At 37.6% G+C, this 72089-nt stretch overlaps 1 pseudogene; it reads right to left on the bottom strand.

Moving 5' to 3' along the window:
• Nucleotides 1–15592: 15592 nt before the first annotated feature.
• Nucleotides 15593–48121, bottom strand: LOC140531302 (BTB/POZ domain-containing protein kctd15 pseudogene; annotated as a pseudogene).
• Between the last annotated feature and the right edge of the window lie 23968 nt (nucleotides 48122–72089).

Here is a 72089-nt window from a genome sequence, read left to right as displayed (position 1 = left end):
GAAAGGCCTCCCAACAGTCATGTGGCTTTAATGATTTGGCCAAATCACCTGTTTAAGTTAGAGGACAGTGTGGCATGATGCGCTCCTTGGGGATGGGGGTCCCAAGAGCTGACTTCTGTTTTATGCTCTGCATCCTGTCTGCCTTTACTTCCCCTTTTTTTGCCTCAATTTTGTCTTCTATGGAATATAGGGCTTAAATTATACGACAGCTCAGAAACACGTGAACAGTAATCACCTTGATACAGTGGAAGGATAATGGAAGAAGAAGGGAATAACCATTTCTGAAGGACCTACTATGTGCCAGGCACTGTGCTGAGCACTTTACCAACATTACCTTATTTGATCCTCATAACAATCCTTTGAAGTGGTGTGGTTGTGATACCCATTTTACAGTTGAAGAAACTGAGTCAGATAGAGGTGAAGTGACTTGTCCAGAGTCACACAGCTAGTAAGTGTCTGGGGCTGGATTTGAATTCAGGTCTTCCTGCTGTTAATGCTTTAGAACCAGAAGGCTTAAGATTTCATCCTTAGCCCTGTTACTATCATAAAAACTTCTCAGCCTGTTTTGTAATTTACTTGTATATGTTTGGAACCATTTATAAGCAGAACTTGTTCCCTGTAATAATCGCCAAAATCTCTCTTGCAGACATTGGCCATCATTGGGTTGAGAATATGAGGGCTTGGTTTCAAATCTGGCTTCTGCTCCTTACTCCCTGCACAATCTTTGATTAGATATTCCCTCTCCATTCCTCAGTTTCCCCTCTAGAGCTCTGCATCAATGGTCTTGTGCTTTGTTACTGTGCCATTCTTTAGCACTTGGTACCTTTTTTCCTTCATCGATGCTTTTCCATCTATCTCTGTCCCATGCCCATCTCAGGGCAGAAGCTTCTCACATGTCCTGCAGTTTCCAGCATTGTGCCAAGTCCCTCCTGGCTGCTCAGGGATGCCATGCTCTCTTTCCTAGGGACACATTCTGACAGGGTCGTGCCTGCTTGAATCAGGAGCTACAGCATGGCACTCTGCCTCGGTTTGAAAGCTTACCTTCCTGTAGGACTCTCTGGTGTTTGTCCATCTTCCTCCAATGCCTCTTCCTGGACTTCCCCACCCCCAGTTTTGGCTTCCTAACCCTCTTTCCAACAACAGTCCTCATGTTGAAGATATCGTTCTAGTAAAACCTTGGTCTTAAAGGCTCACATGTTATGAAGCACAGTATGTTAAAGAGCGCTAAGAACTTAGAATCAACAAGAGGTGGGATTTCATCTCAGATGCTTACTAGGTGAGTCACTGAGCAAGTTGCTTAACTTCCTCACCCCCATTCCCAATCTCGTAAAGATGAGATATCAGTTATACCTCACAGGGTAGTCATGAATATCAGAGTAGTGTGTGTGTGTGTGTGTGTGTGTGTGTGCACGCGTGTATGTAAAGTGCTTAATGTTTAGCTTTTACCTTACTAAAACTAGATACAGCTATTCACATATCCATGCATCTACAAATGCACGCATGCACACACATCTGAATGATCCCTTTCCATTCCATCTTCTGCAGCATTTATTATCATTATTAATAAAACAATTCCAAGAGAGCAAGGGAACTAGGGGCCCCCCACCTCTCTCTCTCTCTCTCTCTCTCTCTCTCTCTCACACACACACACACACACACACAAATGCCCCAACTTCCCGTGAACTTCCTTTAAAAAATATTCTTTTTCCTTGTTTTAGCTTTATTATTTTCCCATAAAAAATGTAATCTATCTCTATTAATGCAGAACTAACCATTAAGATACTTGTAAAATGAAGCCAGCCTATAAGACCAAATGCAGTGCTCATAAGTAAGAATGATGATCTATTTCCCACAAGGCCTGGCTGGACAGCCTTCACCAAGACTGCCTTTTGTACAACCCTGAAGCCAACAAGCCAAACTGCAAAGTACTGGGGGGTGGGGAAAAGTGAGAAGGGATCCCTGGTGGGTGCCAATAGGCTGCTGACCAAGGCAGCTTGAGTCCCTTCTTCAGAGCCAACCCTAAGCTGTGGGAACCTTGAAACATGCTTCTGTAACAGAAAAGACAGGCCTGTGGCAAGGGTGGGGGGGTAGAGACAGAAAACTGACCAAACAACAAGCTGAATAAAAATCCCCAATGAAAAGTGTTCAGTTCACTAAAGGAATCATCTGGAACCACGAGAAGCAATGGACTTTTCTCAGCCTGACTTGTTCCTCATTCACTGGTACAAATGTCCATTTCAGTTTTATTCTCCCATGTGGAGGTAGGGCCTTAATAAGAGCCACAGTGCTGCAAGCTCCCCAGAAGGGAGGCTTCTTCATGTGAGCCACTATATTCTAGATGGTGTCCACATACCCAGATCAACAGCACTAGTTTTGAATCACAGATATTTTATCAGAGAAGAAGAAGGGAGAGACAGTCATTTCTTCCTTCACTTCTCATAACATCATTCAATCATCCCAAATGCCTGAAGTCCAGGACATTGTGCTTCTGGCCTCTGGATCTTTTCTTGTTAAACTCCACCCCCCCAAAGTTTCTCAGCCTATCTTCTGGTCACATGCCTTCAAGAACAAGCAGGTATTATGAGAAATGTTTAACTTCTGCTTTCCATCTTTCAGAAAATTTAAATCTTTATTTTCTGATGAACCTCCATTGAGTCTGGATTTGCAGACCTGCCCCTGCAAGAAGCTCACTAAAGAATGGATGGTTGGGTGTTCCAGGGATCCCACCTTCAATGACATTTTCCTTTTCAGAGAAATATGTCTCTGAAGGGGAAGGGAGGAAAGTTGCATTCCTGAAAGAGTCATGTGTATCCCTGTTATGAGCCTGACTCACCTAAGCAGGGAGATATGCCAGCCTTTCCTCATATCCACCTGCTCTTTTTGTCTTTCACAATCTGGGTCATGCAAAACTTTATTTTCCTGACATTCATGTGTATTTATAAATGTGTGTATACACACAGAGAGAGAGAGAGAGAGAGAGAGAGAGAGAGAGAGAGAGAGAGAGAGAGAGAGAGAGAGAGAGAGAAATGTTTAATTATACAAAGGTGATATCCAGTAAAAGTTCATGGAATGGTGGGATAAAGAGTGAGAGGAAGGGATAGAGAGTTTCTTGACATGTTTATGATCTAAAATGTAAAGTGTTTTGCATGCTTCATTTCATTTTTCTCTCTTATAAACCCTGTGAAGTAAGCAGTATCATTCCCATTTTAGTGATCTGCCAATTGTGACTCAGAGAGGGAAATGACAGATCCACAGGACATAGCAAATGATTATCAAAGGCAGAATATGTTTCTAAGTGTGAGAATCTATACAGGAAGGAGGGAATGACAGGGGCCAGAGGGGAGGGGGAAGACAAACACTAAGTTGTCCTTGAACATACCAAGCTTACTGAAATTTCTGAATGTCCCCTGAAGATAGCCACACAGATCATGTGCTGACAGCCAGTCTTTGTTGCTTCATTTCCTAGCTGGGCTCTGAAATTTAGTGGGAAGTTCAGCAAACTAGTTGTTAGGAAACCAACGTACTACTCTGAGCAAACACAGACCATCTGTGGGTGTTAGCTTTCTCAGCCTCAAAATCAGCTGCCTTGAGCCAAACGGCCTCCAAGTTTCCTTCTGCTTCTAAAAGTCTAGAGTCACAATGTTGAAAAACATTCAGACTGTAAAGCTGAGATATTGGCCTGCAGTGAAGCCTCTTCTACTGTGACATTACAACCACATTAACACTGGCACCCACTAGCATTAGACAAACACACCAACTTGACATTAGCTCTAAATCTAAGGATGGACAACTCACTCCTTTCTAGCTCAAGCCCCTCGCCATAAGTGAGAATGCTGTAGAAAAAGAAACCAAATAAAGTGACTTGGTTAAGGTCACCTTGCTGGTTTGGGTCAGAGTCAGCTCCTGGCTCTCAGTGCAGGGCTTTTTCCAGGCTGCTAAGCCTTAGAATGAGTCAAGAAAGGGGTCAACACACTCTAGCATGATAACAGCTACTGACACCATTTTTCTGAAGGCTTCTGTGCAGGTTGTTATATAGCGTTTCAGCACAGCTAGGTGGAGCAATGGTTACAGCATGGGCCTGGAGTCAGAAAGACATGAGTTCAAATATGGCCTCAGCCAAACTAACAAGTCACTTAACCCTGTTTGCCTTAGTTTTCTCATATGTAAAAAGAGCTGGGGAAGAGAATGGCAAACCATTCCAATAATTTTGTCAAAAAAAAAAAAAACCCACATAGGACACAAAGAGTCAGATATGACTTAAACAACTGAACAACATAGTGTTTCCTACCAAAGCTTGCATCCCAATCCTGGCAATTGCTTTCTCAGTCAGCTACTGAATCAAGAATATATAAACTTTCAACCTAATTTGATTCCTATCATTTGATTTCCATTCTTGTTGGAATGGTAATTTTTGATTACTAGAAACATGGTAGAATAGAAAGATACTGGCTCTGGAGTCAGATGATCTGGGTTTGAATTGCACCTCAGTCACTTACTACTTTTGTGACCCTGGACAAGTCAATTAAGTGAGACTCAGTTTCCTCACCTGTAAGCTGAGAGGGCTGGATTAAATGGCTCAGGCCAGTTCTAGTTATCAATCTATAATCTTATGACTGTGAGTTCAGGGAGAGCAGAGCCCATGTCACCCCCTTCCCCAGAGCTCTATTTTGTATTTCCCAGAATCTTTGAGTTGGAGGAAGCATTGAGGGCATGTAGGTAACACCCCACTCTCCTTCTACAGCTCTGTGGGTTCTAATGCTACAGAACATAGTGCCCCCTCTCCTCCCCCCCACCCCAATTAGCCAAACACCTGAAATCTCATCATGTTGTTTAATTCCTCTTTGGACACTCAATGTTTTCTCAACTCCCTTAGGCTCCTCTCCCTTCTGATTGCAGGGTTGAAGGTAGAACACTGAACTTCCCTCAATTCGTTTTGGATTTTAACTTTATAAAACATGATGTCCCTGCTCTGGGCACCTCCCCTCAGCTTCCTGTTGTTTATTGCCTTTCTCCACTAGGTTATAAGTTCCTTGAGGCCATGGGCTGTCTCTTTAAACATGTATATCCCCAGTGCTAAGCACAATGCCTAATACATAGTGGGGGGCTAAATAATGTTTATCGAATCCAGTTGAACTGGATGAAAGTGAATCCCCTCTACAGAATCCCCAACAATTGCTACTACCTAGAAATATTTGAGGAGGACTGGAAGACTATGGGCTGAGGTAACCATTGTCCCAGATGCAATTAGATAGTTTGGCCTATTTGTATTTACTTGAGTTAAAATCTGCCTCTTTGATGCTTCTGCCAGCTACTTCTCATAGTGATTAATAGTGAAATTACAAGTCAGTTACACTTCTTATTTCCTGTGATAGCCCTTCAAATAGCTTAAAAGAACTCTTCTGTACACAGGCAGGTTCTGTAGTAGACAGAGAGGGAAACCAGCAGTTAGGAAAAGCTGAATTTGAACTCCACATTAAGTACTTACAGACTGAGTGCCTGCCTTAGTTTCTTCATATGTGAAACAAGGATAGTCATAGCACATAGATCATAAAGTGGTTGTTAGGATGAAATGATTTTGTAAGATGTATACAAATTGGAAACCCTAGTTATTTCCATTGAGTGTTCTCTTAAGTGAACATTCCCAGGTCTGTGAATTTGTTCCTTTATGGCACGGTCTCTAGAGCCTCTTCATCATTTAGAATCTCTTCTGTATATGCTCCAGTTTGGAAAATCCATTCTCAAACATGATTCCAAGAACTCCATGTAATATTACTGATGTACTCTAATTTCCAGATCATTTTCATAAGAACACAAATTAGTCTCAGAGCACTTGACCTTGAGTAACCAAAGCAAGATTATTACCCTGGAGAGAATTATTCCTGCTCATATTTCATCCCTGTAACAGCTACAATGCTGTGAGAAAAGTAGATACTTGGCGAATATTTATTAAATAGAATTGTAGTTGTTGGGTAAAGACACGGCTACTTTGTTGAGCTTTGAGCAAAAGTAAACTCCAGAATCTTTTTCTATAGTATCCAATTTAACTCACAAATACACATCTACCAAAATACAATTGAAAGGTAACTGAAAACACAGGCAAAGATAAAATTCCTTTTAGTTCAATCATTTTATTCTTTACACATTCATCCATTGCCTATTATGCTTCTAACAATATACATGGAATGGATGTTGTCCAAAAGAGAGATCAGAGACAGCCCTTTCCTTGAAGAATATGGTCCAGCAATACCACTGCCAGGTCTACATCTCAAAGACATCCAATAAAGGGAAGAAGACCTATTTATACAAAAATGCTTATAGCAGCTCTTTTTGTGTTGACTAAGAACTGGAAATCAAAGGGATGCCCATCAGTTAAGGGATGACTAAACAAGCTGTGGTATATCATTTTAGTAGAATATTGTGCTATAAGAAATGACAAGCAAGATAATTTCAGAAAAAACAGAAAAGGTTTATATTAACTGATGCATAGTGAAGTGAACAGAACCAGGAGAAAATTATGCACAGTAATATCAATATTCAATGAAGAACTGTGAATGACTTTGCTATTCTCAGTAATACAATGATCCAAAGGGCAATCTCAAAAGACTAATGATGAAGCAAACTACCCACCTTCAAAGAACTGATTTTGATAGAACAGAATGAAACATGCTATTTTTCATTCTTTTTTTTCATTTTTTTCTTTTATTTGAGTGTTCTTATACAAAATGACTGATATGGAAATGTTTTACATAATTGCACACATGTGACCTATATCTGATTACTTACCATTTCAAGGAAAGGGATGGAAAAGCAGAGACAGAATTTGGTACTCAAAATTTTAAATAAAAATGTTAATTTTAAAAAAGTATGATGTTGGGGAGAGCAAATATTAAGCAATTCCAAAACCATTCCAAAACCAAATGTGGTCAAGTACAAGAACCTTGACTATGCCATTGGGAAATCAGTTAATGAGATCAAGTTTGGATTTTTTCTACTTAATTAAGAACAATCATTCATGTCTATAAAGTGGTTTATGGATCACAGGCATGTAATATGCACAATCTCATCTGATCCTTATAAAACGCTATGAGAGAGGGGATGGTATGTAAGTGAGGAAACTTAAAATCAGGTATGTTAATGGATTTGCTCATGCTCAGAATATCATAAGTAAGCTCTGAGCCGAATCCACTGACTCACAAGCTCAGTGATATTTTCACTAAGTCACATTGACAAATTAAAGTGTAACCATGCTTCTGGAATGGATGTGCTAGAGGGAGAAAGCGACTTGTCCGTCCATGGGCACATGACTAATCACTGCTGAGTATCTTGACTTCAGTTACCCCCCTTCCCCTCCCCATCCACTTCATCAATATCTTTAATCCTCTCATTGTTCCATTTCCCTGGCCTTCTTTGGTCAACTGCTCGGTCCTTCCTTTTCTACATCCTGCCCCTTTTGGTTCTACTCCTTCCTTTATTTTCCTTTTATATTCTTCTAAATTTTCTCCTTTTCCATTCTTCTAAAATTTCCTCAATCCTGCATCGTTGTATTAGACAACCGAATTTAAAACAGTATCTGGAATTAAGAAAATGTTCCCTTTCAGTTGTTCCTACTCAGAATAAAAAATGTGAACACAAAAGAAGACATGAGGAAAGAAAGTGGCAGGACATAAACTAGCATTGTCTCTCCAACCTTCTCTTTTTCATTCTCTGGAAAGTGGAAAAAATAAAGGAGTATGAGCAAAAATCCATTTTGCTTGCCCTGGCAAAGATCACATTGGTGAATTATTTTGTGACAGTAGTAGCAGCAACTGTGGCAAAACAGAAAATGCAATGAGCATGGAATTATGCTGAGAGATCTTGTTTATTGTTAGTTTTCTTCTCAAAATGTGCACTTGGGAGGAGGGATGCACATGAAGGATAATACACAAGTTAATTTAGTGCCATCACCCACCAAGAAGAGACATTTATTGGTATTTTCTTTGAATAATTTGTTTTTGTTGTCTAGTTCTCTGTAGGCTTATGTCATAAAGGCTATTTATTGTACAGTTTATTGTCTTATTAATTCTTCAAGTACTTGCATGTATTTCCAGAACCTTGTGAGCCTTACAAAAATGGGAATCTCTTTATGCCTTTCATGAATTCCCATGATTAAGCCTGTCCTTCTGGCTTCTGGTCATCTGATGAGAAAAAGCAAAACTTTTACGAAATTTCCAGCCCCCTGCCCACAGGGAGCTCATAGTTTCATGGGGAGAAGGGAAGGGGAATGGTGCATACGTAGGCATTTGTCATGTAAAATTTGCTGTCATATATGCATTAGGCACAGAGTGAAATGATGCCCAACATGTCCTCAGGGGACCAGAGCTCCTTCTAGTTTGTGATTTTCACCTGTGCCTTATATATACTGAGTGTAGGGTAGAAAAGAAAGAAAAGTTGAGGCTAAAAAGGCCCCAAAGAAGAACTGAGGTTGTTATCCAGCCCAGAAATGTCAGGCCTGGACCTCATAACACCCTAGAAGAGCACTTGTCTTGAGAAAGCCCTCTGACAGTGCCTAGTGTGAGGGTGAGAAACCATGTAATGTAGAAAGCACTTTGTTGAATTGAGGAACAATAGTTTAAGAGATAGTCTGGTATATAGGCTTAGAGTCAGAAAGACATGAGGGCTCATTTTTCTCTCAGAAACTTAATGGCTATGCAGCCATTCCACCTCTCAGCCCCCAGCAAATCCCCATGAATTAAGCTACCAAGGTCTGAGAGGCTGAGATGAAAGATGGTGGTGACAGATTACACACCAACAGCATTAACAGGTGGATTCTCCCTGAGGTAAGTGGATGGACAACACTGGGAAGTCTGACTGGCAACAAAAATAACAGAAGTACAAATCTCAGCTTTCAGGAGGGACAAGGACTGCATTCATGACCATCCAGGTGGGGAAAAGAGGATAATTTTCCACATAGCCTAAACACAGATAGTCTTGGACTTCATGTCATCACTTAGTGAGGCTCTTCTATGTGAAGGCTGTAGAAAAGTAATGTTGGGGCTGGTGGAGCACATGATCTCTCCAGCATTCAGCTGACAATATACCGCCCCCCTTCACTGTTTGATTCTATGCGATCAGGAACGAAAGAAGCAAAGAGTGGCTCATAATAATATTCTATGACCAGCCTAAATGCTGTAGATAGATAGGTAGGTAAGTAGATAGATGATAGATAGGTAGATAGATAGATAGATAGATAGATAGATAGATAGATAGATAGATAGATAGATAGATAGATAGAAAGTAACTCAAAAATCATGCTATCTTTCACTTTCTTGCTTCATTCAGAATTCAGAACCCTAGAGCTCTATGCCATGACACTGTTCAGAAGCTTATGTGAATTATAGCTTTTCCAATGCAATCAATTCTCTGGTCCTGACTGCCCCACTTGAGTGTGACAAAAGAAAATCCTACAAGTTGATTAAATTCACGTTTTGCCAGAAGGTCAGGTCAAAGTAAGAAGAAAAGTTTTCTCTTTTGAATGTCCACTTTAAATGTGAGGATCTAAATTTCCCTGCACTCCAGTAGGTAGATTAAAGCTTCTTAAAATCCATGTAACTTCACAACTACTGAGAGCCTCAGGCCTTTGCCACGTTCTGAGTCTAGAAGGCACCCTTTCTTTAAACTTCCCCATATTCTGATTTCACAAAGAAAACTGGAAATTAGGGACAAGGATATATGACTGGAAAGAATTAAAAGAATAGTTAGATTGGAGACTTGGGAGTTATTTTCAGTTTCTTTCCAAGCAGATGAGGCTGTGTGTGGAGTGGGCCAATCGCCAATTCAAGGAGTCTGAGTAAGTGTTGTGGACCTATTTAAAAAAGGACTGGAGATCCAGAATGACTGACATAAATCCCCTTAGGGAGTCAGTCCCTTGACTCTTCAGTGCCTGGAAGGAAGATAACAATCAGAGAGTTCACCATAACTGGTAGTGTAAAGGCAGAAAGGTGCTGATGCCAGCTTGGACTAGCTCATAAAATCTGATGGTTCAATTTTCAGTGTGAATATTTATACCTGGAAAATTGAGAAACACTACAAATAGGGGCGTGTTGATTTATTAGACATAAGAAAGTGATAATGAAAGTGTTAATAATAACAATTAAATATAAAAGTGCATCAGGTGTATTTATTGTCCTAGAAGGCTGGTGGTTAAATATTTACCAGCATATTTCTGTCCAAAGTTATGCAAAACTATAATGCGAAGGAAGACAAAAGACCGAAGAGTTCACTTTAAAACAATATGGAGAGAAGGCAGACTTTTAAAAGAGCTGGTGGTAGTAAATTTTGTGTATACACCACACATACATATGTGTATACATAATATAATCATAATAGTGTCTCTAGAACAGCAGGGACAAATGAGTAGATCTGCTTCAGGAGCTGAGACATAGACACTAAGCAGACTAAGTAGACACTAAGAATGACAGGTGACCTGAGGAGCATATGGGACTGCGGATATTCAAGGTGCAGTAGAAAACGAAACATACCAACAGAGAACTTTCTGTGGAAATGAGGAAGAGAGAAAAGGTCTTCTGTTACCTAGGAGCTCTTAGTGACCTTTTCACCATACCCCCTCCCCTATGTATATGTGTATATGCATATGCATATGTTTATGTACATGTACTTACACCAAGAAAATAGAGGTTCTCCACGAGCCAACACCCAAACCATTTATCCATGGAGCCATGTTTCACAAATGGAGAAATGTTGAATGCTGTGGGAAGTTCACTTACCTTAGCATTATACTTTCTGGCAATGCAAACACAGATGATGAGGTTGACACACTCATTGTCAGAGCAAGCTCAGGGTTTGGGAGGCTCCAAAAGAAAGTGTAGGAGAGAAGAGGTATTAGACTGACTACCAAACTGATGATTTTCAGAGCCGTTGTGCTGACCTCATTACTGTATAGTGACTGTGTTTATATGACTGTGAAACCTGGACAGTATGCCAGTGGCATGCCAGGAAACTGAATCACTTCCATTTGAATTGTCCTAGGAAGATTCTGAAGATAATCTGGCAGGATACGGTATTGGACACTGAAGTGCTTGCTTGAAATAAAACTGTCAAGCACTTAAATTCCATTGTAGAGGGTGTAATTCTTATGGGCTGCCCACATTGTTTGAATGCCAAACATAAGTTTACCTGAAAGACTAGTTTATGGAGAACTCACATGGGAAAGGCAATCATATGGTGGTCAGAAGAAGCAATACAATGACACTCTTAAGGTGTCTCTGAGGAACTTTGTAATCAATTGTGAAATATGGGAGTCACTGGCACAAGACTGCTCAACATGGTGCACCCGCATCTAAGAAGGCTCTGTACTCTCTGAGCAAAGCAGAATTTTAATAGCTTCAAAGAAATGTGAGATGCCCAAATTTAGAGTCATCTCCACTCCCCATGTTCATATAGGCTATGTGCCTGACCTATGGCAGAGTTTTACCAGCTCCCATTGGTCTGCTCTGAAACAGTCAGATGCACAGCACCTTGACCCTGACATAGTGATGGCATTTTGGCTCTCTTCAAGCATGAAAGACAACCAAACAACAACTTGGGTAGCCCTGCCCAGTAAGCTCTCCAATGATTTCCAGTTAGAATTAATTAGCTTTTAGAGAAGTCCATATCCTAAGATGGCAGTAAAAATAATTGAAAAAATTATTCCCTCTCCCTCTCCTCCAAAAAGTCTGTGATACATTCTTTCCTTATACAGAAAAGACCTATGGTGAGGCTGGCTTGAACTTAGTGAGGAGGCATGGTGAAAGGGACACTCAGAGAAGATGGCAGTCCACTGCCTTTGCCAAGAAGACCCCAAATGGGGTCATGAAGAGTAGGACACAGCAGAAATGACTGACCAACAGCAACGTGGTGAAAGGGTTACTCAGAGCTTCTGGCTCTGGAAATTCCGTTTTTCTCTTTTTTGTGTGCTCATAAAGTTCCCTGTTGCTATTTGTGTCTTGCTACCACACCTTGAGTATCAACAATCTTGTATCCTCTTGGGGTTGCCTCTCTGTACTTAGTTAGAGTGGCTGTTTCTGCACCTGAAACAAGTGATAGCATCAGTCACTGCTGTTCAAGGGACACTACTATGAATATATATATATGGAAATTCTCATCTTCCCACCCTGTGAAGGGGGGAAGCAAATAAGCATTTAAGTATCCTCCAGCCTCTGTACTAAGGATTTACAAATATTATAGGTTTGATCTTCTCAAAAAACCTGTAACATAGGTGCTATTATCCCAATTTTATAGCTGAGGCAACTGAGGCAGACTGAGGATAAGACTGAGGATCTGTCCAGCTTCATTGTTGTTGTGCATTTTTTAGTTGTTTCTAAATCTTCATGATCCTATTTGGGGGTTTTCTTGCTAAAGGTACTGGACGGTTTTCCGTTTCCAGATCATTTTGCAGTTGAGGAACTAAGGCAAACAATGTTAAGTGTCTTGCCTGGATCACGCAGAAATTAAGTATGAGACACCAGTAGAACTCAGGAAGATGAGTCTATACACACTATCCGTTGTGCCACCTCATTGCCCATCCAGGGTCATACAGTTGGTAAATGTCTCTCTGAGGCCAGATTTGAAATCAAGTCTTCCTGAATTGAAGGTCACAAGGCTTTCTAGTGCTTAGCATAGTAACTGGCACATAATAGGTTCTTAAATGCTTGTAGAATCATTGAATTTCCTCTGTCAAAGGAGGATGGGACACAGAGTGTCCACCGTCCCGACGTAGATCAGTCATTTGGACAGTAGAACCCTGGCTTCCAAGCCTACTTGCTCTTTTCTCCAAGTCCCATAGGGCATGATTGATTCTCTTCAGCTGACCACAAGACCTTTTCTGCTTTCATACAATTCATATCTTCTTTATGTCTTTGATGGATTGTTGGATTCACTTAAAAGAGGCAGCTAGGTCTTGTCCACACTTAGTCTTGGTTGATCTATAACCCAGTCAAGGTTCTCAACTTATCCAGGGATAAGAATGTAGAACATCTCATGAGATATATGAATGAAGTTGGCGGGGTGTGTGTGTGTGTGAAATATAATGCATCTCTCCATCATCCTACTTATCAAGGAGATTATAAGAATGCTAGAAGTGCTCCAAGGAAGAAAGAATGTTAATGTCCAAGAGCCAAAAAGCATCCCCAAAGGTGGACCTCAGAAGAACTTCAGTTAAGAAAGGAGTAGGGAGGGAAGATTTTCATGTGGGGAGAAGAGGGGGTTGTGGAGCATGATGACTTTGGAGAAAAGAGGTCTTTGTAGGAGTACAATTTGAAATGGCAATCTTAGATAGGCAAACACGCCTTCAGTTTTAATGGGAGAATGCAAAAAGGGAGAAGCTAGAGAAGACTGGTGTCCTGGTTCAGAAAAGAAAGAAGGAAGCTTCACTTACCATAATTCAGCTCACAGAGTCAGAGTATGATTTTGTGTTCAGAGTGGAGGCAACAGGGTTGGAGAATTATCAGAGACATCTTGTTTTCTGAAGCATTAAAATACCAATTCATAGGAGTACAGGGCTCTCAATACTTCCTATTCAGGAGGCACTGGGTGTTGGTCAGAATGCTACAAGAAGAAGCACTTTCCTGTGGAGCCACAGAAGCACCTGTAAGAATCACTACATCCTGGGGATGGGGGATATTTTCATCTTTGCTTATGATTGCAGGTATTTTTTGTCTTTCCCTCTCTAAGAGGAGCAAAGATATCATGGGTGATGTCTCAACTCTTATGGGAATTGGATTTCAATGAGACAGAGTTACACAGGTATCAGCCACATTCTTTCTTCCAGAGTCATCTAAATCTAAATGGCAACACAAAAGTTCAGATGATTGTCAATGATTCAGGCTGCATTGGATGACCCTGGCATATTTGATGTATGACCAAGCTCTAGGTGCTCCCTAGATCCTGCTTTATTCAACTTTATGGTGCTTGGAACAAATTGCCCTCATCCACCCATTTCAGTGAGAGTGAAGTCCTCACATGCTTGAGATAGATATCCCCTTAACCCAGCGATGAGTTTGACACTCATTGATTGCCCTCAGGTGCCCATGTGCCAAGATAATTTTACTGGGATGTGGACCCTGCACATACGCTAGCTTCTTGGAGTCCCACATGAAAGCTGGGTGGCTGGCTAGACTCCAAAGGTGGGTGAGTAGCTCAGAATAGGGTTCATATCAGGGCTGCTAATCTTCCTATAACATCCCATATACCACACTGAAGACAGGATTCAGAAAAGGGAGGCTGATTTTGGAAGCAAACAGCTGACTAAGAATATGACTAAGTATGAAATTTGTATTTCTTTACTGAGACTCAAAATATAGTGATGATGGAATCTTGGGCAGGGGTGAAGGGCACCAGACTAGGCCTAGTAAAAACAAATTTGCCTAGAGTCATGAATTTCCTAAGAGGACTCCTTGTTTTATAGTTCTAGCATGTGTTATGCAGATGTTATTTGAATAACTTTTTTGTCTCATTGTCTTAATACCTTACTAGACTCTGGCCTCAGAGAAGACTGGAATTGTGTCAAGCAATATTTAAAATCTCTCCCAGATTCTGGCATAGAACTCTGCCCATAAGATGTGCTTAATTAGCTTTTATTGAATTGATTTGGATTGAATTGACTTCATAAAAAGATATAACAAGATTTCCTTTTCCTGGAGCACACAAGGTGTTGACAACACCTGGAAGTACTTGAGGAATTAATAACACAATAAACAATACAATAAATACCCTTTATGACATAAACCTACAGAGAACTGGATGACAACAAGCAAATTATTCAAGAGAAATACCAATAAATGTCTCTTCTTTATGGGTGATGACACTAAATTAACTTGCATATTTTCTCTTTTGTGAAGTCTTCTTCCTACCCCCAGATTTTTTAGAAAAGCAGGAAAAATGATTTCCCAGCATTCATTTGCCACCCACTGCATTTTCTGCCTTTTTTCTTTCACGAGAAATCCAGCGTACTTTCTCTTTGCCAGGCAGACCCTTTGCTAGCAGAGCACTTTTTGGTCACTTCTTGGCCAAAAGGACAGGAGGGAAGAATCCATGGCCATTCCCTTGCCTTCTCTCTTCTCCCTGATTCCCCAGGTTCTGTTCCTTTATCTCTCTAGCTGTCGCTGGATTCACTTAATGGTGGTGTCTTTTGGCTGGAATGCCTTCTCAATCATTCTGTGTAGGTCTTGTTTGTATAGAGTCATTTACATTCTATCTCCCTTAGCAGACTGTTAACTCCTTCAGGGCAGGCAGGGATGTCTGCAGCCAACTCAAACTTCTTCAGAAATTGTTCTATGTTCAATGAGCACATTTACACCGCTAATTTGCTACATGTCGGAGCTTTCCAGTGCTTTGTGAATTGTTTAGATTTAGAAAAATGACGGAGAAAGTGTTAACATTGCAAATTAAACATAGAAGTGTGTCATAGATAGGTGTTTTTTTTTTTGAGTTGTTAGCCATTCTCCAGCACACACCAGAGGAGTGGCCACATTTTTGTCCTTTTCTGTATCAACATAGTGTAGCACAGTACCGAACACACAATAGGTGCTTGATAAATGCATGTTGACTTGAACAGCCTTCAGTCTGGGGCTTCTTTAAGACCTGAGGAGAAGCGATAGTGGTGCTCTGGGATATGGACACCAAGCATACTGCTTAGGCCGATGGACTAAAGAGTGAAATTGAAAATAGGACCAGGGTCAATGGTAAATGTAGGGAATACTTTTCTTCTGAATTTCTATTTGTCTTATAAATTTTAAATTTACAAATAAAATTTATAAATTACAAACATATGAACAAAACTTTCAAATAAGTAGATTAAACAAAACTGAAAAGATTAAAAAAAACTTTATCCTAAATGCTTGGACATTAACTAGTTTAAACCAAGTCATTTAGCAAATAAGCAAAGAAAACCTATTCTTTATTCCTTCCAACTGTGACTGAAGTTCCAACACCTTTAAATTCCTTTCAAGTAGAGACTGGTGCCTTGGTTATCTTTGTATCTCTGGAAAGCCTAGTACAGTATCTGACACGTGGTCGGCACTTAATAATGTTCATTGGGTAGGTGACTGACTAATCTGGGGACATGTTCATTCATCTACCTTTCCTGCTTCTTTTCTCCTTCTTCTTTTGTTTTTCCTCCTTTCTCCCTTTCCTTCCTTAGAGTTGTATGGTGCATATACATATACTTCTGGTACTGCAGAGGTCGCTGTGAATCACTTCCTTTAGGTCTTTCCATATGTCCTTCCCTGTTTCATATTTATAACTTGCATACTACAACAATACTTGAATTTCATGAACATAAACTCATTTTTTTCAGCTATTTTGAAGTCATTTGGCTATAGGCTGTTTCCAGTGTTTTGTCATCATACGTTGAACAACTATAGATATTTAAAGATATATTTATTTATAGATATTTAAAATTGCTAGGTGTGACAGCCTCTCAGAACCCATCCTGGAAGTTGAAGCTAGATTGTGAGGGTCCTTGCTCCAGAAAGCATTCCCCCAGGTAGAAACATAGACCATCAAGATGCCATTTTCAGAGGCATTTTGAGGAGTAATGGAACTCTCATGACCACCAGATCCTTCTTAATTAATTATCATGTTAATAGCTGCATGAAGCTATGGCTTCCTGTGAGTCTGTGTGTCACTGTCAGTGAGAACATCTCTACAGATTAGATACATTAGGAAAGTGGGAAGTCTCCTCAATTTTTGACAGATATAGATGTGCATGTGAGTGAGAGAGTTCAGTGTGGTTCCCCTAAGGAATGGAAATAGTAAGATCAAAACAATTCAAAGGGCAAATATCTTTAAGTCTTTACAAAGAAGGCATTGATGAGCATAACCTGGGTAAGACTGGGGTGAGAAACACAATCTAGCATTTCACTTGTGGATTTTGCCTTACTGGCACAGATCTAAATGTATATGGCACTTAAAATGAAAGAAAACCAATAGACATTTTAAAGTATTGAATCCTATGCACTTTTTTGGGTAAACTATTGCTTGTTCCTGCCCCTTGGATTCATCTGCTGTGGCATCACACAGTGTGGCATGCCTGGCTTGATTAGTACATTAGGAAATCACAGTCTCCACAAGAGAAGTGTTAAGCTTAAGAGAGAGAGAATTGGGGGGGGGGCGCGGAGGCATGCTATGAAAAACTTTAAAAGTCAGAAGATTGATATTTAATCCTGAAAATAATAGGGAACCAGGGGATTGAGGAAGGGTTATATGGTAGAATTTCATTTTATGAAGATCACCATGACAGTTGAGTGGAGGGTGGACTAGTAAGGGAAGAGACTTCTGCCAGGGAGATTTATCAGTAGGCTATTTTAATAGCCAAAGTATGAGGTTATGAGGTCGCAAGACAGAGTAGTGGTAGTGGCAGACAAGATAAGGGGGTATATGGCAGAGACGTTGCAAAGGTAGAAATGATAGAACTTGAGTAGGGGGAGTGAGAGATAGAGAAGAATTGAGGATGATGCTGAGATTGGAAAACTAGGATGATTTCCTGGGTCTCAGATACTGAGAACATAAATAGGAAAGGAGGGTAGTTTCATCAAAGTGCTTACAATCTACTTAAGAGATGCAAAATCATTCAGGTAAGTGAATGTGGAATATACATACCGTAAATCAATCATGTATAAATAAACTAGAGAGAAAGACTAGAGCCAGGATGTGAAAGAATTGGAATGACACGGGATTCAGTATTTGATCTTAAAAGTTATGGTAAATGGCATCATGAGATTAGCATTTAAAGAAGGAAAAATTTCCTCCCTGTAGGGAGGATGATGTTACCATAGACAGTAAAATGGAAATTAGGAATGAGTGTTTGAGAAATCAGGAAGAGGGAAGAAAGCTAATGAATTCAGTTTTATACATGTTGAAATTAATGTTTTTGTAAGACATCCAATTTGAGATGTCCATTATGCATTTGGAGTTGAGAGACTGGAGGTCAGAAAAAGTTAGAGCTGGATAAATTTATCTGAGAATTTTCAGCATAGAGATGATTGAATCCACTGGAGCCAAAGAGATCACCAAATGCAATAATACAGGGAAAAGAGAGAAGGTCCTAGGACAGAACCTGGGAGGTTGAAGTTATTAGATGTGGCTTGGACAAAGATAGCACAAAGAAGATTGAGAAAAATTGGTCAGTCTGATGTCTGAAAATTAGCCTCTCAATTTTATTCACCATCTTTAAAAAGAAGTCCTTTTATGGTACAATGAGAGCCTTCATGATTTCATATGCGATAATTTTAAAATTGCCTCATTATGAGAGCAAGAAAACAATTGCTATTGTATTTTTGGGAAAACTATGATAGATTTCATTGACATTCCTTGTGTCTTGATGATGTGCAGAGCTGCTTAGCAGGAATCAATAGATTCTCCAGATTCCCTTGAAAATTAATCCCACCCCCTACAAGCAACCTTAAACTTCCATCTTGTATAAGACATCCATTTTACCAACGAGAAAACTGATTCCTAGATAGGTGAAGTGATTTGTTCAGGGTCACACAACCAGTCAAGGTCAGAGACGGTACTATAAGTTTTGCCTGATGCCATTTAGATCATAGTTCAACATGAATATTTTCTATGTCTGTCTTTCTTTTCCCCTCTTCTTCCTGTATGCGCATTTTTGTAGACATTATAAAAGTTAACTTGTAAAGCATTAACTATGAATGGAAAGAGCAAAAGACATTTTGAATACCAATATGGAGATTAATGAGCAGATTTTATATAAAGAATTGGTCTTCCTAAGTGGCTTTCCCAAAATTTTTCACTGAGAAATGACTAACTCCTTTGGGGTGGGGCTCCCCCTCAGGAGCTGACAACACATGGAGGAGAGAGGACAGTTCCTTTCACTTCCATGGAATGCCCCAGGCCCGACTAGTGTCTCCTTCATTTTGCTCTTTAACTCTTCTGCCCAGGCAATCATTCATTCAATTTATCAGCAAGCATACATTATTTTCCATGTTCCAGAAACTGGCAAAACCAACCATGGCCTTGGGTGGTTAGCCAAGATGATGGAGGAACCTGGCAGCATGGAGAAGACAGAGAGGATCCAGCAAGGAAATGAAAGTGCTCAACAGTGCCAAATGCTGTGGAAAGTTCAATGGGGACTGGGGAAAGGACATGAAATTTATTATTAAAAGAGGTCACAGGTGAATTTGAATAGAGTTTCAGATAAGGGTTAAGTAGAAATCAGAATCAGAGTCTGAGGACATTTAGGTCAAATCTTTATTCTGCTTTTTCTAGCCCTTTTTAGTTGCCAGATCCCAAGACCTTTGCTTAATCCTCATTTTCTTCAATTTATCTGCAGCCCTTGACATTGCTGCTCACTCTCCCTTTCCTCTACTCTTCTCTCTAGACTTTTAGGGCACCATTGTCCTGGCTCTCTTCCTCTCTATCTGATGAACTCTTCTCTGCATCTTTGGTTGGATCCTCATACAGATTCTGTCCTTTACCTATAGGTGTCCTCCCAGGCTTCTGTCCTAGGCCTCTTCTTTTTTCCCTCCACCCTACTTCCCTTGATAATCTCATCAGTTCTCATGAATTTACTTACAGTCTCCATACTTATGACTCTCAAGTCTACCTATCCTTCCCTAACCTCTCTGATGACTTCCCGTCTTATATCTTCAATTGACTTTCAGATATTTCAAACTGGACATCCAGCAGACTTCTTAAACTCAATCTATCCAAAACAAAACTGATTATCTTTCCCTTTGAACCCTCCCCTCCTTTTAAATAAGGCAAATAGTTGGCTCAGTGCATGGAGCACTGCACCTTGAATCTGGAAGGTCTGAGTTGAAATCTGGTCTCAGACACTTACTAACTGCTTGACCCATGGCAAGTCATTTAATCTACATTTGCCTTTACCACTGAAAAATAAAATGGCAAACCGTTTCAGTATCTTTGTTAAGAAAACCACGTGGGCCTTATGGTCCAAGGGGTCATGAAGGGCGGGACACGTCTCAACAAAAATGACTTCCCTGTTACTGTAGAGGACAATACAATTATTCCAGCACCCAGGATCAAAGTAGAGTCATTCTGGATTTTTCACCTTCATCTCCCATCCAAGATGTTGCCAAGGCCTCTGGACTGCAATTTTGTGACATATCTTGAATATACTCCGTTATCTCCTTTGATATTGTCACTATCCCAATTCAAGGCCCCATCACATCACACTTGGCATATTGCAATAGTTTTCTGGTCATTTTGTCTCAAGTGTCTGCCTACTCCAATCCATCCTCCATTTGGTTAGTAAAGCAATCTTCCTAAAGCACTGCTTTGGTCATGTCACACACCTCCTTGCTCAAAAAATTCCGGTGGCTCCCTGTTACCTTTAGGCTCAAATGCAAAATATTCTGTTTGACATTCAAAGCCCTTTAGAACCTATCTCCCCTTTACCTTTCCAATATTTGTACATCTTACTCTTCAAAGCACACTCTTCAGTTCAATGGTGCTGTCCTCCTGGCTCTCCCATGAATGAAACACTCTGTCTCTCAATGCCAGGCAGTTTCTCTGGCTCTCACTCTCCTTAGTTCTACATATTGGATTCCATGACTTCTTTTCAGTCCCAAAGTTATGTTACTAAAAACCAGACCATGTCATTCCCCTACTCAACTCGAGGAGTTTCCTATAACTGTAAGGATCCAATGTAATTGCATCTTTTGGGCACTGGAAGTTCTGTATCTTATGGCCCTTTTCTATGTGTGTCTACTTTTAGATATTATTTCCTTCCATAAACTCAGGTCTATCTCTTATTGATTGGAAACTACTACCTAGAATATAAACTCTTTGGGAAAAGGATTGCCTTTACTTTTTCTTTTTATTCTCTGTGGCACTGCATCAGTAGGCACTCAATAAATGCTTATTGATTGATTGTTTGTAGTAAGAGGAATTTTAGAGTTATGGCTTGCTTTAAGGATTTGATAAGATCAGAATTTTATTCAAAGCTGGTTATTAGCTGCAGTTAGAATGCAGACTGCAGAAGCTGAATTCCCTTTTTGTCAGAAGGATGGAGAGCAAGGATCTTTGAGGGGGCAACAACATCCATATTGCAGTTCCTAAATATAGAATGAATATGGAAAATGAGCTCTGATGGAGATCAAGAGTTTTCATGCTCCAGGTAACAAGAGGTGGGTCATGACAAGGTAAGATGCCAGTACCGATAAAGCTCATGTGTCAGGGAGGTGGGGAAGAGCAGCTATCATCCTTGTGCTGTCATCGTATGTCTCACCTGAAATCAGCTTCTCAGTAGAATTGACTTCTCTCCATACTCCTTCTGGCCTGCTGATCTATGACCTATATTACAGATCAGAACAGTGTCACAACAATGGTACCAATCATCACCCCTCCTACCATCTCCCAAAATAAATTCAGCACTAGTCTTCCAGAGTTCCTGCTTTTCCATGTCCTCTCTTTCCCTGTAAAATATGGACCTTTTCTCTTTTGGCATAAAATTCTCTTTTCCATAGATCTTATACTCTCACAGGTCTTTCGAAAATCTTGTGTTCCTTAGGGTCTAATTATTCAGTCTTCTTCAGTCATGTCTGACATTTTGCGACCCCATTTGGGATTTTATTAACAAAGGTACTTGAGTGGTTTACTGTTTCCTTCTCTAGCTCATTTTACAGCTGAGGAAACTGAGGTAAACAGGGTTAAGTGACTTGCACAGGGTAACACAGCTAGTAAGTGTCTGAAATGGAATTTAAACACGGGAAGATGAGTCTTTCTGACTTCAGGTATGGCATTCTGTTTCCTGCAGCTCTAGCTGCCCTCATTAGGATCTAACTTCCTCCTGAAAATGACATGTCATTTGACACTGTCTCTAAAACTGGTACTTTCTTTTTTCACATCCCCTAAAACTCAGAAATAATACAAGGTGCTAGGTTGTCCTTTACATCTCAGTGGCCCCTTTCAATATCCCCTCTGCCACCATCCTTCTGCAACCACTTCTCCTTTAAAATTCATTATGTGCTATGTAGTTTCTTGGGCCTGTTATTGAAGGACTTCTAGGCCACTCTCTATTCCCTTCCTCTTCCCCAACTAAGATTAGATTTGGTCATATTTATCTACTCTAAATCTGAATCTGGGTCCTAATGCTGACATAATGTATGTCACATGATACTGGTAAAAAAGAAATCAATAGAACAGGAAAAATATGAGACCTTGAATGTGTATGTAAGAAGAGAAGCAAAATACTGGCAGCTGAATGATCACCCCCCAAATAGGAGGAAGTGGTGCTCATTCTGCTACCCCATTCTTTAGAGGCTGTTCTGAAGGAAATGTCTGCCCTGTCTGTTAGAGAAGCTTTGCTCAGTGATGCCTGAGACCAGAAGAATCAACAAAAGTATTTGCAGTGAACTTGGCTAGCCAGAGTGTAATTATAGCAGCCATGATTTAGGTGGATGCTTTGGTTAGCCCTGAGATGCAGAGGGATGCTGTATGAAGATAAAAGAAAAGAGACACATTTCATATGAAGATGCAGGCCTGGATTAGGCTCTGGTGTCCAGGCTCAGCAATAACAAGACAGGTCAGGGCAAGGTAGATTAGCTTTCCACTTGAAGTGATTGAAAAAGTTTTGAGGAACTTGAGCAAATGTAGCAAAGTATCTCAGCTTCAGAGGGGAAGAGCAATGGGAATGCCCCCTTCTCTTTTTGACTATACTAGAATGTTGCTTACTGCAAAGTAGAACATATGTGACCATAAAAATCTGCATCTGAGGCCAATGGGAAATAAAGGAGATCCTTGTTATTGTTGAAGGAATGGAAGGGTGGGTCTCTCCCTCTCATCATTTCCAAGGGAATACCTGTAGCACTAGAGACACCCTCCTCCAGGAATATGACCCAGCTAAATTTCATACAGAGAACTTGAAATACATAAATATTTATTTTGAGGATCTACTACCACTCATCACTTTAATGATTCAGTTCATAAACCATTCAGTCATCATTTATACTTATAATCTACTCATACTGGTCGAGGAACCAAGATGTCAGAGAAAGGGCAAAGAATTGCCTCAGCTCCTTCAAATTCCCAGACAAACAACTTTAAATAACACCTTAAAATGAACTTTGGAGTGGTAGAACCCACACAATTTTACACGCCAACACAACTTAGAAGGTCTGTCAAATCAAGGTGAGAATAGAAGACAGTCCTGAGAAGAGTGACCTTAGTATACCAGCAGCAGATCATGGAAGACTAAATGGCAATGGTAGCAGAGATTGCTGGAGTTCTCAGCTCAAAAGCAGCAAGGGGATCAGCAGGGGATTACAGGCATGCCTTTGCTGTCACTGGTCCAGGACTAGGTGCAGCGATCTGTTGCATTGCCTATATATTGATCTAGGTCTTGCTTCAGGGTGGCATCCCAGAGTGAGGAGGAGCACTAGTAAACCAGAATTTGTAGCCACAGGGGAACAGGGACCTGCTCATAGTTCTATGGTGAAAAGCATAGTTGAAGTCAACTACAGACCAGAGAACAGGCAAAGAGAGCAGTGACCAAACCTCTCCTTAGATTGTATCCACTTGGAAGAACTGAAAACTTACAGAACTTCACAACTAGTGCTGAGAGCAGCAGCATAAAAATCCTGAAGCTTGGGAGAGTGACCTTTCCACCTCAGGAAGAGAACCAAAATTTCACAGAGTTAAAGGTCAACAAATTGCTTGTAAAATCAGCAAAACTTTAAAGAAGACCCTGAACATAGAAATGTGACAGGGTGAACATAACAATATGGTGACAGGGAAGGTAAAACCTAAACTCAAAAGAAGACAACAAGTCAAAACTTCTTCATCTAAGGACTCAAAGTAAAAATGTCAGTTGGTCTCAGATCCAAAAATCATTCCTGGAAAATCTCAAAAATCTTTTAAAAATCAAATAAAAGAGGTAGAGGAAAAATGGGGAAAAGTAATGAAGGTGACACAAAAAAGTCAACATCTTGGTAAAGGAGGCACAAAAAATAGTTGGGAAAATAAACACCTTAGAAACAGAATAGGCCACATGGAAAAGAGGCACAAAAATCCACTAAAGAAAAATCTATTTAAAAAATAGAATTAGCCAAATGTAATAAAAGATGAAATTATTCACTGAAGAAAAGAACTCCTTAAAAAGTAGAATTAGTCAAATGGAAAAAAAGGTAAAAAAGCTCACTGAGGAAAATAATTGCTTAAAAATTAAAATTCAGCAAGTGAGACCTAATGACTCGATGAGACAGCAAGAAAAAGTGAAACAATGATAAGTAGTAGAAAATGTGAAATATTTCATTGGAAAAGAAACTGATTTTGAAAATAAATCCAAGAGAAATAATTTAAGAAATATTCAGAACTACTTGAAAGTGGTTATCACAAAAAGAGCCTGCACATTATATTTAAGAAATTATCAAAGTAAACTCCCCTGACATTCTGGAACCAGAGTGTAAGATAGAAATGGAAAGCAATCACCAATCACATCCTGAATGAGATACCAAAATAAAAGCTCATAGGATTATAATCAAATTTCAGAGCTGCAACATCAAGGAGAAAATATTGCAAGCAGCAAGAAGGAATTTAAATATTGTGGATCCACAGTCAGAATAGCACAAGATTTATCTGTTTGTATGTTAAATAATTTGAGGGCTTTGAAACTGTATCCCAGAAAGCAAAAGAGTTGGATTATAACTAAGAATCATGTAACCAGCAAAGGTGAAGATAATGCTTCAGGAGAAAAGAATGAACATTCAATGGAATAGAAAGATTTTCAAGCATTCCTGATAAAAAAGACCAAAGTTGAATGGAAACTTTCAGAACCCACATGTACAAAAATATTTATAGCAGCTCTTTCTGTGGTAGCCAAGAACTGGAAATCAAGGGGATACCCATCAACTGAGGGATGGTTGAACAAGTTGTGGTACATGAATATAATGGAATACTATTGTGCTACAGGAAATGAGGAACAGGTGGACTTCAGAAAAACCTGAAAAAAATTATATGAATTAATGCTGAGTGAAGCAAGCAGAACCAGGAGAACATTATACACAATAACAGCCACAGTGTGTGATGATGATAAACTATGAAAGACTTGGTTACATGGATCAAAACAATGATCCAAGACAATTCTGAAGGATTTATGATGAGAAATGCTCTCTACCTTCAGGAAGAGAATTGATGGAGTCTGAAAGCAGATCAAAGCATCCTTAAAAACAAACAAACAAACAAAACAACAACAACTTTTTTTGAGTCTATTTTTTCTTTCACAACATGGCTAATATCGAAATATGTTTTTCATATCTGCACATGTATAACCTATATCAAATTGATTGCCTTTTCAGTGGAGGGAGATCAAAGGCAAGAATGAATAGAATTTAGAACTTAAAATTAAAAAGATATTAAAGTTGGTTTATATATAATTGGGGAAATGTTAAATGAATGTATTAAAAATGATCTACTCATGGTTCTTCTCCTCTTTCTTCAGTCCCCCTATCTCCAAGTTCTCTGTGATACTTGCCATATATTTTTGCTTATGTTGATGATTTGTTTTTCTGATTTGTCTTAAGACATGGCTCAATTCCATTGACTACAGGAGGTCATTTCCTCCACCACCAGGCACTAATAACTACGATTTCTTTCCATGTACTCACATTTCTTTTGTATCTGCACAGTTGTTTACATGTTGTCTCCTCATTAGGCTGTGAACTCCTTGAGTCTAGATACTTCTCTCGTATCTCCAGATTTTAGAACAGAGTCTGGCACATAGAAAGGATCTAAAGAATATTTGTTGGCTGACTAACAATCCTCCATCAAGCACTCACTCAATGAATTGCATCCTAATAGCAGGGATGAGGAGAAAGAAATTAATCAATAACACTATATTTTGCAGTTTTACAGGAGTAATTCTTTACTTAAGGGTTAAAATTTGCTGTAGTTTTTAAATTGTTTTTACAGATATAGTGTTTACAGGGCAACTAGGTGACACATTGAATAGAGCTCTGGCCCTGGAGTCAGGAGGACCCGAGTTCAAAAAAAGTAACCTCAGACACTTGAGGCTTACTAGCTGTGTGACCATGCACAAGTCGCTTAACCCCAATTCCCTTGCCTTACCCCCTCCAAAAAATTTCCAAAAAAATATGGCCTTCAAACGTCCTATCTGTCAGGTAAAATATACTCTTTTAATTGGATGAGATACTGTCCTCATAATCACAGAATATCTCAGACTAGATTGGAGCCTCAGAAGCCAGTGAGTTCAATTCATCCCCAGCAGAGAATTTATCTGCAACATGCCCATGAGCGGGTCATGTAGCTTGTACTTAAAAGCACCTGTTGATGGGGAAATTGTTAAGTTCCAAGACGGCCTTTCCTATCATTGAATAGATATGACTACAGGTTAGGAATTGTGTCCTGACTTCAAGCCTAAATTTGCCTCTTTGCTCCTGTTCATGCTTTCCAAGGCTAAGAAAGAATAAAAAATAAAAACAAAAATACACAGCCTCCCAGTTGTCTGGGACAGACCTTCAATTTCTTTAACAAAGTTCTAATTTCAACCCCAGGTGCTGTCTCCTTTCAGTGAGCTAAATCTTTCTGTTTATTTCAATCAGTCCTTCAGCAGCCTGCTATCCAGTCCCCTCACCATCTTGCTTTCTTGTCTGTTTATATGCTTTTTATGGCATGTTGTTTGGAACTGGACATGTCACCTCAGCTATTGTCTAGCCAGGGCCCAGTGCATCTCGATGATGATTGCTATTGCCCTGGAAGGCATAGGTCTCAATGAAATTTGGGATTGTATGTGTTGTGTTGTCATATATCATTACTCCATTCAGAGTTAAGTAAATAATCTAACCATTGTTTCTCCATTCTTTATTTATACCATTGATTATTTGAATCCAAGTGCAAATATTTACATTTATTAACTTAATTCTATTTAAATGTGACCCAACAATCTAGATGGCCAAGAGAATTTTGGATTCTAAGTTTTGTCACATGGGATGATATAACATATACACACTTTGAGTATAGATACCTGCTCTAGATTGCCATGTCTAAGCTGTATGCCAAGCTTTCTTCAGACTTTAAATGTTAAAATTTAGAGAGATGGTACACCCTGGCTATTTCCAAAAGGAGAGAAGAGAAAATAAACTTATTTCTGAAATTTGAGAAAAAAAGAGTATTTTGTGAACCTGAAAAAGGAAATTTTTACATGTTTTGGGCAATAAGAAATCTAGTTTCATTTCAATGTTATTTTTGAATTTTTTAAAGGATTAAGGACAAAACCCCCCTGAAACAGTGAGTGTTGAAAATTGCATCATTATATGCTGAATTAAAGGTGAAAACATTTGTAAATGATTTCATGAAGGCTTTAGCCCTTCACTAGTAATCTCCAAAGGGCTCATGAATTAGTCATTCAGACCATTTATCTTTCTGTTATCTGCTCCTTCCCAAGATCTCCAAGCCCTGTGTAGCCAACAGATACTGTAAGTTTCTCTCATCCTTTCCAATTAATCTCACATGAATGAAATTTTCATCAAGTCCTAAATGGTTGTCTAATTACTCACTTAATCTGCAGTTGTGGGATTTGAAAATACACTATGATTTAATTAGGATGTCTTTAAAAGTCCTTATATTCTGATGTTGGTTGTTTTGTTTCACAAAAGGGCATTGCATGAGAGAGACAAGGTCGTCTTGTCTAGAACCCAAGCTAGAAGTTAACTCAACGGCATCTATTTTTCTCAAGTACAATATGAACAATTCATAAATAGGTAAGTTATGAAAGTTCATGGTCTTCCACAAAATTATTCTCTTTTGAGGCTTAGTGAGTGATATCAAATAAGTAAATTTCTTGTGAAGTTACCAAAATAATATCAGCTAAAGCTTCTCAAAAAGAAAAATGTCGCATAATAGTGATACCCACTTTCTTTCATTTTCTTTCTCTCTTTCATTTTAGTGAGCAGAAATTGTAGTGTTTTAATGTTCCAATAGATATTTACCATTCATGAGTCAGTCAGGTAGCTCAGCATGCCAGGCCATGGTCTAGGCAATAGAACTTCAATGACTCAAAAGAAATAGCCCCCTCTTCAAGAAGTTTACCTTCTATTTCAGTATGTGCTTTACAGTGGTGTAGATTGTAACTCACCAAGTCCTGACCATCCTGTGCAACAACTTTTCTTTGTCCTTTCATTTCTCCTCCACAAGGTATCCATCCCTCATGGTGGGATTGTGTGCCTGTGTGTGATATCTTCCTCTAGGTTTCCTGAGATCATGTGGTTAGCAAAGGAAGAAACCGCCAAGCTAGCCTTACATGCTGGCACTGGCTTTTGCCACAGGATGAGAAGGTATATCCTGAAGAGTAGCACCAGTGTTTTGCTATGTAAACCATCAGAGTCATAGTTGTTAGTTTCTTGAAACAGTATAATTGGAGCTGATGTTGTTTAAGTGTCTGCCAATTCTTATCTGAAAGAAAGAAGTGATTTCACTGTGTGATTTGCTTGATGATCTAAATCAGTACTATTTAACTTAAGGTCTCTAGTTTGCATGTGGCCCAAATCATATTAAAAAGTAACTGAGAAATAGTTAACAAAATAATAATAATAGATATCATATGTACATATGTATATATGTATGTATGTGTGTATATGAATGTGTATGTATACACACATATACACACACAGATATATACAAATACCGTCTTCTAAGTTAATATGTGATCCACAGGAATACTTAAGTAGAGTTTAATATCCTTCATTTCTATCTGTTTCCCATCAATGATCTACAAAATTCAAATAATCTGGCAGACATTTTGAACAAGATCAGATTTTGTGATCCTGATTCTAGGTTTTCCTCACTTCTTCATTTAGCTCTTAGAATGACTACAATAAAAAAGCAAGATTTAATTTAATTTGATTTATTTAAATTAATTTATTTAATTTCAGATCACAGTTGGTGAGTTGGTGATTTGGGACCTGTGCCAGTGTAAGGTCCACCCACAAAAGTAGCATGTAAGCTCCTTGATGAAAGGGCTGTTTAATTCCGGCCATTATGCTAGTAAAGAGAAAAGTTCAATGACAACATAACCCTGAACACAAGAGAAGGCAATCCTCACTTTGGGCAAATCAGAAAGATTTTCCATTCTCAAACTGCCAAAATATAAACAACGACTGTGGTTTATCTAAGACACAGGAATTCACACCAATTAACAACATTTAAGACTAATCACATTGGTCAGTGCTTCACTTTTCCTCTGATAGTAATCACCTGTAACATTTATATTGCAAAATACTAATAGGTTTTGTTTTTTGATCCTCAATAAAACCCTAAAACTAACCTTAAATTCCTGGTGCAGATAGTGAAGCCTTTATTATCCTCATATTTCCATTATGGGAGCAAATTTGAAAGACTAAGGGACTTGTCCTTTGTGAGACAGTTAACATTGTCAAAACCAGATCTCTTTTCCCATTAAGATGCACTTCCAGGATATCATGATGGTCTGAATTGAGGAATGGTTCAATTCATCTTTGAGAAAATTCTAATTTCTTTCTTTGCAATTCACGTTTCTTTTTCTCTAATTCTTATGATGAGATTTTGACAGTCAAGTGCCAGTTGGTTCTTTTCTTTCTTTTTTTCCTGATGGGCTTAGCCTGTGTCTGCGGGTCTTTTCCTATCCTTCTCTTCTCCTACCTGACTATTGAAAGTAAGTTGATATTGTAATTACTGCAGCCTAACATTACCTTTTCATCTGAGTAGTATTGTCCAATTGCATTGTCCTTGTGGGAGCAAGCTCATCTTCTTTTAGAGCCAGGCAATATGAATTCTTTGATGATTACATAATTAGTATTATTTTCCCAAAGGTATCATCATAGGGAAAACTGCATTAATTTTGTTAATTGTGTCTCTAAGTATCAGAAAAATAATGAGAACTCTTCATTCAGGGTGGAGTCAAGATGGCAGAGTAGAAAGATGCACTTACTTTAATTCTCCCCCCATAACTCTTAAAATGCCTATAAAAATGACCCTAAACAAATTCTAGAGCTGCAGAGGCTACAAAAAAACAGAGTGAACGAGATTTCCAGCCCAAGACAGCATAGAAAGTGAACAGGAATCATGCTGGACTTGGAGTACAGTGTAGCCCTCACAGTGCAGCCCTCAGAGTGCAGCCCAACCTTGGTTGTGAGGCACAAGTAGGCCTCAGGGGCAGAATCCCTAGTAGCACCTGAAATCCTCAGATTCCTCAACACACAAATGCCAAAGATATCTTCAAAGGTCAGCGAGAAAGCACTTTCATATGGGTGAGAAGGGAACATGGTCTGTCCCCAGTAGCCACTGGGGCATAGAGTCCATTTTAGGAGTCTTCTACATAAAGTGACCAGGGGAGTTAAGCAGTTGATCTGTATCTCAGCCCTGAGTGGCGGGCCTGGCGGGTTCCTCAAGGAGCACTGGTGTGATGGAGTTGGAGGCTGTTATGGAGAGGGAATCTCACTAACAGAATCTGAGCAGAAAAGCTCTATTGCACCAGTCTTGGAGTGGAGTGCAGTCCAGCCTTGGCTGTGCAGCATCAGCAGGAACAGAACCCAAGCAGGCCTAGGGGGCAGAATTCCCAGCAGAAGCTGCAGTTCCCACCAAGGCCAAAGACAGCTTCATATATTCTGGGCAGAAAAGCTTGCAGTAGCTCCCAGACCAGAGAGAGGAGCAAACTTTCCCTTGATAATGCCACATTGGAGGAACTGAGAATTTACAGGTCCCCAAAGTATGTCCTGCTCTTGACAAAGGACTCAAAAGTCAGGTAACTAGCTGGGAAAATACCCAAAAGAGGGGGAAAAATAAGAATATAGAAGGTTACTTTCTTGATGAACAGGTATTTTCGTCTATCCTTTCAGATGAGGAAGAATAATGCATAGCATAAGAGGAAAACCTAAAAGTCAAAGCTTCTGCATCCAAAACCTCCAAAATAAATATGCAATGGTCTCAGGTCATGGAAGAGCTCAAAAACGATTTTGAAAATCAAGTAAGAGAGGTGGAGGAAAAATTGGGAAGAGAAATGAGAGCAATGCAAGAACATCATGAAAAGTGAGTCAACAGCTTGCTAAAGGAGACCCAAAAAATGCTGAAGAAAATAACACCTTTAAAAATAGGTTAACTCAATTGGCAAAAGAGGTCCAAAAAGCCAATGGGGAGAAGAATGCTTTGAAAAGTAGATTTAGCCAAATGGAAAAAGAGATTCAAAAACTCACTGAAGAAAATAGTTCTTTTAAAATTAGAATGGAGAGGATGGAAGATAATGACTTCATGAGAAATCAATAAATTACAAAACAAAAACAAAAGAATGAAAAAATAGAAGATAATGTGAAATATCTCATTGGAAAACCAACTGACCTGGAAAAGAGATGCAGGAGAGACACTTTAAAAATTATGGGACTACCTGAAAGCCACGATCAAAAAAAGAGCTTAGACATTATCTTTCATGAAGTTATGAAGGAAACCTGCCCTGATATTCTAGGACCAAAGGATAAAATAAATATTGAAAGAATCCATTGATCTCCTCCTGAAAGGATCCAAAAAGAGAAACTCCTAGGAATATTGTAGCCAAATTCCAGAGTTCGCAGGTCAAGGAGAAAATATTACGAGCAGCTAGGAAGAAACAATTCAAATATTGTAGAAATACAATCAGGATAATACAACATATAGCAACTTTTACATTAAGGGATCGACGGCCTTGGAATATGATATTTCAGAAGTCAAAAGAACTAGGATTAAAATCAAGAATCACCTACCCCAAGAAACTAAGTATAATACTTTGAGGGAAAAAATGGTCATTCAATGAAATAGAGGATTTTCAAGCATTCTTGATGAAAAGACCAGAGCTGCATAGAAAATCTGACTTTCAAACACAAGAATCAAGAGAAGCATGAAAAAGGCAAACAGGAAAGAGAAATCACAAGGAACTTACTATAGTTGAATGATTACATTCCTTCATGCAAAGATAATATTTGTAACTCTTGAAACTTTTCTCAGTATATGGGTAGTTGGAGGGAATCATATACACACACACACACACACACACACACACACACACACAGGTATACTGAGACAGAGCGAGAGAGAGAGACAGAGACAGAGACATAGAGAGCCAGAGAGCCAGAGAGCACAGGGTAAGTTGAATAGAAAGGGATCATATCTAAAAAATAAAATTAAGGGGTGAGAGAAGAATATATTGAAAGGAGAAAGGGAGTAATGGAATGGGGCAAATTATCTCTCATAGAAAAGCCAAGAAAAAACTTTTACAATGGAGGGGAATAGGGGGGAGGTGAGAGGGAAAAAGTGAAACTTACTCTCATCACATTTGACTCAAGGAAGGAATGATATGCACACACAATTTGGCATGAAAATCACTACAGGAAAGTAGGGGAGAAGAGAATAAGCAGGGTGGAGGAATGATAGAAGGGAGAGCAAATGGGAAAAGGGAGTAATTACAAGTAAACACTCTTGAAGGGGGGCAAGGTCAAAAGAGAGAACAGAAGAAATGTGTGGCAGAATAGGATGGAGGGAAATATAGTTAGTGCTACAGAGCATGACTATTATGAAAGTCATTTGCAAAACTACACATATATAGCCTATATTGAATTGTTTGCCTTCCCATTGGGGATGGGTGGGGAAGGAGGGAGAAAGAAAAGAGAAGACGGAACTTAATGTTTTAGGAACAAATGTTGAGAATTGTTTTTGCATACAACTGGGATATAAGAAATACGGGTAATGGGGTATAGAAATGTATCTTGCCCTACAGGGCAAGAATAAAGATGGGGATAACGAAAAGGAGAGATGTTAGAAGGGAGCACACATTGCTGGAAAGGGCAATCAGAAGGCAAGGCGTTTGGGGGGTTGTGGGGAGGGGAAAGATGGGGAGAAAATTTTGAAACTGAAAATAAATAAAAAGAGAATCTCCTGAGTCATAATAAATTCTGCTCTTGCCATTCAAAAAAGAAAGAAAGAAAGAAAAGAAGACAGTCACCTTTAACTTTTACCACTTTCACATTCAGACTTAGTCAAGAATAAATGTATATGTGGGCTTTTCAAAAAGCAATAAGAAGGAGCATATTTGTTTTCCTTGCTTCCCTCCTTCCCTCTTCCTTCCTTTCCTCCCTTTATCCCTCTCTTTCCCTTTCTTTCTCCCTCTCCATCTCTGTCAGAAAAAAGCGAGCATTTCCAAAACACAGTATGATAAAAAAATATTCTTGCCCATGAATTGGCAAATCAGTTATATACAACTTGCTATTTCTTTTAAATATATAATAAAGTTATCATGTAAATTTTTTAATTTTTAAAATTTTTTCTCCCCACCCTAGATGGCTACATGTCTGTCTGTCTATAGGTCTATCATCTATCTACCCATCATCTCTGTCGATATGTACATATATACATATATGAGTAAAATAATTCTCTATGTATTTTTATTTATCAGTTGTTTCTCTGGACACAGATAGCACTTGAATTTGTATGTCCTTTGTAGTTAATTTAAGTATTTATAATTATCAAAATGACTTAGTTGATCAAAGTCATTCTTAAAGCAATATTGGTGTCACTGTACACAACATTCTCATGGTTCTGTTCATTTCCTCTTTTAATTTTATATGTCTACTCATGTCTTTATGGCATCATTGAGCTCATCATTTCTTAAAGAACAATAAGTATTTTCTCACAATCATATACCACAATTTGTTCAGTCATTCCCCAGTTGATGTGCTTCCCCAAAATTCCAGTTCTTTTCTATCAGAAAGAGAGCTACTATAAATGTTTTAGGACATATTTGATCTTTTTTTTTTCTCTAATGATCTTTGGAAATAGACTTAGTAATAGTATTTCTGGACCAACAGGCATAGTCAGTGTAATAACTCTTTGGTTGTAATTCCATATTGCTCTCCAAAATGGTTACATCAGTTCTATAAACAATGAATTAGTGACCCAATTTTTTCACATGCAGTCCAGCATTTTTGGCAGTCCCCTTCAATCATTTTTGGTTTCTTTGACAACACGGTTGGTGTGAAATGATATCTCAGATTTATTTTAATTTGCATTTCTCCAATCAGTAATGATTTAGGACTTTTTTCATATAACTACACATTGTTTTAATTTCTTCATCTGAAATCTACCTGTTCATATCCTTTCACCATTTATCTATTGGAGAATGACTCATGTTCTTACAGATTTTGCAACATTCTTTAAGATATAAGACCTTTCCCTGAGAAAGAGTCCACATATTTCCCCCTAAAATTTCTTTTTTCTTTCTGATCTTGGCTACATTTGTTTTATTTATACAAAATCTTTTTAACTTAATATAATAAAAATTCTCCATTTTAGACCTCTTTCTACTCTCTGTCTCTTGTTTATTCATAAATTGTTTACCTATTATGTCTGCTAAGTAATATGTTCTCTTTCCTTCAAATTTTCTTGTAATATATCTCTCTCATCTAGATCATGTGCCAGTTTTGATTTACGTTGGTAAATGACATAAGTTAGTGTTCTATGTCCAATTTCTGCCTACTACTTTACAATTTTTCTAACAATTTTCTTTTGCCAAATTATATATTCTTATCCTCAAAACCTGTCTTTAAATTTGTGAAATACAAGATTACTATGTTCATTTGCAGCTGAAAATTGTATAGCTACTCTATTCCACTGATTCACCTTTATATTTCTTAACCAGTACCAGGTAGTTTTGGTAATTATTGCCATGCAATATAGTTTAAGATCTGGTATTGCTAAATTTTCTTCCTTTAATTTTTTCCCCATTAATTCCCTTGATATTCTTGACTTTTTTATTTCACAAATATTTTTATTGCTATTTTTTCTATTTCAATAAAATATTTTTTGGGTAATTTACCTGGATACCATTGAATACATAAATTAGACAAAATTGCCGTTTTATTATATTAGCTCTGCTTACACATGAACAATTACTGTTTCTTAATTACTTAAATCCAATTTTATTTGTGTTAAGATTTTCTTATTAATTTTGTTCATATAGTTCCTTGGGTTTTTTTTGCAGATGATTTATACTGTCTAGAACCATTTTAAGTGGGATATGTCTTAACATCTCTTCTTGCTGGGTTTTGTTGGTGATGTATAGGAATATTGAAGATTTATACGGATTTAGTTCGTATCCTGCTACTTTGCTAAACTTACTGTTTCTACTAACTTTTTAGTTGAGTCTTTGAGATTTTCAAGTATATCATCATGTTGTTGATCAAGAGATTGTTTTATTACCTCATTCCTTATTCTGATTCTATTAATTTTTCTTCTCTTATTGCTATTGTTCGGATTTCCAATATTATATTAAATAATATTGGTAACAGTGGGTATCCTTGTTTCAAATTTTATCTCACTGGGAAGGCTTCTAGCTTATTCCCATTTACTGATGGTTTTAATTGAATGTTTTTCTTCAATTTATTAATTTTATCAAATTAAAATTATATGCTTTTCAAATTATCCTATGGATACCTAAAGTTCACTCATTCTCTTTGCTGTTTTTCCCCAGTATTAGCTAATGTTTCAGAGGGTGCACAGCTACCATTTACTCTGAAGTAGAGAAGAGAGTTCTATTTTCCATGGTAGCAGTATTCTCAAAACGTCTTCCTCAAAATAGTTTTCTGTGTGGGACACTTGCTTGCTACCCCTTTACTGTTTAATTTTCCGATGTACTTTTTCTAACAATATTTTATGCTAGCTGTTTCTTTTGTTTAGTTTAATATTGCTACACAGTAAGTGCTTTCTTGCAGAATCAACTTAGCCAGAGTTATGCCCCAATGGCTCCTTGGGGCATAAGGTGACCCCGTCTTATTGAAGAGTAAGCTAATGAAGTACAAGATCAAGCATGTACCAGTCTATTAAACAAACAAACTTGGAGAACAGTTGCAGCCATAAACTCTGCTTTCAGAAGACCAGCCTAGAAAAATCCCCTTCTCTGAATTTTCACCTGGGTATCTCCTTTGTCCCATTGCTGTCTATGAACAATTTTGGCCGCAATAATTTGAAATTGTATCTTTATGGTAGAAACAGTGCCTTACATAGAGCAAGTCCTTAATCAGATTTGATCGGTTTAATTGTAAGAGGGAGGCATGAACTACATCAGTGGAAACAGAAAATACATGATAGAAGGAGGGAGAAGGAGATTCAAAGTGGGAAGAGGAAGAAGGAGAGAAATAGAGTCACAGAGACATGGATAAAGACAGGAGACAAAAACAAAAAAAACAATGAAAGAAACGGAGATTCTGAGACAGAAACAAAGAAAGAGACAGAGAGAAAGAAAAATAAAGACGGAGGCAGTCAGAGAGACATATTTATGAAGACACAGACAGAGTAAGCCAGAGCCAGAGAGTAACAGAGTCACAGATACAGAACGATACAGACACAGAGAAAGACAGAGGTAGGGAGAGGGAATCAGAAAAGGGAAGAGAAAGAGAAAAAGAGGGGTAGAAAGATAAAGTACCTTCCTTTCTTCTTCCCTCTCCACTTCCCATTCTTTCTCCCTCCATTTTTTCTTTCTCATCTGGTCCCATTTTAACACCATGTCCAAAGCTCTTAGAGAGGTGCTGTTGCTCCATGAACTCCAGAGAAAGAAGTGTCCATTGATTATTAAATGGTGTTCGTTCAACTATTAAATTAATAGGGATTAGTTGTCAGTGCATCAGGATTACCACTGCATGCTGTGTGCTTTCCTCAGACAGCTCTGGAGCGGCTCTTAGGATGCAGGCCAAGTGGGGAAGAGAGAAGCAGAGACAGACAGACAGACAGAATAAAACAGAGAAACAGACACACATTAAAGGAGACAGAGACAGAGACAGAGAAGGAGAAAATGAGACAGACTGAGACAGAGAGAGAGGATGCAGGAACTCTTCTGGGGTATTTGGGGAATAACTTTGGCAACTGCTCGTGTGAGATGTCCCCTGAACCTCCTGGAATTCACTGCAGTGAATATGTGGCAGAAATGAAGGAACTAGGAATGATTTGTCACTGTTCTCATCCTGGAGTGAGATCAGTCCTTTGGGGACTTACAGAAGCAAACTTCAAGGTCCAGACCACAAATGGACCAATTTAATGTCTTCTGGGTAGTATATTTGTGCTCTGAACTGGGTTCTCATGGATCTGAGGGTCTTCAAAGATCCTCTTTTCAGGTCTCAAACTAGGGTAGAATATATGTCTTAAAAATTGGGCTATCCTGAATGCAACAAAATCTACTTTTCAGCTGTCCCGGAGATAAAACCTTCTAGAGGTAAAGCCTATCTTACTTTGGATCCTCCCAAGCCCAGATATGGCCATCAGTCCTGAAGTTGAGAGTTGTAGGAGATGGAGAGTAGCAGTCCCTATATATTGGGGTGTGTGTTTGTGTGTGTGTGTGAGTGTGTTTGTGAGTGTATGTGTGTAATTGTGGTAAATGGATATTTTTTTCATGAACTGTGCCCATTTCCTGTGAATTTCCACTTTAATAATAACAAACCTCTAACCTATTTCCACAAACGTACTTAACTATGATCATTATCATCCTCAGAACTGCTCATTCCCTTTCAATTTTGTTGTGCTTTAGGCCCTATTTTATTTCTCATCTCTTAAATGAATTTGACAAGCCACGGGGAGCAAAACCCCCCTCAAATTCAAAAAGAAAAAAATGGAATTGGTAAGATCCATTTAACAACTGTGCTGTTCAGAACACTTGTAATGAGGGAAAGAAAAAAAAAATCAAACCTGCAGGGTGTAAAGCTCTTTTTGGCAGAACTTCTAACCTGGGAGCCTGCAGATTTGGAAACCAAGAAGTTCTCTGAGACAGGGATTCTTTTCCTAGGACCTAGTCCCTGACTTACTCAAAGGATGACATGCTGTCTGTTTGGGAGGTGGTAGAGAATCTCAGGGTGGAGGGGAGGGAGAGAGGATGATGTCTTGACATACAGTCAGTATCTGAATAAATCAGCACAAAGACTTTTTAAAAAATTAATTTATTTGTTTTCAGTCTTCTACAATCACTTTCATCAGTATTAGATTTTCTCCCCTTTCCTGAGAAGGCATGCAACTTTATATGGGCTCTACGTGTACATTTTTATTAACCACTTTTTCACATCGTTGCATAAAAGAGTTAAAATTAATGGGAGAAACCAAGAGAAGAAAGAAACTGAAACAAAATACAACAAAAGAAGAATAATCTGCTTCATTCTGTGTTCTGATTCCAGTTCTTTCTCTCAGTGTGGATGAAATTTTGCCTCGAGTTCTTTGGGAATGTTTGAGGTCCCACAAGGACTACTTTTTAGTAAAATAGCTCACTGCTGTCAATATGGCCATGGATTGGCTGTCTTGGTCTATGAAGGTGAATGAGCAACATCAGAAAGCTAATGAGAGCCAATCTACCAAAGGGAAGCTGGAGAAACCATGAGGCCCAGTACAGCCCTGACTTCAAGGCCTCAGGATGGTTTCTGTTTTGGATAAAAAGAGAGCCTGTGTGCAAGCCAACATCTGGGGGTGGTGTTCAGTACCCCCTTCTTTCTGTCTCTGATGATTACATCACTATCATCTTCACTGGCTTTGCTAAGTCAACTTAAATCAATAAGCATTTATTGGGAACTCTCAAGCTGCCAGGCATGATGCTCCTTCATGGAAGTTCAAAGGCCAAAATTAAGCTGACTACCCTCAGGAAGCTTCTGGCAGAGAATGACAGTATGTACACAGGAAAATAATAATAATAATAATTAATACTAAGGACTTTCTGATGAATAGCCAGTACAAACAATGGATGAGGCTTGACTGGAAAGGCCTCTGGAAGAGGGAGGGACAGGAGCCATAAAAAAATGAGGCTATGGGGGGCAGGCAAACATTTGACTCTTATGAGACAGCCTACACAGGCAGGAGATGGAAAGTTGAGAACAAGGAGCAGTACATCAGCTATTCTAATTGGTATGTAGAATCAGTGAAAGCAAGTCAGAGGTAGTCACTTTGGCAAGAAATAATACAGCCAGATCATGAAAGTCTTTAAATGCCAAACAGGCCTCTCTAAAGCCTGAAAAATACAAAGACCTTTTCCATAAATTCATGTCTAGTTTTTTAAATGTCTGCTCATTTTGAATCAACACCAAGGCCTCACAATACTCAGATACGCCAGATTGGGATCAGAGAATCACCAACCTGTCTTGTCTAGTTGTACTGAACCTGTTTTCTTCTAATTTTGGTCGCATTCAAAGTCAAGTTGGATTTTAAGATGATTTGTTCGTGCATAATTTGTTTAATCAAGGTACAGATTGTCTGAAGTGTATTGGAAACACAAGGAAAGGAACAGATACTTTACTGTGTTTTTTGAGTCAATCATTTATTCAACTAGCATTTACTAGGTCTATGCTGTGTCATACATGGTGTTGGGTTTAAGGGATGTGGAAAAAAGAACAAAACATAATCCTTGTTCTCATGGGCCAGAGTATTCATCCTGATGGGATTATATTCTTAGAGCTGAAAGGGACCTTTGGAGAAAATGAGTTCAAGTATTTAATTTAACAGATTAGGAAACCGAAATTGACAAAGATTGGGACAGTTCTCCAAGGTTACACAAAATTGGAACATGGGGCTTCCTGACCCCCAGGCAGCACTCAGTCCTTTGGGCAACCTCATGGAACTTGTTTATATGGTTGCTAATCTTCTGTTCCTGTATCCTGTGGAGCTTTAAGATTAGATCCAGGCCAATGGCACTCCTGTTCAACACCACTCACTCCCCTGCCTCTTCTGTTGAGAGTATCTTGGTATACAAACGTCAAGTACAGGAAAGTGGCAAGTCTAGGTAAGGGCAGTATACAAAGGCATCCATCCAAGCTCCATTCAGTTATCAAACACCTTAAATTATTTTACCAAGTAGATTGTCTCTCCCTGGAAATGAACCCAGAGTCCTTCCTGATAAGACTTGTTTCTTGAATTTCTGTTTTCTCAGTTCCCTGACTTCTCCTTCTTTTTGTTTCCATTGGCATATCCTGAAAACTTGACACAGAACTACTTTGCAGAACCTTTCTATCTCTCCAGTCTAACAATATAAAATCTCTCAGTACCCAAGATGAGGGTGAATCAGAGTGAGCAATATATACCCTGTCGCTTTTATACACTTCTCCAATTATCAATTGTACAATAGTCACTGGAGGCACGGAAGAGGAGCCATGGCTGAGAATCCAAAGAAGGCAGCAAACCTGTGATTCCTCTACCTCCTCTTAAAGAACTGCCAAGTACTTAAATCTCCTTGTATATTCTTACAGCAAAACTTGCTACCGCTCACAAATTATGTGTTTTTCTTTAGGAGTACCCTTGAAGTCACTGAAAGCTATTATAGCTAGTCTGAGGACTGAAACAGATTAGGAGCTCTCAAGAATGAAAATCTAATGACGTCCAAAGAAAACGTTAATGAGGAGGAAAAATCAAAGTTTTCTAGAGCAATAGTGGCAAAATCAAATAGGAATGTGATCAGCCAAACCACAGACCACATATGCACTTTGAAAACCACTTACCGACATTATCTGTGTATTCTATTTTTATTAATTTTTGTTAAATATTTCCCAATAGTATTCTCTTCTTGTTAAGACAGTAGTTGGTGTTTGATACTTCTGATCAAAAGGGACCAATGTTGATGAGAAAGGGCTCAATAAATACCTTAGAGTTTAAACAAAATTATGCAGAATGCGGAAGATAGAGTGGTGTCTGAATAGGAACATAAAGAGTAATTAGAGGTCTGAGGGTCAGAAAAATGTAGAGAGGAAAGGAAAATCAAGGACAAGAGCAAGGTGTGAGTGCATCTGTACATGTGTAAGTGCGTGCATATGTGTGGGTGCATATGTGTGCATGTGTGTATGAATGTATGTGTATGTATGTATCTTAAAACTATGTTGCAGAAAGGGGGAGAATAGAAGAAAGGAAAATATTTCTTGGGAAGATTTCTGCCATTGTGTGTGTGTGTGTGTTCATTCTTCATTGCCAAAGACCATGCCATCAGAGAAATAATGACATGACTTGCCCTTGACTTTGTTTTGATTGAGGGAGGGTTGTGTAGGTCACCAGCCTCACTTCTTCTCCAGAGCCATCTGAGTCCAGTGACCAGATATTCATCAGGATGACTGGAGATGACCCAGAATGAAGCAGTTGGGGTTAAGTGACTTGCCCAAGATCACACAGCTAGTGAGTGCCAAGTGTCTGAGTAGAGATTTGAACTCAGGTCCTCCTGACTCCTGCACTGGTATTCTATGCACTGCACCACCTAGGTGTCACTCCTTCTGCAATGGTAGTGGAAAATGATTAGAAGGATGATATACCCAATTCTGATGGGATTTTTTGCTATTTTTTCCCAAGAAGAAGGAAGTGGTTTGAAAAAGATAAGGCACAATTATTTCACTTAGGAGCTGAAACCCAAGATAAATACACAGATAGCAAGAAATAACTGCATCAAGTCCCTTGGTCTAAATGAATTGCAGCCTTAAAACTGGGCGAAGGGTGGATGTGATTTCTGAGATAACACAATTAATAATCAAATCATACTACTAAATGAAAGGGATACCATAGGACTAAAAAAAGGGCAAATTATTGCAATATCAGGTGAAAGAATATGGTACTACTGAACTAAAGGCTGGTGAAGTTTATTTCAGCTTTAGGCGACTTTAGAGGAAATTATTAAGCAAGAATAAATCCTTGTTGACTAGATGAATATATAATGGCTACTTAAATTATAGAAAAAAACTGCTGATCACAAATAACCAAAATGATTTCATCAAGAATGAACTATTTTTCTTTATTAATTTTGTTTATTTTTAGTGTTCTACAATCACTACCATATAACATATTTTTTTCCTTTATCCACCCCAAACCTCCCCCCTCCCTCCCCAAGAAGGTTTATAATTCTATATAGGATCTACACATACATTCCTATTAAATATATTTTCACTATAGTCATGCTGTGTCGAAGAACTAAAATGAATGGGAGAAATCATACAACAAACCAAAACATAATACACACACAAAAAAATGATCTGCTACACTGTACGATTGATTACCATAGTTTTTCTCTGGATGTGGAGGGCATTTTGCCTAAGAAGACCATTGGGAATTTTTTTAAGTCCTTGCATTGCTATGAAGTTCCAAGTCTACCAGAAAAAACTCTCGCACACTGTGGCTGTTGCTGTGCACAAAGTTCTCCTGATTCTGCTCCTTTCACTTAGCATCAGATCATATAAGTCTTTCCAGGCCTCTCTGAAGACTTCTTGTTCATCATTTCTTATAGCACAGTAGTGTTCCATTACATTCATATACCATAATTTATTCAGCCATTCCCCAATTGATGGGCATCCCCTTGATTTCCAGTTTTCGGCCACTACAAAGAGTGCTGATATTAATATTTTTGTACATGTGGGACCCTTTCCCAATTTTATGATCTCTTAGGTGTACAATCCTAGAAGCAATATTGCTGGGCCAAAGGGTATATACATTTTTGTAGCCCATTGGGCATAGTTCCAAACCTCTCTTCAGAATGGTTGGATGAGCTCACAGCTCGACCAACAATGAATTAGTGTTCCAAATCTATCGTATCCTCTCTAACACTTTTCATCTTCCTGCTCCATCATGTTTGCCAATCTGAGAGGTGTGATGTGGTACCTCAGAGTTGTTTTGATTTGCATTTCTCTAGTCAAAAGTGATTTAGAGCCTTTTTTCATATGATTATAGGTATCTTTAATTTCTTCCTCAGAAAATTACCTGTTCATATCGTTTGACCATTTATCAGTTGGGGAATGATTTTTATGTATACTTTAAACTCCATTCTCTACGTGTTCTAGAAATGAGGTCTTTATCCCCGAGATTAGCTGGAAAAATTCTTTGCCAATATACTATATCCCTCCGAATTTTGGTTGCATTGGGTTTGGTTGTACAAAATCTTTTCAGTTTAATGTAATCAAAATGATCCATCTTGCATTTTATAATGTTTTCTACCTCTTCTTTAGTAAAAAAAAAATTCTTCCCTTCTCCATAAATCTGAGAAATACAATATTTCTTGCTCCTCCAATGTGTCCACAATATCAATCTTTATACCAAAATCATGTACACATTTGGACTTTATTCTTGTGTACAGTGTAAGATATGGGTCTATGCCTAGTTTCTGCCACACTGTTATCCGGTTTTCCCAGAAATTTTTGTCAAACAGTGAATTCTTATCCCAGAAGCTGGGGTCCTTGGGTTTGTCAAACAGTAGATTGCTATATTCATTGCCTACTGTGTCATGAATACCTAGAATATTCCACTTGTCTACCCTTCTGCATCTTAGCCAGTACCAAGTGCTTTTGATAATTTTTGCTTTATACTACAATTTGAGATCTGGTAGCACTAGGCCACCTTCTCTAGCATTTCTTTTCATTACTCCCTTTCATATTCTGGGATTTTATGTTCTTCCAGATGATTATGACATTATTTTAACTAGCTTTAGAAAATTATCTGAAAGATTAATTGGTATGACACTAAATCAGTAAATTAATTTAGGTAGAATTGTCATTTTTATTATATTGGCTCAGCTTACCCATGAGCAACTAATATTTATCTACTTACTTAGGTCTGACTTTATTTGTGCGAAAAATGTCTTGTAATTGTGTTCATATAGTCCCTGGGTATATTTTGGTAGGTAAACTTCAAAATATTTTATAGGGTCTACCCTATCTTTAAATGGGATTTCTCTTTCTACCTCTTGCTGTTGGACTTTGTTACTAATACATAGGAATGCAGAAGATTTAGGTTGATTTATTTTGCAATCTGCAACTTTGCCAAAGTTGTTTATTATTTCAAGTAGTTTTTTACTTGAATCTCTGGGATTATGTAAGGATATCATCATATCATCTGCAAAGAGTGATAATTTAGTTTCTTCCTTGCCTATTCTAATTCCTTCAATTTCTTTATCTTATCTAATTGCTACAGCTAACATTTCTAGTACTTTATTGAATAATGGTGGTAATAATGGAATCTTTGATTCACCCCTGATCTTATTGAAAATGCATCTAGCTTATCGCCATTACATATAATGCTTCCTGAAGGTTTTATGTAGATACTGCTTATTATTTTATGGAAAGTTGCCTTTATTCCTATGTTCCCCAGCGTTTTTAATAGGAATGGGTGTTGTATTTTGTCAAAAGCTTTTTCCACATCTATTGAGATAATCATGTGGTTTCTGTTCAGTTTGTTGTTGATTTGATCGATAATGCTAATAGCTTTCCTAATATTGAACCATTCCTGTATTCCTGATATGAATCCTACATGACCATAACGTATCATTCTCATGATAAGATGCTGTATTCCCTTTGCTAAAATTTTATTTGAAAGTTTTGCATCTATATTCATTAGAGAAATTGGTCCATAATTTTCTTTCTCTGTTTTGTCTCTTCCTGGTTTAGGTATCAAAACCATATTGGTATCATAAAAAGAATTTTGGAGGACTCCTTCTTCCCCAGTTTTCAAAAAATAGTCTAGGTAGTATTGGAACTAACTGTTCTTTAAATGTTTGATAGAATTCTCTTGTAAATCCATCTGGCCCTGCAGATTTTTGCTAGGGAGTTCATTGATGGCTTGTTCAATTTCTTTTTCAGAGAGGAGGTTGTTTAAGTACTCGACTTCCTCTTCTGTTAATCTGGGCAATTTTTATTTTTTAAAATACTCATTCACCTCATTTAGGTTGTCGAATTTGTGATCATAAAGTTGGGCAAAATAATTTCTAATGTTTGTTTTAATTTCCTTCTCATTGTTGGTGAGTTCACCCCTTTCATTTTTGATATTAGTAATTTGGTTTTCTGTTTTTAATCAAATTGATCAAAATTTTATCATTTTCGTTAGTTTTATCACAAAACCAACTATTGGTTGTATTTATTAGTTCAATAGTTTTCTTAATTTCAATTCCATTAATCTCTCCTTTGATTTTCAGTATATCTAATTTAGTATTTACTTGGGGATTATCAATATGTTCTTTTTCTAACTTTCTCAGCTGCATAACCAAGTCATTGATCTCCTCTTTCTGTATTTTATCCATGTAGACATTCAAAGACACAACATTTCCCCTAAGAACTGCTTTTGCAGTATCCCATAAAATTTGGTAGGTTGTCTCATTATTGTCATTCTCTTGAATGAAGTTGTTGATTGTTTCTATGATTTGTTGCTTAACCCACTCCTTTAGGATTTGGTTATTTAATTTCCAAATAATTTTTGGTTTATCTTTCTATGGCTTTTGATTACATATAATTTTTATTGCATCATGATCTGAGAAGGATGCATTGACTATCTCTGCCTTTCCGCACTGGACTGTGAGGTTTTTATGCCCTAGAACACGGTCTGTTTTTGTACATGTGCCATGAACCGCTGAGAGAAGGTATATTCCTTTCCATTCCCATTCAATTTTCTCCAGAGATCTATCATATCTACCTTATCCGGAGTTTCACTTACCTCTTTAACCTCTTTCTTGTTTATTTTGAGGTTAGATTTATCAAGTTCAGAGAGGGAGAGATTGAGGTCCCTTACTAGTATAGTTTTGCTATCTGTTTCTTCCTGCAACTTCCCCAACGTCTCTTCTAAGAATTTAGATGCTATACCACTTGGAACATATATGGTTAGTAAAGATATTGATTCATTATCTACGGTGCCTTTTAGCAGGATATAGTTTCCTTCCTTATCACTTTCGATTAGATCTATTTCTGCTTTTGCTTTGTCTGAGATTAGAATTGCTACCCCTGCTTTCCTTACATCAGCAGAAGCACAATATATTCTGCTCCAACCCTTACCTTTATCCTGTGTGTATCCCAACATTTCAAATGTGTTTCTTGTAAATAACATATTGTTGGATCATGGCTTTTAATCTGTTATGCTGTCCATCTGTTTTTCACGGGAGAGTTCATTCCATTCACATTCACAGTTATGATTATCATGTGTATATTTCCCTCCATCCTCTTTCCCACTACTTGTGCTTTTAGTTCTCCCATCTCTTTTCCCCTCCTCAATAGTTTTCACTTTTTACTTCCACCTCCCGCAGTCTTCTCTTCCTTCTTTTAGTCCCCCTCCCTTTTACTACCCTTTACCCTTACTACTTCTTCCCTCCCTTTTAGCTTCCCCTCCCCTTTCTTCTCCCTTATCCTCCTACTGCCTATAGAGCTAATACGAATTATATACTTAATTATGTTTATTGTTCCCTCCTTGAACCAAATCAGATGAGAGTACCTTTCAAACAATGCTCATTTTCCTCCCTTCTTTCCCTCTACTATAATTTTGTACTTCTTCCTGTGATGTAATTTACCATTTTCTGCTTCCTCCTTTTCACATCTTCTGTCACAATTCGTTCACATGCGTAAATCATATTTTATCATCACAACATTTACTTTGTGCCCATTCCCTCTTTGTATATCCCTTTTATATTTCAAAATCGAGGTACAATTCTCAAGATTAACAGATATCATCTTCCCTTATAGGGAGGTAAACAGTTTGCCCAAGTTAAGTAATAATTTTGTTTTTTTTTTTCCCGTTTACCTTTTCATGCCTCTCTTGAGAATTGTGTTTGAAGATCGAATTTTCTGTTGAGCTCTGGCCTTTTTGTCAGGAAGGTCTGAAAATTCCTTATTTCATTGAATGACCATCTCCTTCCCTGAAATGTTATGCTGAACTTTGCTGCGTAATTGATCCTTGGTTGTAGTCCCAGATCCTTTGCCTTATGGAATATTGGATCCCAATTCCTTTGATCTTTTAATGCAGAAGCTGCAGGGTCCTGTGTAATCCTGACTGTAGCTCCTCGAAATTTGAATGGTTTCGTTCTGTCTGCCTGTAGTATTTTCGCCTCCACTTGATAGTTTTGGAATTTGGCAACAATATTTCCTGGGGATTTGAGTTTGGGATCCCTTTCAGGAGGTGAAAGTTAGATTCTTTCGATGATTATTTTGTCCTCTGGATTTAGCATTTCTGGGCAGTTTTCCTTGATGATTTCTTGGAAGATGTTTTCCAGACTCATTTTTTTTTCATCGTGGCTTTCTAGTAGGCCAATTGTTCTTAAAGTTTCTATCCAGGATGTATTTTCCAGGTCAGTTATTTTTCCTGTTAGATATTTTACATTTTCTTCTATCTTTTCATTCTTTAGGTTTTGCTTGATTGATTCTTCATGTGTTACAGAGTCATTAGTTTCTGTTTGCCCAATTCTAATTTTTATTAAAGTGTCTTTTTCAGTTAACTTTTGCATCTCCTTTTCCATTTGTCCAATTATTCCTTTAAAGGAATTATTTTCTCCAGTTAGTTTTTGAACTTCCTTTTCCATTTGTTCAATTTTCCTTTTTGAAGAGATATCCTCTTCATGGAATTCTTTTTTCATGCTTTTCAAATCATTGGCCGGTTTCTCTTCTATTTCCTTCTTCAGCTGTTGCAGAACTGTTTGTGCATGCTGTCCATCTTCCTGACACAGCATATATTCACTGAACTGGGAGGAATCCACCCCTCCCCCGCAGTTTGCAGCTATGCTAAAGTTTTCTGAAACAGTTTCTAGGACCCTCACGGAGTTGAGACAGCAGTAGCCATTCAGTGGGAAGCAGATGACATGTGTGGGGTCCTGGTTCCATCCAGCATTGACAGAGTTGCACTTGACATCACTGGTCCTCGGGAAGACTTGCTCAATAAGTGCCTTCTCCCCACTGAGGGCAATGTGCTCACCCAGGTTGGGTATCACATGAACCACAGGACATTCATAGGACTGACCACCGAACCACTGTTCCTGCTCCTGCTTCCAGCAGTCTAGCTGCCTTACCATTGGCTACTGTTGGTAGTAATGTGCCCTTTCATACAAGAAGCTGAAGTACTTAAAGTCATCTGGCAGCAGGAGTTAGGACATCCCTAGGAAGCTAAGGATATATCTGAATGTCTCTGCATCCCAGTCAATGAAATAATGTTGCTTTGGACTGTCTAGTATGATGGGCTCTGTGTCATTGAATAGACAGCTTATTCTCGAGTCTGGATACTTGGTGAGGATATCCAGACCACTGGTGAACATGTGTCCCACCACGTCAATATGCACAGGAGAGCTGGAAGTGGTGAGCTGAGCTGGGAGCGGGATTCCCTGAATAGCCAAGGGAGAGACTGGAGACTGTGTTAGAGAGAGTTGAGACATGCTTCTTCTCTCCTTGGACAAGAGAGACACAGTGGCGAGGAGTGGTCATGGCCCTCCAGCCTTAGACCTCTCCTGCCTCCTCCCACCTGCGGCTTGGGGTCTCTTGTGTCCAGGTCAACTTCCAAGGCATGCTTCCTTCTCTAGGCTTTTGATGAATGATTGCTTAAAAGAAAATATAAATTGCCCAGATTAACAGAAGAGGAAGTTGAATACTTAAATAACCCAATCTCAGAAAAAGAAATTTAACAAGCCATCAATGAACATCCTAGGAAAAAATCTCCAGGGCTGGATGGATTGACAAGTGAATTCTATCAAACATTTAAAGAACAGGTAATTCCAATACTATATAGATTATTTGGGAAAATTGAGGAAGAGGGAGTCCTCCCAAATTCTTTTTATGATACACATATGGTTTTGATACCTAAACCAGGAAGAGCTGAAACAGAAAAAGAAAATTATAGACCAACTTCTCTAATGAATATAGATGCAAAAATTTTAAATAAGATTTTAGTATAAAGAGTACGGCAACTTATTATGAGAACAATGCATTATGATCAGGTAGGATTCATACCAGGAATGCAGGGCTTGTTCAGAGTTAGGAAAACTATTACCATTATTGATCCTATCAAAAACAAACCTAACAGATATCACATGATCATCTCAATAGATGCAGAAAAAGCTTTTGAGAAAATGAATTCCTACTAAAAACACTGGAAAGCATAGGAATAAATGAAACTTTCCATAAAATAATAAGCAGTCTCTACCTAAAACTTTCAGGGAGCATTATATGTAATGGAGGTAAGCTAGGTGCATTTCTAATAAGATCAGGGGTGAAATAAGTATATCCATAATCATCACTAATATTAAATATGGTACTAGAAATGCTAGCTGTAGCAATAAGAGGGAAAAAAAGAAATCGAAAGAATTAGAATAGGCAAAGAGAGATAACTTAGTTTCTTCTTTGACATGATGATATACTTACAGAATCCCAGAGATTGAAGTAAAAAACTGTTTGAAAAAATAAACAACTTTTGCAAAGTTGCAGGTTAAAAAATAAACTCACCCAAATCTTCTGCATTTCTATATATTACTAACAAAACACAACAACAAGAGATAGAAAGAGAAATCTCATTTAAAGCTAGAGTAGACACCATAAAATATTTTGAAGTCTACTTGCCAAACAAATCTAAGGAGTATATGAATACAACTGCAAGAGAGTTTTCACACGAATAAAGTCAGATCTAAGTAGGAGGAAAAGCATCAGTTGCTCGTGAGTAGGCCGAGCCAATATAATAAAAATGACAATTCTACCTAAATTAATTTGCTTATTTAGTGCCAACCCAATCAATCTATCACATAATTATTTTCTAAAGATGGAAAAGTAGTATAAAAATTCATCTGGAAGAACAAAGGTCCAGAATATCAAGGAAACTAATGAAAAAAAGTGCTAGGGAAGGTGACGTAGCTCTACCAGATCTCAAATTGTGGTGTAAAGCAGCAATTAACAAAACCACTTGGTACTGGCTAAGAAACGGAAGGATAGACCAGTGGAATAATCTAGGTACTCAAAACATAGTAGGCAATGAATATAGCAATCTACTGTTTGACAAACCCAAGGAACCCAGCTTCTGGGATAAGAACTCACTGTTTGACAAAAATTGCTGGGGAAACTGGATAACAATGTGGCAGAAACTAGGCATAGACCAATGCCTGGCACTGCACACAAGAATAAAGTCCAGGCACTGCACACAAGAATAAAGTCCAAAGGTGTACATGATCTAGGTATAAAGATTGATACTATAAACAAATTAGTAGAGCAAGGAATAGTGTATTTATAACATTTATGGAGAAGGGAAGAATTTTTGACTAAAGAAGAGTAGAAAGCATTATGAGGTGCAAAATGGATAATTTTTATTGCATTAAATTGAAAAGTTTTTGCAAAATCAAACCCAATTACACCAATATTAGGAGGGAAGCAGAAAATTGGCAAAGAATTTTTGAAGCTAGTGTCTGTGATAAAGGTCTCATTTCTAAAATATATAGAGAACTGAGTTAAATGTACAAGAATAAAAGCCGTTCCCCAACTGATAAATGGCCCAAGGATATGAAGAGACAGTTTTCAGAGGAAGAAATTAAAGATACCTATAGTCATATGAAAAAAATGCTCTAAATCACTATTGATTTAAGAGATGCAAATCAAAACAACTCTGAGATACCACATCACAGCTATCAGATTGGCTAACATGACAAAACAAGAAGATGATAAATGTTGAAGAAGATATGGGAAAGTTGGAACTCTAATTCATTGTTGGTGGCACTGTGATCTGATCCAATCATTCTGGAGAGTAATTTGGAACTATACCGAAGGGACTACAAAAATGTGCATGTCCTTTGACTCAGCAATATCGCTTCTAGTACTATATCCCCAAGAGATCATAAAAATGGGAAAGTGTTCCACATCATACAAAAATATTTATAGAAGCACTTTTTGTGGTGACCAAAAACTGGAAATCAAGGGGATGTCCATCAATTGGGGAATGGCTGAATAAATTGTGGCATATACATATAATGGAAAATTATTGTGCTATAAGAAATGATGAACAGGAACACTTCATAAATTCCTGGAAAGACTTATATGATCTGGTGTAGAGTGAAAGGAGCAGAATCAGGAGAACTTTTTATGCAGCAACAGCCACAGTGTGTGAGAATATTTTTTCTGGTAGACTTAGAATTTCATTACAATGCAACGACTTAAAAACGTCAAGTGGTTTTTTAAGGCTAAATGCCTTCCACTTCCAGAGAAAGAATTATGGAATTCAATCGCAGAATGTAGCAGATCATTTTCTTTTGTATTATGTTTTGGTTTGTTATATTATCTCTACCATTCATTTTGATTCTTCTATTCAATATGATTATGGTGAAAATGTATTTAGTAGGAATGTATATGTAGAATCTATTGCATGCCATCTCAGGGAGGGCAGGGGGAGGTAGGAGGGAAGGAGAAAAAAAAATCTAAGTTATATGCAGTGATTGTAGAACACTGAATATAAATAAAAGCAAAATAAAAGAATCAGGAGATGCATAAAACGTAAGCATTCATGAGAAATCATATGATATTTAACAAGGTTGAATTGTTCTTATTCCTACATGGGAAGATAATATAGATAACCCCTAACACTTTTATCATCATTAGGGGATTTAGAAATGGGGCATGGTTGAGATTTTTTATATTATAGGATCTAAAGAATAATTGAAGAGTGAGAAAAGTGATGCACTGGAAAAAAGGGGAAGGGAAGGGAAGAATAGGGAGACTTATCTCACATAAAGGAGGTGTGCAAGGAAGAGTTTATAAAATGGAGGTGGGAATAGGAGATGGAAAAGGTAACAGTCAAACCACCCAAATATGAACTGATTCAAGGAAGGAAGTTGGTTGCCCAAGTGAAGAGAGAATTTCATCTGACCAAATTGGAAAGCAGAAGCAGAAAGGGATAAGAGAACTAAGAGGAAGATGAGAAAAGGTAACTTAAGGGAGGTAGTCTTATCAAGCAAAACAGACTCTTCAGAAAGGAATGGGGTAAAAAATAGAAGAATAAATAAAAGATTAAGATAGAAAGAAATATACGGTCAGCTATCCTAACTGTTAATGTGAATGGAGTAAAGTGATCCGATAAACAGAAGAAGAGAGCATAACAGATTAAAAAAAATAATCCAAAAATATGTTGTTTTAAAGGGACATACTTGAAATAGAAAGACACACATAGACTTCAAAGAAGGGGCTAGAGCAGAACATATCATGTTGACGTTGAAGGAACAAAAGTAGGGATACCTATATATATATATACAAAGTCCAACAGAAAGATAGAAAAAATTCTGTCTAAAATAACTGTAGACAAAATAAAATACTTGAAGTCCACCTTCCAAGACAAACTCAAGAACATATAAGCACAATTACAAAACACTTTTCACACGAATAAAGTCAGATCTGAATAATCTGAAAGAAATAATTTCTCATGGGTAGGCTGAGTCAACATAACAAAAATGATAATTCTACCTAGATTTACTTATTTATTCAGGGCCATATCAATCAATCTACAAAAAATATAGATCTAGAAAAATGATAACAAAATTTATCTGGAAGAACAGAAGGTAAAGGTTATCAAGAGAAATAATGAAGGAATATGGTTTAGCTATGCCTGATATCAAACTTTATAAAGTGATAATTGTCTAAAACAATCTGATACTGGCTTAGAGATAGAGGGGTGGGTTAGTGGAATAGAGTGGGTACATAATAAACAATCTGTTGTAACTATGGTAATCCAGTTTTTTGACAAGTGCAGTGTTACCAGTTTGGGGAACAGAAACTCACTAATTCAAAAAAAAATGTTGCTGAGATAAGAGGAAAGCAGTTCGGACAAAACTAGGTATAGACCAACATGTCACACCAAGATAAGATGAAAATGAGTGTTTAGTTTAGATATAAAGGGCGATACAATAAGACAATTAGGGGGACATGAAAAATTTTACCAGTCAGATCTATGAAATTAGAAAGCTTTTTTCACAGCCAAAACCAATGCAGCCAAGATTGGAGGGAAAGGAGAAAACTGGGGGGCGGGGGGGAGGGGGCAGGATTTACACCAATTTTTCTGATAAAGACCTCATCTCTGAAACCTAGAGAATTGAGTCAAATTTATAATAAAATCATTCTTCAATTGGCAAATAGCCAAGGTATACAAACAGAGTTTTCAGATGAATCAAAACTATCCATATTCATATAAAATATTCTAAATCACTATTGATTACAGAAATACAAATTAACAAAGCATTTGAGAGTTTAAAAGTACCACCTTGCAGCTATTAGATTGACTAATATAATAGAAAAGTAAATGACAAATGTTGAAAGGAATGAGGAAAAATTGCAGCATTAATGCACTGTTGGTGAAATTGTACACTAATCCAACCATTCTAGAGAGTAATCTGAAGCTATGCCCAAAGGGTGATGAAACTCTGCATTCCCTTTGATCCAGCAATATCACTAGTAAGTCTACATGCCAAAGAGACAAAAAAACAATGAAGAGGCCTATGTGCACAAAACAATTGGATATAGGTTTTTTTTTTTGATGTGGCAAAGAATTGTAAATTAAGGGGGTACCAATCAATTGGGGAATGGTTGTGGTATTTGATTGTAATGGAATATTATTGTGTCATAGAAATGACGAGCAGAATTATTTCAGAAAAAAAAAAAAACCTGAAAGTGGTAGATATACTAATTCAAAGTGAAGTGAGCAGAACCAGGAGAGCAATCTACACAGTAACAACAATATACTGTAATGATCAACTGTGGATGATTTAGTTATTGTCAGGAATACAAACGAGAAAGAAAACTCCAAAGGACTTATGATGAGAAAAGCTATCCACTTCTAGAGAAAGAATTCATGAAGTATGAATGCAGATGGAAGTACTTTTTTTTTTCTCATTTTTCATCCTTTTTTGTCTGTTTTCTTTTATGACATGATAAATATGGGAATATGTTTTATATGACTACACATTTATTTTTATTTTCTAAATTTTTTTAGAAATAAAATTTATTTATTTTTCAGTTTTCAGCATTCACTTCCATAAGAATTTGAATTCAAAATTTTCTCCCCATTTCTCCTCTTCCCCACTCCAGGACAGCATGCACCCCATCCACTCCTTCCTCCAGTCTATCCTCCCTTCTGTTACTCCCCCTTTCCTCCATCTCCCTCTCCTCGATTGTCCTGTAGGGCAAAATAGATTTCTATATCTATTGCCTGTACACTTTATTTGCCAGATGTATGTAAAAACAATTTTTAACGTCAATTATTAAAGCTTTGAGTTCCATATTCTCTTCTTTCTTCCCTCGCCACCCACCCTCATTGAGATAGCAAGCAGTTCAATATAGCCCATGCATATGTAGCCATGCAAAACACTTTCATAATCATTATGTTGCAAAAGACTAACCACATTTCCCTCTATCCTATCCTGCCCTCCATTTATTCCATTCTCTCCCCTGATCTGTCCTCCAACAATAGGGTTTGCTTCTGATTATCCCTTTCCCAAATTTGCTGTCCCTTCTAATATCTTACCTCTCCTATTCCCTTCCCCCTGCCTTCTTGCAGGATAAAATCGATTTTCTTATCGAAATGAGTGTATGTCATTCCCTCCTTAAGCCATATCCCATGAGAGTAAGACTCATTTATTCCCTTTCATTTCTTCCATCTTCCCCTCCATTGGAAAAGCTCTTTCTTGCCTCTTTTATGTGAGATGATTTGTTACATTCTACCTCTCCCTTTCTCTTACTTCTAATACAATCCACTCAACAGTACATTTTATTTTTTTAGGTGTTCTCCCTTCATATTCAGCTCATCCTGTGCCCTATGTCTACTATGTATGTATGTATGTATATATATACACACACATACATATATACACACATATGTGTGTATACATATAAAAACACATGTACATGTGCCTATATAGTGCATATTTGTATGTATATACACACATACGTGCTTTTAAATATACATACACACATACATAATATATACATACATACCTATATATACGTACACATATGCACACACACATAAGTGTGCTTGTGTGTGTGTGTATGAGTATTCCCTCCAGCTACCCTCTACCCTAATACTGAAAAAGGTCTCTTGAGTTACAGATATCATCTTCCCATGTAGAAATGCAAGCTGTTCAACTTTAGTAACTCCCTTATGGCTTCCATTTCGTGCTTTCCTTCTCATGTTTCTCTTGATTCTTATATTTGAAAGTCAAATTTTCTATTCAGCTCTGGTCCTTTAAGTAAGAATGCTTGTAAGTTCTCTGTGTCATTGAGTTTCCATTTCCCCCCTTGAAATATTATATTCATGTTTGGTGAGTAGGTAATTCTTGGTTTTAATCCTGTCTCCTTTGACTGTTGTAATAGATATTCCAAGCCCTTTGATCCCTTAGTGTAGAAGCTGCTAAATCCCGTGTTATTCTGATTATATTTCCGTAATACTTGCATTGTTTCTCACTGACTACTTGTAATATTTTCTCCTTGACCTGGGAATTCTGGACTTTGGCTACAATGTTTCTAGGTGTTTTCTTTTTATGGTCTCTTTCAGAAGGTGATCCATTAATTCTTTCCATTTCAATTTTATCCTTTGGTTCTTGAACCCTCTGGCAGTTTCCTTTGATCATTTCTTGGAAGATGATGTCTAGCCTCTTTTTCGATCATGGTTTTCATGTAGACCAATAATGTTAAAATAATATCTCCTGGATCTATTTTCCAGGTCTGTTGTTTTCCAGTGAGATATTTCACATTGTCTTCTATTTTTTCATTCCTTTCATTTTGTTTTATAATTTCTTGGTTTCTCATAAATTCGTTACCTTCCATCTGCTCCATTCTAATTTTTAAAGAACTATTTTCTTCAGTGAGGCTTTGGATTTCCTTTTCCATTTGGCCAGTTCTGCTTTTCAAAGCATTCTTCTCCTCATTTTCTTTTTGGATCTCTTTAACCATTTGGATTAGTCTATTTTTAAAGGTGTTGTTTTCTTCAGCATTTCTGCGTTCTCCTTTAGCAAAGTATTGACTCATTTTTCATGATTTACCTTCCCAATTTTTCCTCCACCTCTCTTCCTCGATTTTCAAAATCCTTTTTGAGCTCTTTCATGGCCTGAGACCACTGGAATTTTTTTTAGAGCCTTTGGAAGTTGGAGGCTTGACCTTGCTGTCTTACTTCAGTTGTGTACTTTGGTCGTCCTCTGATTGTATGCTTTGCTCTTCTTCCTCAAAAAGGATGGAAGAAAATAACTTTTCTCCAAGAAAGTAACCTTCTATTGTCTTATTTTCCCCCCTCTTGGGGCATTTTCCCAGCCAATTACTTGACTTTTGAGTCCTTTGTCTAGTGGAGGTTATACTACCCCAGGCTTCAGAGGTTTTGTATAGCTGTTCTCCCAGATATCTCTAGAGACCTGTAAGGTCTTAGTTTCTCCAAAGTGGTATAGCCAACTTAAAGGTGTTTGCTTCTTTCCTGGATTGCTCTCTGATTTGTGACTAATCAAAAGCAAGGTTTCCTGTCCTGAAAATTTGAGTAGGGTTCCCTCTCTACAGTCGCCACCAGCTTCTCCATATCAGTGCTCCTCTTCACCCCAGGACTGCTGCTCAGAACTGAGACCTATATCAGCCTATAATTTTCCCAACCATATGTACATGTAGAACTCCAGAATTGACCACTCCTCCTCTAGTGGATGTAGCCACCCTGGTGCTGGGGCTGGAGGACTGTGGTCTTCTCTCACCCAGGTGAAAAAGCTTCTCACTGACCTTTGAAGCTGTCTTTGACATGTATAGATTGAGAAATCTTGAAACTGCATCAGCTGCCCATGATTCAGCCTGCTCCAGGTACATCTATGCCAGAACAGCCCCTACTGGGCTGTGCTTTGCTCTGAGTCTGGTGTGATAGACCCTTCCTGTTGGCCTTCCAAGTTCTGTTAGTTGAAAATCTGTTTCACTCTGTCATATTGTGGTTTCCGCTGATCTAGAATTTATTTAGAGTCATTCTTACGGGTATTTTAAGGACTTTGGGGGGAGAGATCGAATAAGTCTGTGCTTCTACACTGCCATCTTGGTTACACAACTTCATGACTATACATTTATAACCTGTATAAAATTGTTTTCATTATCAATGATAGAGAAAGGAGAGAGAAGGAATTTGGAATTTAAAATTTTAAAAAAAATGCTATAATTATTTTTTACATTTAATGGGAAAATATTTTTAAAAAAATGAGATACGGGCCTAACAAAAGATACAATGAGAATATGTTTTGATAGAAAGATAGTGTATACAATGGATGAATATCAATACTGATCATATATGCACCAAATTGTGTAGAATCTAAATTATTGAAGTAAACGTTAAATGAATCATTGAAGAAAATGGATAGTAAAACTATAATGTGGGGAAAACTCAGTTTTCTCATCTCAGACCTAGACAAATCAAATCACAAAATAAACAATGCAGAATTTAGGTAGATGAATAAAATTTTAGAAAATTTAGATATAATTGACCTCCAGGGAATTTTTATTGCAAATACAAAAGTTCATACTAACTTATCAGTTATGTATGGCAATTTCACAAAAACTGAGCATGTCATAGGGCAGAAAAATCTCACATACATATGTAGAAGAGCAAACATATTAAATGTACCTTTTTCTGGTGATTATGGATGAAAATTATATTTCATAAGGGGTATTTGAAGCATAGACCAAAATTATTTTTAAAAAAGTCAAGCCATAAAAATAAATGACAGAAATACCAATTTCATTTGTGGAGTATAGTCAAAGCAATACACAGGCAAAATTTTATATGTCTAAATTCTTGCATCAGTACAAGAAAGAGCAGCTCAATGAAATGGACATATAAACAAAAAAAACCTTGGAGAAACAATAATTTTACAATCCCCAATTAAATAACACAATTGGAATCCTAAAAATTAAAGGAGATATCAATAAAATTGAAAGGAAAAAAATTAAAAAAAAAGAAAACTAAGAGCTAATTTGAGGAGGGAAAACAATATAACAGATGAACTATTGTTAATTTGATTATAAAAATGAAAATCAATTTATCAGTATCAAAAATGAAAAGTGTGGATTTTATAAAGATAAAATTAAAGCAATTATTTGAAATTATTTTGCCCAATCATGCTATCAGAAGGGCAATCTTAATGAAATAGTTGAATAATTATCATACACACATGTGAATTCTACAGATTAACAAAAGGGTAAGTTGCATTTTTAAATATCCCCATCTTAGAAAAAATTGTACAAGTTATAATTTCGTTTCCTGGTGGTGGTGGTGGTGGTGGTGGGAATCTCAGGATCACATGGATTTGCAAGAAGATTCTATCAAATTTTTAAAAAATCATTCTTTCATTTCAATAATGAATAAAAGTTTAAAAGAATAAATAAAGAAGAAGTCCTACAAAATTTCATCTATTGCACAAATACGGTTTTGATACGTACACAGGAAAACCAGATACAAAGAAAGCAAACTGGAGGCCAATTTCCTTAATGAATATTGACTCAAAAATTTTAAACAGATTTAACTTGATTATAGCAAAATCACAAATATTATACACTATGGCCAGATGGGATTTTTACCAGGCACATAGAACTGGTTTAATATTAGAAGAAATATAAACACAATTGACCATATCAATAACAAAAATACTAAATGTCATATGATTATATCAATAAGCAGAAAAAAGGGTTTGTTAAAACATAACATCCATCCCAACTTAAAACCATAGAAACCAGATGAATAGACAGCGTTTTCCTTAAAATAAGTTGTAGATGTATAGATATAGATACATCCAGACCAAGATCAAGCATTATCTGTAATGTGGACAAAGTTGAAGCCTTTTCAATAAGAACAGGGCTGAATCAAGGATGTCCAGTATCACTATTATCATTCAATATTGTGCCAGAAATATTAGCTATAGCAATAAGACAAGAGATAATCATTGAAGGAACAATGAGGAAACGTATTTTGTTTCAGATGATATGGTGGTATTTTTAGAAAACTTTAGAGAAGTAACTATTAAAAAAACTAATGGGAACAATTACCAACTTTAGCAAAGATATAAAGGTAAAAAATGAATAAATACCTTAAAACTTCAATCATTATTATAAAAAATGTGAAAGAAGTTTACAAATCATTACCTAATTTCAAACTGCATTACAAAGTGATGCTCTGTGTAGTAGAGGTTGAATTCTTGGCAGTTCAACTCAACAAAGGTTCAGTACCTTATCTTGCCAGGGAATTTTTTTTTTTTAAATCAGGAAGGCCGTTATTAATCTTTAGTTCCATTTCCCCTGAATGGACAGATATCCTCCATCTGTAATGTTGCAGGAAGACTACAGGAAGACTACAACTCGTAGAGGAAGATGGGGCTTCTTATACTGTTTTTTGAACTTTGGATCTCCCGCAATATCATTCCCTGGCCATGTGACTCCACGTTCTCCTCTCTGATAGGCCCTTCCTCACATAGTTCCTTGGACCTGCCCATTAGTTTCTGATCTCTAACCTGTCCATGCTAGGTCAAAACCCTTATCACCTGGGAACGTGGACAATAGAACCTTCTTACTTCCCACAAAGTCCCCCTTCTTCTTCTTCATTAAAATATTTATTTAAACACCTAAATTTAATCAAGAAATACCTCCTCACATTCTTTCCCTTATGAATTCTTCCCTTTCTCTATCTCCCTTTACATGAATATGGGAATGGAGCAAAGTTAACTGATGCTCTGGCAAATTACAAATAGGCAGGTGCCTTGTTCTAAGTACAGATGCAGAGATTCAAAATACAAAGCTAGAACAATGAATTGTCCATTTAGAGGTTCTGTCTCATACAGTAGATCTGGGAAGGGACATCATCTGATGCAGTTTTCTGGTCTGGATGCTTGTTCAAGTCATCTTCAGCACAGCATCTCTGCATCTTCTTCCCTTTATCTTCTTGTCATGTCGACTCTTCTCCAAAACTGACCTTAATACCATTTTAGATGACCATTCCTAATCTTTATACACTTATCACTCTTACAAAATCAAAATTGGAACTTTGGCAAATTGTCATGTTTAAGAAATGCACATTAGAATCCAGTTTTTACATCTTATATTAATTCACTATTCATTTCCCCCATCAGGAAGATGAAATTTCACTAAGGAGTCAATAATAGGCTCCAGTACTTACATAAATACAGTAAATAATAATTTTTAACACAATACATATTACATCATAAAACAATTCCAACTTCTGGTCATGTGATGCTTCTTTTAAAGTATTTACAATATAGATCACAAACCATTTTTCTTTTAGCATTAACCAACTGAGAAAAAATAGTAGCTATATATACTAACCTCACAAGCCCTTGACCTGATTGTCTTCACACTATTACTAAGAATTAAAAAGACCCTAACTTATTGTTGTTGGTCTAAAATCCTAAGCCTAATAGCTTAAATTTAGACTTAATCTCAGATGTTCCCCTACCAACAATCTTTTAATAGATCTGGTATTAAGGATACAAAACTTTTGATTAAAGGAAATTACCACTAAGAGTAGGGACATTTCAGGGAAACAACATCTCCTTAACTTCATGTCAATTCCAGATAGGAGTATTTTTTCAACTGGCATTCAGCCAGGTTTAAAGTCTGCCAGGTATCAGTGGGGAAATTGAGTCAGGAGAATCCTATCTCAGCCCAGGCTGAACAGCTGCTCTCCTAACCTTCCCATGAGATCACCCCTTTGTAGTTCATACCAGCATCTCACAGGCTTACTGGCATCGTGGATCAGTGGCTCAGACCTCCTTTCTTGCTCTCTATACCTGGAGTTAGACTCAGAAGAACAGTCAGTTAATAGTCCCATAAAATCTTAAAATAGTAAACTCCTATAATCAGTTTTAGATATGACTATAATTTCACATTGGCCAAGGAACATCATTTGAAGCAAGTCTTAAGAAGCTTGTATGCCTTTCTATACTTTTTCTAATTCCTGATTAAATAACAATCATAAAATCAAATTTACCATTAAAACCTAAAGCTATTGTTCTAATAGATTTACATCTGTTTCCCAAACTATGCTGCCCCTTTCTAACCCTTCTCAAACTAAAAGAGTGAGCTACACACATAAGTTCAAACACTAACTTCAACTTATATTCATGAAATGAATTCAAATCAAAAGAGAAACATTTAACTTTTCCATCAATGCCAAGTATTACCAGAGATAATCTGCCTCTAAGAAACTTAGACTGAAATTCTTTCCCCAAAACTAAATATGTCTCTGATTTAGTCTCAATAATTAATTCAGTCAATTGCTTTTATGAAATCGGTCTTTGTAACATGTAAATACTTTATTCCAAGTTGGGGCATTTGTCCATTACCCCCAAAGAGTTTTAGTCCCTTTTGCTTAAAAGGGTCCTCGAAAACCTCACCTTGTCCCACGTGAACTATTGCCAAGTAATTTTCATAATCTCCCTAAGACAATTCACATGGAAGTGATTCCATTTCCTGGCATGGTGCTGGTAGAATATTCAGACTTCACAGGTATACAACAGTGAGGTCAGCACAATGGCTTTATAGACCTTCACTTGATAGATAGTCTAATGCCTCTTCTTTCTCCCACTTTCTTTCAGAGCCTCACAAACACTGAACTAGCTCTGGAAATGCATATCAACCTCATTATCTAGGTAGATATCCCTGGAAAACATACTGCCAAGGTAAGTGAATTTATCCACAGAATTAAACATTTCTCCAATTAATGTAACTGATGATTCCACAAATGGGTCGTGTGGTGCTGGCTGGTGGAGAATATTTGTTTTCTTGTTGTTAATTGTCAAGTCAAAATTAGCACAAATGGCAGAGCATTGATCCATACTTCACTGCGTCTCAACCTCAGAGTGCACAATGACCTGAAAACAGAAAGTTTTTCTCCTTCCACTTTAGACTCAGCTTATGGTCTTTTCAAGTTAAATAGTTTATCATTAGTGCAGTAGCTGACCTGAATGCCAAAGGACTGGCCACATGGTCTGAATATCAAATATACATATACATAAAAACTATTTTATGCAGGATCTGAACAAGGCAAGCATTCACAGAGAGGTTAGAAGAGGCACATCCCTGGTCTCTCTCTCTAAAGAATTTTGCAAAAATCATCTCACCTAATAGAGGTAAGAAAAAGTTCCTCAATCAACTCTTCCTTACATCACCTAGCTTCTCTTATCCCCTTCCCCTCTTACATTTTTCATAGGGTAAGATAGATTTCAGATCAATGAATAGGGAAAGAGTTCATGACAAAAAAGAAGAAAATAGTTTTATAAAAGATAAAAAATGGATATGAATACATTATATTACAACCTTTCTGTAAAAAGAAAAACAATACAGGCAAAACTGGAAGAAGAAAAAAACTGCGAAAGAAAACAAAAACTGTAATTCGATTGGGAAGTAACAGGATTACAGCACGTTTTTCAGGTAAAGGTCTTGTTTCTCAAATATAGAAAACTGTAGAACGAATGTGATACTCACAGCACCTATGGTGGCCCTGAATATCCTGGCACAATTTCGAATCATGAAATACAATATCCTCTTCACATGAAAGACAAAACCAAACCATTTGTTCAGATACCAGAAAGCCAAATCCATCATAGTAACAAAAATCTATACACAATAATAATGCAGAGGGCAACACTATCCTCAAGCCTTCTCCCTGCTAGGCTTCCCACAAACTAGCTCCATTAAACAGATCACAAAAGGCTTCCCTTAAACAAAATCACAAACAAGCTCTTTCACTCACGCAAGCCCGCACCCTGCTTGCCTGCATCCTTTCTATCTCTGACTAGACTCTGATCAATTTCCCTTCAGCTCTGCTCTAGCCCCACCTATTCTTATTCCACCCCTCCTGCTTCAGCCATTCAGCAAAATCCTCCCACCACAGGCTCCATGTGACTCAGGCTTCCATGTGACTTAAGCAGGTCACAGGACACTATTAATGGATGGGAAAGATCTTTCGTTAAGCAAAAATACATTAACCCATTATGCAAAAATGCATTAACAATACAAAAACTTAGTCAAATTTATAAAAAAAGGAGGAGTTCCCCAAAGGATAAATGACCAAAGAATATGAAGAGGCGGCTGTGAGAGGAAGAAGTCAAAATAATCAATAATCACTACTGATTAGATATATGTAAATTAAAACAACTCCAAAGTACCTAACCTCATGCCTATTAGATTGTCTTGTATGACAGAAAAGGAAAATGATAAATGCAGTAGAGGATGTGGAAAATTTGGGACGCTAACGCGAATAAGACCTATTTGCATAAAAATATTTATAGCAGCTCTTTTTGCAGTGACAAACATGTGGAACTTGCAGGGATGTCCATCAATTGGGGAACATCTGAATACGTTGTGGCATATAAATGTGATGAAATACCATTGTGCCTTATGAAAGGGAGATGGTTTCAGAAAAAAAAAAAAAACTGAGATGTAAGTGAGCTGAGGCAAAGCAAAATGAAGAGAACCAGAATGATATAAACAAGGAAACTAATATTGTAAAGATAATCAAATGTGAAAGATTTAGTATCGCTAATTAATACAATGATCCGTGACACTTCTAAAGGACTCATAATGAAGGCTGTTACCCACTTGAAGACAGTGAACTTGTGGAATCAGGCTGCAAATTGTAGAGTGTGTGTATGTGTGTGTGTGTGTGTGTGTGTGTGTGTGTATGTCTGTGTGTGTGTGTGTCTGTGTGTAGGTGTGTAATATATATTGCACACATAAATAATGTATGCATGTATATAGGTATGTATTAATTTTAAAAAATAATCAAAATAAATAAATATTCTCATTTTGTACCAAAAGAATAGGTGTTAGCCAAGTATGTATGGTTGAGTTACCCTGCGAAAAGTAGAACACCTAAAAGCAAGAGGAATCAGAAAATCTTAAGAGTCTCTGAATTGGAAGAAGACTTATGGCATCTGGCTCAAGCCAGGTCTGAACATAAACACTTCTCAAACACAATCAATAATTGTTTAAGCATCTTTCCATTTTTCTTACCTTCTTCCTTCCTTCTTCCTTTCTCCTTTCTTTCTTCCTCCTTGTTTTCCTCCCTCCCTCCGTTTCTCTCTCCATCCCTTCTTCCTTCCCTTCCTTCCTTCCTTCCTTCCTTCCTTCCTTCCTTCCTTCCTTCCTTCCTTCCTTCCTTCCTTCCTTCCTTCTTTGAAGGAATCAACTGAATCAACAATAGTTGAAAGTCAACTTGGAATAAGTTCTGTAGTGAAGACCTTTGGGGATGTATTCTTGTCTCTGCTTAACTTCTTGAAATTTAAAACTGTAAAGAATAGATAGCATTTTTGTTCATCTAACTCAAAGGTGAAAGAAGGCTGAGAGTGAGAACGAAAACTGTGTAACAATGACAAAAGTCAAGAATTCTCAAAAGATTAGTATCTTGGGCTAAGCTGAATCTTTTTTTGTTAAAGATGGGATTTATTAAAAATCAATGCAAAGCCCTATCATTGATTTTTTTATAAACACCAACTCCAATACAAATAGGGGTGGCAAAGATTCTAAAATTAATGAATGATTGCTTGCTTGATTAATTGAATGAATGAATAAATGAAATATATTTATTATGTATTCATTATGTGTTCAACATTATGCTTATTTTTGTGAACACTAATATATTAGCACGCATGATGGCACTAGCCCTCAGTGACCTTATGTCCTAATTCAAATAGAAGAAGATAACACCCTCTTAAGGGGATCTGCAATGAGGGGTTGCATTTATATTTTTTTGTGATTGATCTATGAAAGTGAGGATCTGAATAGATCATGAAGTTAGTGTGAGCCACTGTTATTGTAGAAACTTAAGAGGCAATCACTCCCCTTTATTTTTCACTTGCTAGAGTTAGCGTTACCAGCCCTTGTCCAAAGCCTTTGGATGAGAGGTGGAAGACCTAGAGCTTCCCTCATCTCTCTGTTCATTGTATCAATGTTGGATTTAACGTACTCGGAAAGTTTCCTATCTGCTTCCACGTAAATGTTACATCATCTGATATTATAAAAACCAAAGTTATTTGATACAGAAGTTCCAAGATAACGTCATTCTGAAATATGACTTTGTACTTTCATGGTGGCTTACATTTTTTTCTCATTCCCACTAGAAAGGTGCATTCTGCCTTAAAGAGCATGGATATGACATTTGTTAAAGTGAAAGGTCTTATGAACGCATTGGTTCCATTTCATCTCCTCTTATATCTACACTGGGACTGTGGGAAAAATATTTTTTGTCACCTGAAGTCTCTTTAGCAGGAGGAGGTGGTATTGGACCTCTGACCTCCCACTTCCTCTCCCTCAGTCTCCCAGCCTTGTGAAATTCCACCCATTTTGATAGATTATATATAATTACTGATAATCATTTTGCTACTGTTCATGCTTAACATACTCTCTCTTCTTAATTGTTTGAGAGCACCAATCATGGGAATTTGCAAATATCATTAAGTAATAAAGTGTGACACTAATCTTTTAGTCCCTCTTGACAAATTCAGGAAATCCAAACTGCCTTGTTTTTTAAAGGTGATTATTTAGCCGATGCTCTTGGTATCTTCCTGATCCTATGGCTCTATTGAATAATGATGAGATCTCACAGAAATCATTTAGCAGACTGACAAATAATTTGAAAACTGTTCAGTTTGATGATGTGTGAGTATTGTAACATCAGAGTATGCATTTCAACTATAGATTCCTCAATAGGAAGTGGAGTGGAGATGAAGGAACTGCACATGACTCTCTTTCTGGAAAGGGTTTATAGAAGAGATTCATCTGCACCCTTTGTTATGGCTTGAATCTCACTACCATTTGCCTGATGGAGAGGACTCACCTATTAAACACGCCACTGAAAAAGAAAGCAAATGAAGTGGACGAAAACAAACAAAAGAACTGAGAAAGAAACCATGTAGTAGGATGCAAATATTGCCCTTGGCAATTTTTCTTCAAATGATAAATTTATACATCAGGGCTTCTTTTTATTTTTTGAGAAATTTTGTAAAGAAGATTTATTTTCTCCTGTTGAGTGCTGAGCAGATGACTGGAAGCCAGAATGGTACACAGAAAAAAGACTGGCTCTGAAATCAAAAGATTTGGGTGTAAATCCCACCTTTGATCACACTTAGGGCCTTGTGCCCTGGAGCAAGACATTTACCTTACTTGGTTTCCTCTGGAAAATGAGGTGCTTCCATCAGTGACTTCAGAGTTCTCTTCCAGCTTCATTTGTGGAACACTGTGCAGCTGAAAATGCTTTGCAGTTTTGAGGGCTCTGTTTTTCAGTGATCCTTGAGGGTTTTTTAACCTGAAAAAGATAAGACTAGGGTAGAGAAGGGAGAGAAGCAGAGAAGTGATATATCTGTCCTTAAATACTTGGGTGGATGTTGGGAAGAGGACAATTTCCTCTCAGCATGAGGAATGATATTCCAATAGTTTGAGCTATCTCTAAAAGGAATTTGCTCCTTCATAAAATATTGAGCCCTCTGGCACTGGAAGAGTCCAAACAAAACCAGCAGGACTATATGCTAAGGACCTATGTAGGTGGGTAAGAGGATTATTGATGGGAATAGGAGTTAGCTGAGAAGACCTCACTGGGCCTTTCCAGGCTAAGCTCCCATGACTCTACAGCAAAGTTATTAGGTGAGTGGGATGCTTTGCTCCTCCTAATTGTTTTTGGCCTAACTAGTGCCCTCAAGATCCCTTCCCTCACATTTACAAAATGTTACCCTTGAAAAATGAGAACTGGCTTCATGTGATGCTTTCCTAAGTATTAACAGAGATATTACTGTGCAGTGATTCTTATGTGGGCATATTATCCAAGTGAAGCATGCATTTAGAATAGTGAGGAACTTTGGTACCTATTAGAGGAACCAATGCTAATCATTTGTTTGTTTCATGAATTTTACTACTATGTTAAGGAGAACAGTCCACTAACAGTGTATAGAGAGGAGGGAAAAACCAACTGGATTAATGTTGGGATCCTGTTTGGTTCTATAATTTCAAGTGTCTAAATTTACTGCAAAGGACTCATCAGGAGGGACAATTTCTTTTCCATTTCCTGACATCTGACTCACTTATTAAATTATTTTAACACTTAAAGCTCATTGGAGCAAATGAAGGTTCTGCCTTGTCATATAGTAGAAAACCAGCCATACTTTATTACCTTAATGAAAGCTTCTTTAATGTTTTCCTTGAACCATGAGAGCAATTGCCTTGATTAGGTCACATAAGTCATATACATATATATATATATATATATACACATATATATGTGTGTGTGTGTGTATGTATATATATATGTATGTATGTATATATATATGTGTGTGTGTGTATGTATATATATATATGTATGTATGTATATATATATGCAGATAGAATGGGTTTCATATGTAAATTCTTGTGTTAAATGCCAAATGCCATGTGTTTCCAGTTCCATTTTAAGTCTTTTTTTCAATTCCAAAAAGAATAATCTTTTAGGAGAAAAGATGGAATGGAAAGTTGTTTGTGGTTTGTTTGTTTATTTTGCTAACAATGCATGTAGAATCTACTCTTAAGAGGACACATTCATATAATTCTAACTCCATCTCTATCATAGGAATGTATTATGAGCAGAAACACATGTATGCATATATTCACATTATAGATAGATGGTAGATACAAACTGTGTATATCCATAAGATACATAAATTCATATATGTTAACATGTTCCTATATTGAATGATTATGCTGTATGAATAACAGATAGACAGGGGAATGGATGGATGGATGGATGGAAGGATGGAGAATGCACACAACCATAAAGCCCATATATCTGTATATGTGTACATATTCACCCATCTTTGAGAGGATGTTTGGCCTAATGGAGAGAGTATTGAACTTAGAATGAGTAAGACCTGGCGTAGAATTCCACCACTAGGATCAACCTCAGCAACACACTCCTTTAGCCTCCTCTGGTAAGTGGGGATAAGCATAATACCTACTTTATGGAATTGCTGTGAGAACATGGGATAACATGTAAAGAGCTTTGCAAATTCTAAATCACCATGGAAATGGAAGTTAGTATTAATAATATTACTATATGTGCACATAGATATATTCTTTTAGCACCATATTTGCATATATGCACACATGTATACACATACATGTATATGTACACATGCATATGTGTTCATGTGTGTATACACATATATCTATATCTGTGTGTATGCGAATGTGTATATTTTTGCCCCCTTGCCTCTTTAGCAGAAATGTAGCATTGTCCCAAAGGTTCTTGTCTCACTGACAAGCTTCCCTTTTCATGTCCAATGCACCTGTTTGACCATTTCCCAGAAGGACAGTTCTCATAATTTCCTTGTGGCTTACTGAGCACTCTGAGTTTGAATAGTAAGTTTAAAAAGCCATTTGATTTTAATGACTTCCATGTGTATGTGAGCGCTCCGTTGAGTTTCAGCTTCAGCTTGGAGTCTTCCTTTTCCATAAGGTGATTTCCACTAAATCCCCATGTGTAAAAGCAAGATAAACACACATCACTGAGCTTGTTCTTCCAATTAAATTATTGGGTTTTTACATCTGAATATGTTTTGAACGTTGAAAAGCATGAAGGTGCTGTTTTTTCATGTTAGCCAACACACTTTCTTGACACTCCAGAATTTGAAATAAACTTGTCAATATTCTGAAATCTAAAAAAATAGAAAACTATCATGCTCCCAAATAAATGTGGGGAAGTAACCTCAGGAAATTGCATTTACTCCCCAATTTTTCTCGACATAATTTTCTATAGCCTTAACTTCTTGAAGTCTAAATTCTTCACCCTTGTGCTCTAAGACGTGGACAAGATGCAATAGGGTAATACTTAATAGGGAATAAGTATAAAGTCTTTTGATGAGACTAAAGAAGAGAAACAGCCAAAACAGAGCATGGGGAAAGGCAAGCTAGTGAAAGTCATCTGATCATTTTAGTGGAATGCACATTGAAAGATTCCAAAATTGTGTTTTGAAATCCAGAAGACTGCACCTGGTCTGTCAGCTTCAATAAGGCAATCTGCTACACACCTATTGAGACAATGGCCCATTGTCCCCTATACTCTACTGTACTATTGTACTCTGCTCAGGGGCAGACCACACATGGATTATTGCAATTCTTCCTGGCTCCAGTTCTAAGATGGACTTAGACAAACTGCACTATGTCCCTAGGAAGTTTACCAGCATGGAGAGAGGAATGGAGGCTGCCACAGAATAATCAATTGAAGATCTGGAGACTATTGTCCTAGGAAAGAAGTAACAAGAACAATTCAGATGTAAGAGCTTGTGTGAGGGGGTAAATAGGGAGCTCAAATTAGAGCTTATGTTTGCTACCTGACTCCAGAAGAAATTGGCTGTGGGACTCTCTTCAAATCACTTTACTCCCTTCCCCATGTCCCTATTTTCTCACCTGTTAAATTAAATCAGAATGCCTATAGTCATTACTTCCTAATAATTTCTAGCATTACATGAAGCCAGATTGAAGCAAATGATTTTCAAATCTGAAAGCAAATCTTTAAAACTTCAGTCAATATGATTATAATAGCATGTAAACATCTGAAAGACTGTCTCTTGGAAGAGGGATTAGACTTCTGCTTGGCCTTAAGGGTCAGAAACAGAAGGAAAGAGTAAGAATAGAGCACAGGTAAATTCCAGTTGGTTGTGAGGAAGAGCATTCTAGAAATTAGACTTGTCCAGAAGTTAAATGGGCTGCCTTGGGAAAGTAAATTTCTGTTACTTGGGGAGTTTTGAAGGAAAACTAGACTCACTTGTTAGAGTGAGGAGAGGTTAGGAGAGAGGCTTCTTGGACAAGTACATCGTGGACTACATGACTTTGGAGATCCCTTCAAATTCAGAGATTCTATAATTCTGTGAATTCAGAATTTCTAAACATGATGTATAGTTTCTGTAAATCAGGGGTTTTCTGTGTGCGTGCGTGCGTGTGTGCGTGTGTGTGTGTGTGTGTGGGGAACATTTTGACAAAACTTGAAGGGCTCCACAGAACCTGATTCTACTGTCTTCATGGCCTTTGGTACAAATTTTTCTCATCCTCCCATTCCTCTGAGGGAAGTCTTCACACGCTTGGGGTAATTATTCCCCTATGTGACTAATGGGTTTGAGGACTATGGTTAACCCTCAACTTGGTTTAGCCTGTCTATCAAGACAGTTTTCTTGGATGTGGCCACCGTGTATGCTACAACTCCTTGGAGTAACAGGTGAGAGCTGGGTGAAGGTGGGTTACAAGGAGTAGTCCTGAAAAGCAAACCTTGGTATACCAGAGGAGCTAGTCCTCCCCGAACACCCCACAGAAACAGTTTAAGCATTTGAGGGAAGAAAAACCTCAAAATGCCTGGTAGACGACTCAGTTAAAAGAGCATTAGACTTGGAATTAGGATGACCTGATACCAAATTCTGTGTCAGATGCTTACTGGCTAGATGATCCTGGAAAAGTCTCTTAATATCTCCCAGGTTAAATTTATTTATCTGTAAATTTCTTCATCTTGATCATAATATAAATCTAGACAAATCATTGGATCAATTTCCTTGATTTACAAGATGGAGATAATAATTGCACGGAATTATACTGTGTCTTATAAAGTTGTACTTATTGAGGCTTAATATTTTCATTGTCTTTAATTTTTATTTTGTAACAATTGAAGTAAGCTTTTATTTGGATAATTCAGGAAAATATGAAGAAAAATTCAGTAACATTTTTTCCAGTTCTTTTTTTAAACATGTAATTTATTTATTTTTCAGTATTCAATATTGATTTCCACAAGAATTTGAATTCCAAATTGTCTTCTTATCTCTTCCACCCCCACACCAGGAGAGTGTTTACCCCATCCATCTCTTCTTGCAGACTGTCCTCCCTTCTATCGTCTACCTTCTTACATGCTCTTCCGCTCTATTTTTCTGTAGGGTAGAAAAGATTTTTATACCCCATTTCCTGTACCCCTTATTTACCACTTGCATGCAAAAACAGTTTTTTTCGTCAAAAACAATTTATTAAGTGCCTCTTATGTGTCAGGAAGTGTGCTAAACACTGGCGATACAAAGAGCATTAAAAGACCGTATCTGTCCTCAGGGGACTCACAATCAAATGGGGGGGGGGGGCAACACAGAAATAACTATATACAAATAAGATACCAAAAGCAAAATTAAAGATAATTAACTTTAGGAAGAAATTAGTATTAAAGGGGAATGGGAAAGGCTTCTTTCAGAAGGCAGAATTTTAGCAGGTAGTTGAAGGAAGCCAGAGAAGCTAGGAAGCAGAGATGGGAGGGAGAAAATTCCAGGCATAAGTGAAAATGCCTCAACTCACCCTGTGCTCTCTGTCTCTGTCTCTATCAGTCTGTCTCTGGCTCTCTCTCTCTCTCTCTAAGCGTGTATGTGTGTGTGTGTGTGTGTGTGTGTGTGTGTGTGTGTGTGTGTGTGTGTAATCCCATCAACTACCCAGATACTGGAAAAAAGTTTCAAGAGTTACAAATATTATCTTTCCAAGTAGGAATGTAAACAATTCAACTTTGGTAAGTCCCTTATGATTTCTATTTCCTGTTTACCTTTTCATGCTTGTCTTGATTCTTGTGTTTTGAAGGTCAAATTTTCTTTTCAGCTCTGGTCTTTTCATTACGAATGCTTCAAAGTCCTCTATTTCATTGAAAATCCATATTTTCCCTTGAAGCATTATACTCAGTTTTGCTGGCTAGGGGATTCTTGGTTTCAGTCCTAGTTCCTTTGACTTCTGGAAAATCATATCCAATGCCCTTCGATCCCTTCATGTTGAAGCTGCTAGATTTGGTGTTATTCTGATTGTATTTCCACAATACTCAATTTGTTTCTTTCTAACCGCTTGCAATATTTTCTCCATGACCTGGGAATTCTGGAATTTGGCTATAATGTTTCTAGGAGTTTCTCTTTTTGGATCTCTTTCAGGAGGTGATTGGTGGATTTTTTCAATACTTATTTTGCTCTCTGGTTCTAGAATATCAGGGCATTTTTCCTTGATAATTTTATGAAAGATGATGTGTAAGCTCTTTTTCTGGTCATGGCTTTCAGGTAGTCCCATAATTTTTAAATTGTCTCTCCTGAATCTATTCTCCAGGTCAGTTGTTTTTTCAAGAGATATTTCACATTATCTTCCATTTTTTCATTCTTTTGGTTTTGCTCTTTTTTTTTTTTTTTGTGATTTCTTGGTTTCTCATAAAGTCATTAGCCTCCATCTGTTCCACTGTAACTTTTTAAGAACTATTTTCTTCAGTGAGCTTTTGAACCTCCTTTTCCATTTGGCTACTTCTGCTTTTTAAAACATTCTTCTCCTCATTGGCCTTTTGAACCTCTTTTGCCAATTGAT

The sequence above is a fragment of the Notamacropus eugenii genome, chromosome 3 (genome assembly GCF_028372415.1).
Source record: "Notamacropus eugenii isolate mMacEug1 chromosome 3, mMacEug1.pri_v2, whole genome shotgun sequence".
Taxonomy (NCBI): Eukaryota; Metazoa; Chordata; class Mammalia; order Diprotodontia; family Macropodidae; genus Notamacropus; species Notamacropus eugenii.
This window is presented reverse-complemented; position numbering and strand designations above follow the sequence as displayed.